Source organism: Nothobranchius furzeri, chromosome 2 (genome assembly GCF_043380555.1).
Source record: "Nothobranchius furzeri strain GRZ-AD chromosome 2, NfurGRZ-RIMD1, whole genome shotgun sequence".
NCBI classification, from domain to species: domain Eukaryota; kingdom Metazoa; phylum Chordata; class Actinopteri; order Cyprinodontiformes; family Nothobranchiidae; genus Nothobranchius; species Nothobranchius furzeri.
In genome coordinates this window covers 59,031,328-59,101,796 of record NC_091742.1, presented here as the reverse complement: position 1 = coordinate 59,101,796, position 70,469 = coordinate 59,031,328, and the positions used below count along the sequence as shown (strand labels likewise).

Genomic DNA, 70,469 nt, shown 5'->3' with positions numbered 1-70,469 from the left:
GTGTTTCCTCATACTGGTTAACTTCTGCCACAGATATGCCAAAAATGTATTAAACAACTGGTGTTGCATTCTGCATTCATGGATTATTAAGTAATCTATCATTTGTAATCACGATTAATACTTTTATTATTTTCATTACACATTTTCTAAGTAGGCTATGCTTTAAATAGTCCAATCTTTCAAGTATTCATTATTTAGTGACAAAGCCTGATGACCAGGCTGGATAATTTATCTAGTTAATTAGATTTTCTTTAATTATTTCAAATATTGAGGCAACTGTAAACTTAAACGTCACACAAAAGAGTTTAACTCTTGCATCACAAAATCTCTTGGGGCACTTTATTGAATCCATCCATCAATTTTCTTCCGCTTATCCGGAGTCGGGTCGCGGGGGCAGTAGCCTAAGTTGAGAGGTCCAGACTTCCGTCTCCCCAGCCACTTGGGCTAGTTCCTCCAGGGAAATCCCAAGGTGTTCCCTGGCCAGGTGAGAGACATAGTCCCTTCAACGTGTCCTGGGTCTACTTTTAGGTCTCCTCCCAGTTGGACATGGCCAGAAAACCTCACTAGGGAGGCGTCACGGAGGCATCCTGACCAGATGTCCGAGCCACCTCAACTGGCTCCTCTCGATGTGGAGGAGCAGCGGGTCTACTCCGAGCCCTTCCCGGATGACTGAGCTTCTCACCCTATCTCTAAGGGAGAGCCCAGCCACTCTGCAGAGAAAACTCATTTTGGCCGCCTGTACCTGCAATCTTGTTCTTTTGGTCACTACCCAAAGCTCTTAATAATCAAGCTCCATCATACATCAGTGATCTGATTGTGCCATACGTTCCTAACCGAGCACTTTGCTCTCAGACTGCAGGTTTACTGGTGGTTCCCAGAATATCTAAACTTAGGATGGGAGGCAGATCTTTTAGTTATCAGGCTTCTCTCCTGTGGAACCAGCTCCCAGCTTTAGTTCGTGAGGCAGATACCTTGTCTATTTTTAAGAATAGGCTTAAAACATTTGTATTTGATAGGATCTATGGTTAAAATCTGATGTTAGCCTAGATCTGGACAAGTGGGGGAGTGGAGTCAGGTGAAGTGTACAGTCGGTAAAGACGACTCTCCCTTGCCCTGCCTCCAACATGCCTCCATCTAAAAAAGGTTATCCAGAGTTATCTCTGTAGTTATGCTGCTATAGGCTTAGACTGCTGGAGGACACACTGACCACTTTTCTCACTCTACTGCTTTCTTCTACAATCTGCTCTTTAACTGTATTATTTCCTGCTATTTCAGCTGCTAACTTTATTTTCTCTCTAAGTGTTTTTTCTCCCCAGAAGAAGCTACAATGATGTTCTGCTGAGCTGTGGTGGCCTCATGGAGGGGGGCATCGTCTAGCACACTGCTGCTAATCACTTAAACATTCTCCCTCTCCTGATAATGACTTTTTGCTTTCCTTGATGTTGGATGTGCTACTACTAGTTTATCCGTTTAATTATAGATCCACTAGGATAAATACAATAAAATTGATCTCTCACCAAATAGACTATTTACTAAGCACTAAGTGTGTGTGCGTGTGTGTGTGTGTGTGTGTGTGTGTGTGTGTGTGTGTGTGTGTGTGTGTGTGTGTGTGTGTGTGTGTGTGTGTGTGTTGTGTGTGTGTGTGTGTGTGTGTGTGTGTGTGTGTGTGTGTGTTACATGGATAGGACTGCATGAGACAGCGTGGTTTCATCAAATCCATGCATCTTATATCTTGGCTGAAGTAATGGCTCAGGAAAATAACTTATATTTCATAAATAATGACGTCTCAGCAGTGTTTATGATAATGTTTCATCTTATCTTTGGTCTGGGAGGTGTAACTTATCATGATACAAGCCTTTTAAAACATGTTAAAGTGTTACAAGAGGAGATAAATGCATGAATTTAAAGTTCATGTATGGAGACCAACCTTCACAGTTTGGAGGCTCACGCTGGTGAGGAGACACCATTAGTTCTAGTAACACCTGGGCTCCCAAGGCCTGTTCTGACAGGATGGATGTTATGGGACTCTTAAGGGTTCCAGTTGGATGATTGGAGGATTATTTAGGAGGATACATATATATATAAAGTGCCCTGTATCGGCCTGTGGAACCAGCTCATTTTTCTTTCCGACTCCCTCATAACTGCAGGCATGCTGCTGTGTAGCTGTCTGCCTGGCTTCAATGCTGCAAGTGCGAACCTGTGAGGTGCTGTTGCTAAATTTTTCTGTTAGTTTGTGACATTTAGAGCCTTCAGCATCTAATGCCCGGATTTTTTTTTTCTCTTGCCATCTCAGCCCCACCGTTTTCTTTCCTCTTTTTTTTTTTACTTTCAGCTGTGTGTTTTGCATTGTTTCTTTGTTTCCAACGTCTTTGCTTCCTCTGCCACTTTTTCTCCTTACCTGGCGGCCACAGCCAGTGCAGCTGGCCTTCCAACCTAGAGGTGCACTGCGGCCACCTACAGTACTGGAGTGTGTAACATATTAGTGGGGGGGTGATGACAGCATGCGTAAAGAGTAGCTGGCCGGCTCGTCGGCTGTCTTGGAGTACCGGCCTCTCTGTGATTCTCCAGAATCCACAGATGGCTAGTCCGCCCCTGCTGACGCCCAGAGCTGGGTGCCAGAACTCTGGGCCTCTTTGAGACTGAGTGAAAACGTTTGGTAGGTACCAATATCAGAATAAAAGTATTAAAATGTCCCAATGTGCGACCGCGGCTCACATGACTGAACCCAAGTCACGTTATGAGTGGAGGAGACACGTCTCCTTTCAACAACACTTCTCTGCAGTTCGCAGATGAAATGCTAAAAAATTCTGCAGCTAAATGCAGCACCAGCAAGAAGATTTGTGCAGCCGAAATCAGGAATAGCAGCCATTTAACAAAGCACTGAGTCGTGCACGGCATCATCTTGACAGCTGAAATATGGAAAGTCTTCGATTGCAAAAAAGTGAACCAGAGTCCATCTCCTTCCAGAACAGTGAAAGGGGACCTGCCAGCCAGCACAAGAATGCAGCTATAGAGGCCCAAAAGCAAGATCCTACGTAACATTTGTGGGGATGCACACTTCCAATCAAGAGATCATTTTCTCTGGTGGAGAAGAGTAATTGGCTGCACGTACGTCAGAGTTTTAGCTGGCTAGGCAGATTGAGACATGCGCACACTAGGGCTGCACAGTTCTGGTTAAAATGAGAATCAGGATTTTGCTTAGAAGTGAGATCCCGATTCTCTCATGATTTTTTTCCAGAATAAGTGTTTATTGCACTGATTACGTGCACATCAGCTTTATAACAGCTGTCGCTGAACATGAAAACAATAAATATCTCTCGTCGTCTCTTAACCCTCTGGAGGCAGGTGTTAAAACCTACCTACCTGGTTACTCCACGTACGTATTTCATGAGCATTTTTAACTCAGAAGTACCCCTGAAGGACTTAGTTGTTCGTCCTTTTATCAAAACTTATTTTGAGCCTGAGAGGGTTAAGTACACAACTTTTGAATAAGTTAAACACTGATGATGAGAGACGTAGGTAATAGGCATCATAGTCGTCATCGTCTTCTTCCGCTTATCTGGGTCCAGGTCACGGGGGCAGCATCCCAACTAGGGAGCTCCAGACCGTCCTCTCCCCGGCCACCTCCACCAGCTCCTCCGGCAGGACCCCAAGGCGTTCCCAGACCAGATTGGAGATGTAACCTCTCCAACGTGTCCTGGGTCGACCCGGGGGCCTTCTGCCGGCAGGACATGCCCAAAACACCTCCCCAGGGAGGCATCCAGGAGGCATCCTGACCAGATGCCCAAACCACCTCAACTGACTCCTTTTGATCCGGAGGAGCAGCGGTTCTACTCCGAGTCCCTCCCAAATGTCCGAGCTCCTCACCCTATCTCTAAGGCTGAGCCCGGCCACCCTACGGAGGAAACTCATTTCGGCCGCTTGTATCCACGATCTCGTTCTTTCGGTCATTACCCAAAGCTCATGACCATAGGTGAGGATTGGGACGTAGATCGACCGGTAAATCGAGAGCCTGGCTTTCTGGCCGAGCTCCCTCTTCACCACGACAGATCGGCTCAGCGTCCGCATCACTGCAGACGCCGAACCAATCCGCCTGTCGATCTCTCGATCCCTCCATACCCTCACTCGTGAACAAGACCCTGAGATACTTAAACTCCTCCACTTGAGGTAGGTCCTCTCTCCTGACCTGGAGTTGGCAAGCCACCCTTTTCCGGTCGAGAACCATGGTCTCAGATTTGGAGGTGCTGATCCTCATCCCAGCCGCTTCACACTCGGCTGCAAACCAACCCAGCAAGAGCTGAAGGTCAGAGCTGGATGAAGCTAGGAGGACCACATCATCCGCAAAAAGCAGAGACGAGATTCTCCTGCCACCAAACTCGACACACTCCACACCACGGCTGCGCCTAGAAATTCTGTCCATAAAGGTAATGAACAGAACCGGTGACAAAGGGCAGCCCTGGCGGAGTCCAACCCTCACCGGGAACAGGTCCGACTTACTACCGGCTATGCGGACCAAACTCACGCTCCTCTGGTAAAGGGACTGAATGGCCCTCAACAGAAAGCCACCCACCCCATACTCCTGGAGCGTCCCCCACAGGGTGCCCCTGGGGACACGGTCATAAGCCTTCTCCAAATCCACAAAACACATGTGGATTGGTTGGGCAAACTCCCATGCCCCCACCATCACCCTTGCAAGGGTATAGAGCTGGTCCACAGTTCCACGGCCAGGACGAAAACCACATTGCTCGTCCTCAATCTGAGATTCAACTATCGATCGTACCCTCCTCTCCAGTACCTTGGAGTAGACCTTTCCAGGGAGGCTGAGGAGTGTGATCCCCCTATAGTTGGAACACACCCTCAGGTCACCCTTCTTAAAGATGGGGACCACCACCCCGGTCTGCCACTCCACAGGAACTGCCCCCGATGGCCACGCAATGTTGCAGAGACGTGTCAACCACGACAGCCCTACAACATCCATAGCCTTGAGATACCCAGGACAGATCTCATCCGCCCCCGGGGCTCCGCCGCTGTGTAGTTGTTTGACTACCTCAGCAACTTCTGCCCCCGAGATTGGACAGTCCATCCCCAGGTCTCCGGGCTCTGGTTCCTCCTCGGAATGCATGTAGGTGGGATTGAGGAGCTCCTCAAAGTATTCCTTCCACCGTCCGACTATAGCCCCAGTTGACGTCAGCAGCTCCCCATCCCCACTGTAAACAGTGTGAGCGAGTTGCTGCCTTCCTCTCCTGAGGTGCGGGACAGTTTGCCAGAACCTCTTTGGAGCCGATCGACAGTCTTTCTCCATGGCCTCACCAAACTCCTCCCACGCCCGAGATTTTGCCTCGGCAACTGCCACTGCTGCGCCCCGCTTGGCTATCCGGTACCTGTCTGCTGCCTCCGGAGACCCACAGACCAGCCACGCCCTTTTCATGGCTTTCTATAAAATAAGTCTTTGAATCACTCTTAGTCTGACCTCTCAACTGAGAAAGCTACGCCAGGGTGGACTCACCTGGAGCCGAGACCCCGACACAACAGCCTTCAGCCTTCATAGAGATGCACAAACCCAGCCACCACGTTAAGGTGGTGATTCAGCGGTTGGGACTCACTCACACACTCAATCACTCACTCACTCACTCACTCACTCACTCACTCACTCTAGGGCTGGGCAATACATAAAAAATGTGTTATCGAAATGTCTGACTCTTATCGAGATCATTATGCCATGTCAATAAATTTTATCATTAAAAAAAGAAAATATGTGTGATGGTTGGCAACGTTCATGTCCCTTTAAGAAGCTGTACCGCCTTGAGTCACGTAAAAATGGCCGTGTTCGAGATGAGCCAGTTCCGCGCAGATTGGATCACCGGTGATCGGCGCGCAGTGCATGCCAGTTAGATTTGTGTCCGACTTGTTCTTACGCCATGCCTACATAGGCATCATGACATCAAGGCGGTCGCAGATTTTGAAGCAAAATTCTGCAGTTGCTCTCCACCGGGTGCAAAACCTAGGGCATGATGGGAAACGCCTGGCTCTCACCTGATCTAAGATCTGATTGGTTCCCATCTTGATCCAGGTTGAACTATCTGATATGAAGTGGTTGCTGCGTACGCAAAAACCTTTGCTCCCGGGATCCCACAGTTTCATTTTAGCCCGGTCACTAGCGCGTTTTATTGCAATGATCCAGAGTTTGCTGTGTTCCGGATCTCGGGGAATTCGGCTCTTCCCTCATCTTGTCCACGTCTGTTATGGCATCCTGGAGTTTCTAGTTTGGGTTTTCTGAAAATAACAATAGCCTAACTGCGGGCAACTGCCTGCCAAGATGGCGCCATTTGATTTGAACTGTTGCATGCCGGGAGAAGTGGCGTCAACTCACGGAGCTCTTTGTAGGCCATGTGAGAAATGTGTTTTGTCTACTTTTGCCACGTTTCCTATGAGCACACTAAAACTACAGCTGATAACCTTTACTTTTTACAACAGTCATGCCTTCATATGAACATGTCTACAACATATGATATCCACAAGCATGTGAGGATGTGTTTCAGTTGCTAACAGGTACCAGAATTAAAATAAAAAATTAAACTATGAACTAACGCGATATATTCACCCATCGTCACCCGCGAGCTACACATACATGTAGGGAAATCTGTCCGACTTAAACGCCGGCTTTCAGCCACTCCCCCTGCTGCGTCCGTCTGCTCTCGTCTCTTTTCCAGGCGAGGCGCGGCTCAACTCGAACACGGCCATTGACTCAGCGTAATACATGCGACACCTTTTGTTTCTGCGCGTGCCTGTAGCTATCGTCCATGTATCGTTATCTAGGTGAAATCCTCTTTATACCGTTATATTGACTTTGGGTGATATCGCCCAGCCCTAACTCACTCACTCACTCACTCACTCACTCACAGCCAGAGACGTATGGGGGGAACCGGAGCACCCGGAGAAAACCCACGCATACATGAGGGAGAAAATGCTAACTTCACATGGAAAGGATTTGAACCGGTGTCCTCGCTGTGAAGCTAAACTTTCTACATCGTCTCCAACATGCAGCCCCGTTTTTTTTCCTCTGGCTGTGTGTGTTCGGGGGGGGGGGGGGGTTTCAACCAGTCACATGATCTGTTTATGACGTGGTTTTGTGTTTCCGTCGACACGCCGGAGTCATAAACTTTTTAAAGCGTCTCCACATAGAAACGCTCTTCTGGTGTCTGACTGTCTGTGGACGGTCCTCTTTAGGTGGACAGTCGTCATCATGGAGACTTACAGACCCAACCAGTTCTGACTCATGACAGATTTCAGTCGGAGGACAAGTGTCTGCGTCCGTCTGACAATCCTGAGTAGGATCTGTCTCCAGACTCTCCACAGGTGTGTGTGGTTCTGGTGAACTCCCTTCAGAAGCAGCCTGGAGCTCAGAGCAGAGACGGTCTTGGAGCTGCAGTCTCAGGGCTTCAAACTCTTCTTCATGCTGCTCATTAATTCTGAGTTTCTCCAGCTGAAGATTTTTGATTGCCCCATAGAGTCTGGTCTCTGTGTCCTCCATAGTCTGCAACTTGCTCATGAGATCTCCGTTCTTCTTCTGCAGATCTCCAATTTCTTTTTCTAAACTCTGATGAACTGAGTCTTTGTTGTGACTGTTCTGTAGTTCTTGCTCTAACTGCAGGCTCTGCTGGTTTAAACGTTCCTGCAGATCTTCACAGAGACTTTCCTTTTTCTGCAGCTCATTCTCTAAAGTCTGCAGTCTGTTTAGTCTGGTTTCTGCGACATCCTGATAATAATCCAGTCCCTGCTCTAATTCATTAATTTCTATCAGTAATTTCTCCTTACTGGTGTCTTTTTTCTGCTGTTTTTTCTCTAACTGGACTCTCAGCTGCTTTTCTTTGTTAAAACATTCTGTCAGTTTTACACAGAGAGAAGATTTCTCCTCCAGCTGTGCAGACACCTCATCCAATGTCTTCTTCATGGAGTAAAAATTCTCCATCTTGGTTTTAAGATCTGTGTTTTCTTTATCTAATTCTCCAATTTGCTTCTTGAAGTGCTGCTGATTGATTAAATCTTTGTAGAAACAGTTCTTCTGTTCATCTTCTAGCTGGCGCCTGAGGTCGGGCTGGTCCTCTAAACGCTTTTGGAGATCTGCACAGACGCCTTCCTTTATCTGAAGCTGAATTTCTAAAGCCATAATTCTTTTGTGCTGGGTTTCTGGGGTTTCTGCCTCACTTTGATGGAAACCCAGTCTCTCCTCCAGTTTACTGATTTCTTTCTTCAAGTTCTCGTTACTTGTGTCTTTCTCCTGAATCTTCAGTCTTTGGTGGGCTCTGATCTGAGATTCCTGTTTTAAACGCTTCTGGAGATCTTCGCATAAATCATCTTTTTCCTTAAGTTGAATATTTAAAGTTCTCACGTTTTCTTCATGGGTCTCTCTTTTGCTCTGGTAATAATCCAGTCCTTGTTCCAGTTCATTAATTTCTCTCCTGTAAAAAGCACAATCAGACTCGGCCTTAATTCTGTTTTTCTTCTCGTTCCTCAGAGACTCGTTTGCACTGCTCAGATGCTTTTTGAGTTCACTCACCTGCCTTAAAACTTTTTCCGTGTTTTCATGTTTTTCACAAGCAGCTGATTCCTGCTCGACTTTTCCAGATCCAGGAGTTTTTTCTAGTGGTTTCAAACCATGTTCGGAGCTTTCTTGGCCGTCTCCGTCAGAATCAAAATGTATTTTCAGATTGTAATCCACTTCTGGATCTTCGAGGCACATCTCATACCAAGACGGTTTTGTTTCACTAGAGACGTTTTTTCCTGGCATTTCTGGGTCTTTGTGTTAAATATTCTTGTGTTTGAGAGAGAAAGTCAAAAACGCGATGATTCCCACGAGAGCTCTGTCACACGTCTGTTAACAGTGAGCTGTGGAGTCTACTACTGACCGACGAGCCTTTGATGACGTCATATAGTACACACGCAGACGCTGGCAGGGCCCTTTATGTCCATTATTATCAATTAATATGCGCATAATTTAATTTATTTTTATTATTTATTTATTTACTTATTGACTTATTTTTAAGGACGGTAAAACCACTTGAGATTAAGCATCTCGTTTACCAGTGAGCAGAGGTGGAAACGAATTACTTTACTGTAATTGAATAGCCTTTTTGTGTATTAATACTTAAGTTGTTTAGAAAATCTGTACTTTAACTTTTACTAGAGTATGTTTTTTGAAGGATTGTAATTCGCTACATTTTAAATCATATCCGTAACTGATTAAAAATAAATTGTAGCTTAATGAATTAAAAATATGAGTGCCGCGTCTGGGGGGGGGGGGGGGGGGGGGTGTTAGATAATGAGGACAAACAGACATTTTTACCGCAGTTTTGCTCAAAAACATCAGTTCAGTCGTGTGATCCACTCGCTGTTTACCTCCTCTCTCCCTCCTCTCCTGTGGGTTGGAACCATAGACTGTACATACTGTTGGAACCCGCACCTTAGCGCACCGGTGTGACGTCATCAGAATTCTGCTCGGTTCGGTAACCAGACTCGGTTCCGTGTTTGAAACGTGTTTCCCTACCGCTCCGCACGGAAGCGGCAAAATAACGTTTAGCGCTCATAACAAGCGGATTATCAGCGCTTTGCTCATAAAACAGAAGACCTGCAGGCCTCTGTGAGTTAAAGCATCCTGATACTGTTCAGGTGTGAACATTGTGCTCCATCCCTGTCCTGAACTCAGAAGATGCTCCTTGATGCCACAGATATGTGAGGATTTAGCTTGTTTCTTTATTTTCCTCCAGAATAAGAGATTAAATTATTACAAAAGCAGTTCAATGTAGTTAAATTAGTCATTCATATGATTCTAACATGCTGCAGTGTGTGTGTGTGTGTGTGTGTGTGTGTGTGTGTGTGTGTGTGTGTGTGTGTGTGTGTGTGTGTGTGTGTGTGTGTGTGTTGTGTGTGTGTGTGTGTGTGTGTGTGTGTGTGTGTGTGTGTGTGTGTTGTGTTACACATATAGGACTGCATGAGACAGCATGGTTTCATCAAATCCATGCATCCTATATCTTGGCTGAAGTAATGGCTAAGGAAAATAACTTATATTTCATAAACAATGACGTCTCTGCAGTGTTTATGATAATGTTTTATCTTATCTTGTACCTATCTTTGGTCTGGGAGGTGTAACTTATCATGATACAAGCCTTCTAAAACATGTTAAAGTGTTACAAGAGGAGATAAATGCATGAATTTAAAGTTCATGTTTGGAGACCAACCTTCACAGTTTGGAGGCTCACGCTGGTGAGGAGACACCATTAGTTCTAGTAACACCTGGGCTCCCAAGACCTATTCTGACAGGATGGACGTTACAGGACCCTCAAGGATTCCAGTTGGATGATTGGAGGATTATTTAGGAGGATTGGGATGAACAAACTGATTTCAGTGGTGATCGGCTAAATGAGTGAGTGAACCCACCACCAAGGATGAAATCTGCTAGCTTTAAAAATCAGCTGCTCTAAATAAGCGTGAAGGTCAGAGAGGAGCTCTAGGATGGACACGGATAAAGGAACTGTAATGTAGAGGTAAAGTAGGGCAGGGCCAACGTTAGCAGCTGTCATATGGTCCATCTGAAATGTTTGACTTTCATTTAGCTTGTTATGTGACAGGTTAGAGCACAGTCTCATGTTAGAGTTTTGTCATGAGAACATACCTCACATGCTGATGGCATCATTTCTCAAAATAAAGAATAATTTTAATCACAACTGAAACTTACAATCGAAGAAAAACCTCGTCCAATCAATGTGCATGTCCTGTTCTCACTGACTGCATAGAAATCCCTCTATCAAATTGTGTGTGTGTGTGTGTGTGTGTGTGAGTGTGTGTGTGTGTGTGTGTGTCCGTGTGTGTGTGTGTGTGTGTGTGTGTGTGTGCGTGCGTGTGCGCGTGCGCGTGTGTGTGCGTGTGCACGTGCGCGTGTGTGTGTGTGTGTGTGTGTGTGTGTGTGTGTGTGTGTGTGTGTGTGTGTGTTTCTGCTCTGTCTTCTCGATCCCCAGTGAGTCGTGGTGGATGGCTGTTTATACTGAGCCAGGATCCTCTGGAGGTTTCTTCCTGTTAAAAGGGTGTTTTCCTCTCCACTGTCACTATATGCTTGCTTAGTATGAGGATTGCATCAAGTCACTGACACTAGTCAGTTTGCTGGGTTCCTATAGGAAACATTATTTCTGATTGGCTTAATGAACTGACCTGTATTGGAATGTTTATTATGTGAAGTGCCTTGAGACGACTCTTGTCGTGATTTGGCGCTTTATAAATAAACTTGAATTGAATTGAATTGAATGACCATAGGTGAGGGTAGGAACGTAGATTGAGCGGTAAATCGAGAGCTTCACCTTCTGACTCAGCTCTCTCTTCACCATGACAGACCGGTACAACGCCCGCATCACTGCAGATGCAGCACCTATCCGCCTATCGATCTCACACTCCATCTTTCCCTCACTCGTGAACAAGACCCCGAGATACTTAAACTCCTCCACTTGGGGCAGGACCTCATCCCTGACCCAGAGAAGGCATTCTACCCTTTTCTGAATCAAGTCCATGGTCTCAGATTTAAAAGAGCTGATTCTCATCCCAGCTGCTTCACACTCGGCTGCAAACTGCTTCAGCAAAAGCTGAAGATCACGTTCTGATGAAGCCAACAGGACCACATCATCTGCAAAAAGCAGAGACCTGATCCTCAGGTCACCAAAAGTGGGGGCAACTCCAAAGTGGAGTCCAGACAGACGTGGATGTGGGACCATGAACAGAGACGATGGAGTTTACTCATTGGATCGCGCATGGGACTACATGCTCAGAGAGGGGAGAGCGGGCAGCAGAGGGCGACAACGTCCTCTGCTGCCCGCGGATAAGCGGAGTAGGAGGTGACGCTACCATCTACATCAGCTCTGAGGAAGTTTGCAGCCGCAAACAAAACCGTCAGCAAGGTAAAGAAAAACCTTATCTGTGTTTAAAAAAGAACCAAAAATGGAATTGGAGTCCAGACCCTCTCAAGCAAACTGGTTCCAGAGCCAGAGCCATGCTTTGAGGTGAGTCCGACTATATGTAGAACCTCTCAACTTCACACACCAACTCAGGCTTCTGCCCCACCAGAGGCGACATTCCACGTGCCAAGAGCCAGCTTCTGTAGCCGAGGATCAGACCACCAAAGTCCCCGCCCTCGACTACCTCCCCTCACACACTGCACCTGACCCCTTTGGCCCCTCCCACGAGTGGTGAGCCCTCTTTGGGCTATGCCCGTCTGGGCTCCATGGGAAAAAGCCCAGCTACCAGGCGCTCGACAACATGCCCTGGCCCCAGAGGGGTCCCTGGTGACCCGCGTCTGGGCGAGGGAACACTGCTTCTGTTTTTCTTCATAAGAGGTCTTTGGGCTGCTCTTTGTCTGATCCCTCACCTAGGGCCTGTTTGCCATGGGTGACCCTACCAGAGGTATAAAGCCTCAGACAACATAGCTCCTAGGATCATTGGGACACTCAAACCCCTCCACCACGGTAAGGTGGCAGCCTAGGGAGGGGCACTTTTAATTTAATTTAATTTAATTTAATTTAATTTAATTTAATTTAATTTAATTTAATTTAATTTAATGTAATTTAATTTAATTTAATTTAATTTTTCATCCATTCATTATCTAAACCACTTTTCCAGTAGGGTAACAGGGAGCTGGTGTCATCAGCAGTCATTGGCAAGAGGCAGGAAGACAAACTGGACAGATTGCCAGTCCATCATTGGGACACAGAGAGACAACCAGTCACGTGCCCACTCACACCTGGGGACAATTTCGAGTCTCTGGTTAATTTAACATCCATGTTTCTGGTCTGAGCAGAATTCCACGCATGCAGAGGACACGAAAACTCCACATGGAAGGCAGCACAGGCGGGATTCGAACCGACATCCATCTTGCTGCGAGACATCAGTGCTATCAACTGCACTGCACATTATTTTATCTTATTACTCAGGGTTGGCGTGTTTAAGGCAATCCTGTTTGTGTTTAAGGCGTTAAACTCAGGGGCACCTAAATACCTTTCTGACATCATCCACCGACGTGTCCCGGTGCGTTTGTGGCAAGGTGGAGAAACGAGGGCCCGGGCGGGATTCGATCCCCAGACTCCCGGGTGAGAGTCATGCACGCTCTAACCAGTCAGCTTAAGGGACATCCCCGTGGCCAAGTAGCCAAGGCGCATGATCAATCGGGACATTGTGACAGGACGCTCACACTGTCACACGTTCCCTTAGGTCAGCTGACCAGAGACTATTAACTGTGCCCAGGTACAGCCTGAAGTCTCGTGGGAGTCGTGCCTTTTCAGTGCTCGGACCAAGTCTTTGGAATGAGCTGCAAGCCGACGTAAAGCAGGCCAAATCACTGGAAACCTTTAGAAGCCGACTAAAAACACATCTGTTCTCGTTGGCGTTTGGACATTGAAGTTGGGATTGCGTGGGCAGCATCACTTTGAATGTGTCTGGATCTGATTCTGGAAAAAGGACCGATATGGATTGCAAACTTGTACTCGGGAATTCTTATTGCATTTTAAATGGTTATACGTCTGTTTTATTGTTGTGATTTTTATTGGTGTACAGCGCTTTGTTTGTCCGTTTGGGGCATGTGAAAGCGCTTTATAAATAACGTTGATTTGATTTATTTTAGTTTATCAGTGTATTTTCATGTGATGTCCAAAATGTGAATTAAAGGACAACAGGGAGCTCATTTTAAATCAACGTCAGCCCGATGTGATGGCTTAGTCTCAGCTCCAGGATTATTAGTTTTATTTTGAGCCATTTAAAAATATATCATAAAGCTACAAGTACAACAAACTACCGAGCAGATCAGTTTATGAAATGCAAACACCTTCGTTTCACCACTAATAATGGTATTTTCTATTTAACTGTATTGTATTCTAACGTATAAATGCTATTCTGTAATTTACATTTGCAACTGAAAATCGCCCCGACAGCTAAGTACCATGGGTTCAACCTTGGGTCAACATGTTACCTGAACAGCGTCCTGCAGGTTCTGTTCACGACCAAAGAGTTCAGAGATAATGTGATCAGGTTGGTTGTTGTTCTGGGTTCATTAATATGAATTTAAATGACCCCTGTGTAACAGCTGACTTCTGATTGTTTAGAACAAAGGTGGAGAATCCTGGTGCAGATTTTATCGATCGCCATCTTAAACATCTGTTCACTGAGTTACAGAATCGGAAAACTAAGACACGCAGAATATTAAAGGCTCTGAGCATTAATAGCGGTAAGATATTTAAACATGTTTTTATGTATTTTAACTGAGCTGTTTTTAAGGTTCACTGGCTAATGAAATACTGCCTTTAACAAGACTTTCTAAAAATCCTCATTGGCTAGGAAATAAATCAAAACATCAACATTTCTGACTCTAACCAATATACTTTTCCCCATGTCATTAAATTTGACAATAAAAAAAGAAAACGTGTGTAGGTTTGTGATGGCCGTGTCCCTGAATCACCTCCAGTCATATGACGGGGCTCAACATAATACATGTCACAGCCCCACCTAGTGGACAACTGTTGTTTCTGCACACACCTGTAGTTATCGTCCATGTATCGTTATTGAGGTGAAATCCTCAATATATCGTGATATTGATTTTAGGCCATATCGCCCAGCCCTACCATGTAGTAAATAATTAAAGCCTACCTGATTTTTAGATGAGAAATGAGAAGTTTAATGAGAAATTAATGAGAAATTAAAATCAATAGTACAATATAATATAACAAAGAAACATTTGCAGGTTTACAAGCAAACACACAACTTACACAATGCTAAGAATGGGCGCGGGCAGAAGCATAAGCTTATAAGCCCAGCCCCCCAAACCCTTTGAACTTAAACAAAATTTTAGAATGGCGTACCGATTCCATAATTTTTACATCATGTTTGAAATGTATGGGAATATATTCAAATCCCCATTCTAGCTTCATAAAAAAAAGACCTTTAATGTTTTATGCATTTTTTCATTGACTTGATTCATAATATTTAATCACATTTGATTTAAACATACCCTTAAACTTTACCATTGTTGAACAATCTTTTTGCTCCTGGTCTAATTTATTCCACACATCAACCCCAACACAAGAAATACAAAGTTGTTTCATTTTAGTTCTTACTTTAGGCTTTCTAAACATTTTATACCCTCTGAGATCATAAACACTCTCTCTGATCTGGAACAGATCCTGAATTTGTTTTGGCATCAAATTATACATCACTTTATACATAAACTGTGCAGTTCTTAATGTAACTAATTCTCTTAGCTTTAATACTTTTAAATGAATAAAAAGTAAATGTGTATGCTCTCTACAAGCTGCTTTATTTACAAGTCGGATTGCTCTCTTTGAATTATAAACAAAGGCTTTAAGTGGGTTTCGTAGGTATTTCCCCACACTTCAACACAATACATGAAATAAGGCAGAAATAAGGAACAATACAAAAGATATAAAGCTTTTTCATCTAAAAATTCTTTAACTTTATAGAGAACTACTAATGATTTCGATAACTTTGCTTTAATTGAGTCAATATGCGGTTTCCAACTTAACTTTTTTTCTATGGTTACGCCAAGAAATTTTATTTCATTCGCTCTTTCAATTTCTGTATTATTTATTTTGAGATTTGTATCCACTGTAATTGCTCTATTAGTAAATATGATAAATTTTGTTTTATTTAAATTTAAAGTTAATTTATTTAAGTTAAACCAACACTTTAATGCATTTAATTCTTTCTCAACCTTGTCCATTAATGTTATTAAATCTTTCCCAAAACTTAGAACATTAGTATCATCTGCAAATAGTATGAAATGCAATGATTGAATAAATACACACGAGTAATTCTATTTTTGCCTCGCAGTCAATGAACTCCAGGATGCTGCAGAGTACTTTGAGAAGATTTTAAGTAAAACCAGTCCTGATGCAGCAAAGGTAAAACTTTATTAAATCAACAAAGACATTTGCTCTGAAAATATTTTGTAGGATTGTGTTTGTTTATCTCTGCAGATCTTCCATGGTCAGATGACACACAGAACCACTTGTTCTGAATGTGGCACACAGAACGACACAGATGGACCTTTCTGGCATCTTCCTCTTGAGCTGGTAGATTCCTCCAGTGGGAACTACAGCGTGGTGAGAATCAGACTCACTTTGAGCTTCTCAGTGTGTTTCTGTAGCACAAATACAAACGTTTCATCTAAATGTTGCTGCTATTGATGATCTGCCAGCTGATGAACGTTTCTTAGCTGTAAATACGTCGTTTACACTGGCTGTTTATCAGGTTTCCTTCCAGTAAGTCTTTAGATGCTGTCTAAATGACCTTTGCTTGGTCACACAACCAGGAACTGACAGGACACGGTTACCAGAAATGATCCAACACATTCAAGCTAGAACAGTGTTCCTGGAATAATACGATTGACTTATAAATTCACAGAGATAAGCCCTGTCATAACTTCTGTTCTAAAACTCAACCTGGAAGGATAACATACAGCTCGCCTTTTTGTTCTTTTTATTCTGAAGATCTGAGTTGTTCAAATGTGCTTAACTTCAAACTTTTCACTTGAAACTATCTTTTACTCCATAAATTGTTCATTAGCACGTTGTTTGTCAGAGTTTTTCTCATCAGTAAACAAAAGCACCTTTTTCAGGATGGCGGCATCGAGACGGTTTTCAGAGCCTCCGAGTTTAGTGGAGAAAACCAGATATACTGTTAGTCACAGTTAGTTAGTTAGTGAGAGTTAACGCACTTCAGAGTTTTTGGTCTTTAATAAAATGATATACAGACATGGACAAAATTGTTTGATGAAAGAAAAACCCACAGTTGTTACAGAAATAACTAAATATCTAATTTATACTTCTCCGTCAGCCGCACAAGGGAGAGACGCACATTGACAGAGACGTTTTGCTCTCGGACTTCTCCGTCTGCTGGGGAGTGTTTGAAGACAATTCCCCGCCAGGACAACAGAGGGCGTAGCACTTTTCCGTGGTATCCTGTCACCATTACAGTCACGTATTCAGTCCACGATGGTGTATCTATACTGTGTTTACATTGTTTTAATGTATGGTTTTGTTTTTATGAGTCTTTTTACCGCTGACAATTTTGTCCTTGATTCCTCTCCACCTCTTTACGCAACACATTCTCACTCCCAGCACGTCCAAAACAAACGCTTGGTCAGCCACCATCCGCCTCAGACCCTTGACGCCAAAAGTGCCCTTTTTCGTTACTTATGTGCGAAAAGGGTTTTTTCCCTTTTCTGACTGCAGATCCCAATGCAGCGTAAAACTGACTCAATGGGATGTCCGCTGATGCGGCACCGAACCAGCTCATTTAATCGCACCTAAACCTTAATGTTTCACTATTTATAACCTTCCCCTCACCCTCACCCTAACCTTAACCCTCTTGCTACCTAAAACGTTACTCTCACTGCATTCTGACTGTGAATTTTCGTATTTGCTGCCCAAGGGGAACATTAGAACATACCTTCTGGCGAGGGGGAGGTTACAAATACCCTCTACTGTTAACCACCACCGTGGTAGTTGAAACCTCCCCCTCGCGTTGCCTCGGTCCAAACCCGACCAATGACGAGGCGGCTCCCGCCGTTCACTTCATAGAGCCGGCTTTTAGAGCGACCGACACATCACTAACGTGTTCGCTAGCAAGATGGTTAAGTTTAGGATAGGGGTGAGGGGAAGGTTAAAAAAGAGGATAAGGTTAGGTTGAGGTACAATGAGCTTGTTTGGTGCCCTGGCTGCAGACATCCCATCGCGTCAGTGTAACGCTGCATTGGGATCTGCAGTCAGAAAAGGGAAAAACCCTTTTTGCACATAAGTGACTAAAAAGGGCACTTTTGGTGTCAGGGGTCTGACGCGGAGGGTGGCTGACCAAGCATTTGGTTATGACGCGCTGGGAGGGAGAACGTGTTGTTTTATGTGATCAGGACCTCTAAAGTCACGTTTCTCATTTTTTCCATCCACGAAAAAAACACTTGCTGCATGTCTTTTTACTCCTTCAGTCACGGGTGAGTAAAAGTTCATATTTTCAGACTGTTCCGTGTCTGCTGCTAAACATGTCTTTACCTTTTGAAGCAGCAAAGACGGTGCTGTTGATGAATTTACAGGAAGCAGTGTCCTGACCAATTACAAGCTTGCTCTTTCAACGGATAGTTAAAAATTGGGGCGTGTCAACCATGCTTCAATGGAATTAGTTAAAAAATAAACTCATGGAACAGGCCTGGACAAAAATGATGGTATCCCTAACTAATATTTTGTTGCACAACCTTTTGAGGCAATCATTGCAGTTAAATGATTCCTGTCACTGTCAATGAGACTTCTGCACCTCTCAGCAGGTATTTTGGCCCACTCCTCATTAGCAAGCTGCTCCAGTTGTCTCAGGTTTGAAGGAGGCCTTTTCCAGACAGCATGTTTCAGCTTCTTCTAGAGATGCTCACTAGGATTGAGGCCAGGGTTCATATGAGGCCACTTAAGATTAGTTCAATGTTTGCCTGCTAGCCATCCTTGGGTGTCTTAGCTGTGTGTTTTGGGTCATTGTCCTATTGCAAGACCATGACTTGTTACTGAGACCAAGCTTTCTGACACTAGCCGGCACATTTCTCTCTAGAATCCCTTGGTAGACTTGAGATTTCATTGTACCATGCACAGATTCAAGACACCCTGTGATGCAGCAGCCCCAGAACATAACACAGCCTCCATGTTTCATGGTAGGGACAGTGTTCTTTTCTTGATATGCTTCATTTCTCCATTCTTGTCTCATCTGTCCACAGGACATTCTCGCAGAAGCTTTGTGGCTTGTCAACATGTAGTTTGGCATATTCCAGTCTGTATTTTTCATGATTTGTTTTCAACAATGGTGTCCTTCTTGGTCGCCTCCCATGTAGTCCACTTTGGCTCAAACAATGACGGATGGTGAGATCTGACACTGGTGTTCCTTGAGCTTGAAGTTCACTTTGGACGTCTTTAGAAGTTTTCCTGGGCTCCTTTGTTATAATTCGGATTATCCGTCTCTTTGATTTGTCATCAGTTTTCCTCATGTGCCCACGTCCAGAGAGGTTAGCTACAGTCCCATGGATCTTAAATTTCTGAATAACAAGTGCAACCAAGTCACAGGAACATCTAGCTGCTTGGAGATGGTCTCATAGACTTTACCTTTAATGCTTGTCTATAATTTTCTTTCTAATCTCCTGAGACAACTCTTTCCTTCACTGCCTTTGGTCCATGCGGAGTGTAGTAAACACCATGTCACTAAACAACATAGTGATGACCTGGAGCCCCATAGATAGGCCCTCTGACTGTCTACATGATTGTAGACACCTGTGATGTTCGTTAGTGACACACCTTGAATTAACATGGTCACATTATTTTCTAGGGGTACCATCATTTTCGTCCAGGCCTGTTCCATGAGTATATTTTTTTAATAATTCAGCTGAAGCATGGTTCAAAGTCAAGGTCTGACTGTCATTAAATAGAATTTTTATTTATTATTACTTTTGCCAGATTCAAGTTATTTCTGTGACCACAGTGTGTTTTTCTTTCATTGACAGAAGGGTACCAACATTTTTGTCCACATCTGTAGGTATAACAACATTTCAACATCTGGGGATATTAGTTTTTATCATTTACAGATATGTTATGAAGCTCCATCCAGATGTTCTGATTCTGCTGCTGAAGAGGTTCGACTTTGACCATCATCACATGTCGGATCCAAATCATCAGGTCTGTTGACAAACTTCCACGTCGTGTCTCTGTGGGTCAAATCTCTTTTCATCCTGTGTGCTCACTTTGGTTTTGATCTGGTTTTGTAAAACAGCCTCCTTGGCATTTAAGGGTTGAGGCTCTGCTGCTGTTGTGCTTTTAAAACACAGTAAAGATTTTTTACTTTCACCTTTTCTCCTGATGAATTGAAATTCATAAGAAGTCACATGAATACCCGGGTGACTACTACAGTCTCTTAAATGTTGACATCTAGTTTAACTGTGTGTTATTTCCTTATTGCTGTTTTTAATTTAATATAAAACTGTCAAAAGATTAAAACCACTGTTAAATACATTTGTTTCCACATGGTCAAAGTAAAGTATGTTGTTTAAACGTGACTTTCATGAAACATTTTGCTGCAAAAAACACTCCTCAGCCACATGATCTCTTCTGAGAAAAAAAGGTAACTTCCTGCAATCAGCAGTATGAACTCAGATGAGGAAACATATTCACACAAATGAACTCAACAGATTACATTTACATAAATCTGTAAATAAGCTGCTATTTTGCTGCAGCTCTTATCACAACCTAATACAGTGGTGTCCAAACCTTTATCCTCTGGGACGCCCTCACCTGTGTCCAGGACAAGCCAGGACGCCCAACACCACCTCCTACCTGCTCACACACATTAAATCTGAATAATTATAACCTTTATACAGACGCAAACAGTTATAACTCTTATACAGAGCTTAGCGTATACTAAAAGTCTGTAAATGGGATTTTATTAATGTCATTTTTTACAAATATAATCTCCGAAACCTACTTTCGGAGGGGTATGCAGACAAATGCCAACCCCCTTGCTTAAATAAAGGTCACAGCTGTAAACTCGGTTCAAAGTCAATAGGATACTGTACAACGAAAAACAGAAGCAAGCATAAAATGTAGTTTTCTATGGGGTGCCATTTGTAAAGTCAAACAGTCATAATCTAACAGCAATATTTTTTGGTTATTTAGCATATCATAGGAGAAAAAAATTGGGAGTTCACTTTTTTGAAGTCATATTTTCATCATGTTATTCATACATTTATAAATGTTAAAGTTTCCAAATAAATATTTAGTTAGCAAGCTAAATATTGAACTTATAGTTAAATATTTATTTTGCAAACTAAATATTTAGGTCTGATCTAAATATTTAGTTTGTAAAATAAATATTTAATTCACTAACTAAATATTTAATTTACGAATTAAATATTTATTTTGGAACTAAATATTTAATTTGTAAATTAAATATTTATTTTCCGAAATAAATATTCAGATCCCAGCTAAATATTTATTTTGGAGCTAAACATTTAGTTTGCAAAATCAGTATTTGGGAAATAAATATTCTAGTCCGACCCAAAAATATAAAATATAGTGTGGAGCTAAATAACATCGTGGAAAATAAATATTTAGCTAGTACTTAAACATTTAGCCAATATGCAAATTCGCTTGCCAATAAGCGGAATTGGTTACCAAAATAAAAGCTGGATCTCGCTAACCGCTTTATAAACTCTTGCTCCGAACCAGAACATGTTTTATCTCCGGTTCTATTATTCTGAACACATCCGACGTGTTGGCTGAAGAAGAATAGAACCAGAGATAAAACAAGTTCTGGTTCGGAGCAAGAGTTTATAAAGAGGTTAGCGAGATCCAGCTTTTATTTTGGTAACCAACTTCCGCTCATTGGCAAGCAAATTTGCATATTAGCTAAATGTTTAAGTACCAGCTAAATATTTATTTTCCACAATGTTATTTAGCTCCACACTATATTTTATATTTTTGGGTCAGACTTAAATATTTTTTTCCCAAATACTGATTTTGCAAACTAAATGTTTAGCATCAAAATAAATATTTAATTAGTAAATTAAATATTAGTGAATTAAATATTTATTTTACAAACTAAATATTTAGATGAGACCTAAATATTTAGTTTGCAAAATAAATATTTAACTATGATATAAATATTTAGCTTGCTAACTAAATATTTATTTGGAAACTTTAACATTTTTAAATGTATGAATAACATGGTGAAAATATGACTCTGAAAAAGCTAACTCCCAAGTTTTTCTCTTATGATATGCTAAATAACCAAAAATATTGCCGTTAGATTATGACTGTTTGACTTTACAAATGGCACCCCATAGTTTTCTTTCCATTTTTTAAATTCCTTTAAATCTTCTGCGTGATTATAACGCCTTTATATATATATATATTTTATTTTATTTTTTCCGTGGGTTGGTTGTCACAATTGGCAGACTAATTTTAAAATCAACGTTTCCGAGGCACCTTGACGCGACATGCACGAGGAGGAGAAACCTATGGGAGAAACCGAAACTCTTCAGGGATTTAAATTCATGCTGACAGCTGAGAGAGGTCCCTCCCTGCAGCTCAACAAACATGTTAAACAGCACGTACTGACCCGAGGAAGACTCAAAGTTTAAAACGTTCAAGCCAATGTAAGTTCGGTATATTTTAGTTCGCTTTTTGTTTCGTTTTTCTCCACGAAATTTCAACAGCATTACAATGATATTAGCAATTCCTCTTTTAGCCACCAGCGGTGTGAACCACAGATGTGTGAACGGCCTCAGCAAGACTTCCGTAAAGTTAGCAAGATGAGCAAGAGGAGAGAACAAATGTGGCCATTGTTTGGTAAGTTATGTGAAAATAGTGTAAATAACATTATTTTTTGCATTCATTTATTTTAGTGAAAATCATTAAGCTCTTATGGAAAAGTTTAAAAAACTTTTTATTTTAGAATGATGTCTGTCAGCTTTATATTATATTTAAATGTTGGCATGAAGCTAGTAGCTACACTCCCAGCATAATTCAGACTGGGTTTTGGCACTAATGTGACGTTTATTTCATCATTCTGGTAAAACCTAATCTTAATTGTCTAATCCGGGGTCATTGAAAAAGCTATCACAGATTATTTATTAATCATTAACATCCTGCCACAGAAAACCACTGAAACATATCTGAACAGGGCCGGCCCAAGCCTTTGTGGGACCCTAAGCTGGCTTCCCTTTGGGGCCCCCCATACCAACAAGTCAACACCAAAAGATTAATCATTCCTAGACTATACCATTTGTATAACATGCCCACTATCACTAACGTCTTTTGTAATTAGCTTTTATTACACATATTTTATGGATATTCATTTAACTTACCAGAGCAGCAAACCAACAAACATGCTCTTAATAATTTGCATTTTGAAATGCAGAGTGTTATTTGAGTGTGATATATTAATTCAACTATTTGAAAGAAACATCAGCAAATAAACACTAAATTTACAACAAAAAAATTTAGGTTTACAATCCTGTGTTCTTAAAATTTGAAATGTGTAAAATGTGTTGCGCTACAAAATGAAACCAAATGACACTACAGAAAATAACATTGAGAAATTGTTTTTTCATGTGAAATATTACTTGGTTTGTTTTATTTAAAGTTATTAAACATTTTTTAGGACTGAACGATTAATTGCATATGCAATTAAATTGCGATGTGACAAAAGGAGATTTTCTAATCGCAAAGCCTGCAATTTGACTGGCAGCGAGTGGTTAGCACAATGCTAATATACATTGAAAAACCCATAGGGATGCTAATGCTAATATCGCCAATTACATTCTTACAAATTACGAATTAGGAACGTGCCAAATTATTGCACTTGGAGTCTAATAAAAAGTAAAAACTGTTATTAATCAAATAAGTACAGACAGATATTTTAGTAAAGCTAGAAAACTGTGAGAGTTTTAACTTCACTGGCTAGCAGCTATGAACGAAATTGAACTACGGAAGCTCTGCATGGACAAAACGTCAAAAACTCTAAAATCAAAATACTTCAATAAATGGGACACACTTCCTGCAAATCAATTTTCACAGTTGATGCAAATACCTATGGTCCTTCAATGGATGTGCTCCTGGCTGCAAAGCATTACACCTTAAAATACAAAATGTTGTTTTTACTTGTGAGTGTTTATGTAGACAAATAAACTTGTTGATTTTATATGTAGATAAATATGTAGATACTTAAACTTGTTTATATTCGGTACAAGTTACATAGACTTTTTTTTTTTTTTGCTTCCGTTAGTTGAAAAATGAGAAAAGCCCCTTGAGAAAATAATTGTGAATTAAATCGCAATTTCAATATTGAAGAAAAAAAATCGCAATTAGATTATTTTCCAAAATTGTTCAGCCCTACGTTTTTTTTCCTCATGTCAACTTGGTGCTCTTTTTTTTTTGGGGGGGGGGGGGGGGGGGGGCAAAGCAGTTGCTTAGTTCGCATATGCCTTGGAGCTGGCTCTGTATCCGAACTACAATAATATGTTTTGCTAATAAAACAGATATTGGTGATTTTATTTCAGTCCACTTCAATTAAAATGATTGAAATAAAAGTTTACTTTGTATGTCTGATTCACCATAACCTTCACACAGAGAAGACACCAGCTAAGTACCATGGACTGGTCAACCATGGACAGACCTGTTACCTGAACAGCATCCTGCAGGTTCTGTTCATGACCAAAGAGTTCAGAGATGCTGTGATCAGGTTGGTTGTTGTTCTGAGTTATTAATGAGTTTAAATGACTTCTATGTAACAGCTGACGTCTGTTTGTTTAGCTTTGTGCAGAAGAATCCTGACACTAATTTTATCGATCGTCATCTAAACGATTTGTTTGACGACTTACTGAAACACCAGACACACACAAACAAAATCATGGAGACACTGGGCATTTACAGAGGTACAGTGTGTGTTAGCTCTCATGATCAGTAATTATCACAGAATACCACAGACCGTTATTTATGGTTATTTGTTGTTTGTCTCAGTCTATGAACAGCAGGATGCTGCAGAGTACTTTGAGAGGATTTTAAGGTTAACCTGTCCCGACACAGCAGAGGTAAAGGTTTTACCAACATCAAAAGAGAAACACTAATTTTTTTTCTAACAAATTACACTTTTTTTATGTGTTTATGTTTATCTCTCCAGATCTTCCATGGTCAGATGACACACAGAACCACCTGTTCTGAATGTGGGACAAAGAATGACACAGATGGACCTTTCTGGTATCTTCCTCTTGAGCTGGTAGATTCCTCCAGTGGGAACTACAGCGTGGTGAGAATCGGACTCCCTGTGGATGTCTCAGTGTCAAGTTCTTTACTTATTCTACCCCAACTTGAAGAGGGCTCAATCCGGAAGAATACAGTGCAGGGTTTCCCCCAGAAAATGAGTTAGGCCTGGCCTGGCTTCACCAGTGTCAGCTGATGGAGGGCTCTAGTGTCAGGAGTTTCGTGTTCAGCGTCAGATGGAAGACTCGTCAGACTGATGAAATCTCTTTCTCAGGACCTTTAGCTTTGATGTGACCTGCTTTTTGTCCCGCTTGACGCCCCGCTCAGCCAGTGTTTTCACCACTCTGTCGAACAGCTGGCTGTCTCTCACCGTCCCCGTAAAAAGGCGACTAATCTGTTCGTCCGCTCGCACGGCCAAAAGATCCATGGTCTCCGCGTCCGTTCAGATTGCTATGTTGTAGGTGGTTGAAAGAAACTAGTGAGAGGCCATGTTTATCTGTGTTAATATCCCTTCCGGCCAGCACTCGGCGCATTGTACACGTGACTAACGCGATCACCCTCTTGTGGGGGGGGGCCTCCCACGGTCACTCCAAAGGGATTGCCGGGGCTGACACGCGTTTAGCCATCAGAGGCGAGGGGCTCATGCGGCAATATTACTGCGAGGCTAAGCGCACCTGAATCGAGTTTTATCACCTTTACCCTTTGCTCCTTGCCGCATTTACGAGACCCACAAATTTGGATTTATCACTCTGTAATGACGCGATGGTCTGTCTTATAGGAGAGGCTTTAGTTTAATGAAGGTGAGATTAGTTTTAGGTTGATAACCTTTAACCCTCCCACTGTCCTAACGGGTGTGACCCCGCGAGGAAAGTTGACCATTGAGCAGGATTGATGGTTTATCCCTTGGGTCCACATGGCAGGGGTGAGGTGGTGCTCACCCACCTGTCGCCGTTTCCCTGATTGTTTTTCCCTTGTGTATAAAACCCTGTTTGCTTGTCATTGGTGTGGGTTCATTGTTGTTGTTGTCGTCGTCCCCCCCCCCCCCCCCCCCCCGTCTCTAGGAGGTTTTTTTTTTTTTTTTGATCAATAGGTCCCTCTAGGTTCTTGCATTTTTGGATTTTGGTTACATGGACATTTGTGCCTAAAAATAAATGTTTTTACGTTTTTCTACCTACCCTGTGTCGTGTGGAGTCTCTGCATCTTTGGGTCCTAACCTCCTCCTGGCTCACAGCGTGACAGGTTCTCCATTTCATAGCTGCTTTCCAGTACTCCAGCACTCTTGTAGCTCTTAATAAACTGCTGATTTTTCTTACATCAAGAAGCTGCTTGACTGCTGGCCAGCTGGGGGCCTTCGTGCCGTATCAATTCCCATTTTTTCAGGAAAAGTAGGCTGGGCGTCAAGCTTCTCTCACCTTACCTGGGCTCTGGTCAGTACTGCTTAAAAGCATTTTCTTTGTAGTTTGTTTACGCTTTCTTTAGTGCTTGCAGCAACATCTTTTGGCCAATCCTCTTTAGAGCTCCGGACCCCACGTGACTCTCAGTTAGTGGACGCCATTTTGGCATGCAAAAAAGCTAAACAAACACGGATGTAACCATGAACATGAACGGGATCCGCTTGGATTTTACTTCGTCGGAGTTTACTTCACACTTTAAAACAGAAGAAATCATTTTATATAGTCAGAAATTAAATAGACTAAACATCTCCGACCCTTACCGTGCCCCTGGGATACTTTTTAAAAACGCCAGAAGCTGTCGGAGCGGACTTCTTACCGGCACAACACCGGACCTGGCCGGGGGAACCCCTTGGGATTCCCCCGGCTGGAGGAGCTGGGGAGAAGGTCTGGGACTCTCGACTCTACTGCCCGCTCCGACGCCAGAAGCTGTCGGAGCGGGCTTCTTACCGGCACAACACCGGACCTGACCGGGGAACCCCTTGGGATTTACCCGGAGGAGCTGGCTCCGGTGGCTGGGGAGAGGGAAGTCACGCTACTGCCCCCGCAACCCGACTCCGGATACGCGGATGAAAATGGATGGATGGACGGACAAATAACAGATTTACACGTAAGTAGTCTCGGTGAGACAGATAATAGCAATCCAAAGTGCTTTTTATGTGTGATCTGACAATTGATCAACCATTGCTTAAAAATTAAATACAGCTTAGCCGGTTAATTGCTGTCATCATAAAACACGGAAACGGCAGCACGCAGAACTCACGAGGCAACATTTTACGTGATGTTTACTTGCTGCTATGAGTAATAAGACAGAAAAAGCCACGCCAAAATAAGTTTAGGAAGCCCACTAAGAATCATAATAAAATAATTTAAAATGAATACCATACACAGTTGAGGAAACGTTGGTTTAAGTACCTGATATGAAGTGGTCGCTGCAAAAGTGAAAACCTTTACTCTCGGGATCCCACAGTTTCATTTTAGCCAGGTCACTAGCGTGTTTTATTACAATGATCCAACGTTTGCGGCACTCCGGATCTTGGGGAATCCTGTAGATGGCTCATTCCTTATGTCGTCCGCGTCTGTTCTGCATCCTGGGGCACAACAGGAATCTACCATATTTCCCGTTTGATTGAGTTTTCTGACAATAACAAATAGTCCAGCTGCCGGCTTCTGCATGCCAATATGGCGCCGTTTCGATTTGAACTGTTGCATGCCGGGAGAAGTGACGTCAACTCCCGGAGCTCTATAGGCTACTTCAGGAATGCTGGGCCTTCCTGCCAGGTTGAACCCTCCTGAAGACATTCAGGAGTTCCTCCCCTTGTTATGATGTCAGCAATGTTTAAGGCACCTGGTATCCACCACCAGTCCTCCACCGTCCTACTCTCCTGAATTTCTCCAACTCTGTTAACGAAGAAGGTCTGATGGCCTTAACTGTCTTGTTGGAGAGCCCCAAGCACAGTCTGGCTATCTAGTAGATAGAACCATTTCTCCACTAACACAGGACTATGTTTCTCGACATATTTTCGCAGTCGTGTAGCGAAGATTGCACCGCACACTTCTGCCTTGACTGCATCACCCTTTTGGTCCAAGGGTGTCAGTTTTGCTTTAGATTCTACTAGTCTGACCTGAACACCATGCTCCCGTCTCCCATCTGAAGTACACAATAGCTCCATAGCTCGTATCACTCCCATCAGAAAATGTTATAGCCGTAGGTCTCCCAATCCAGTGAGGAGGAGTGAGATTTCTACTGAAGGTCACTTGACCTAGGCGTGCATATTCTTCAAGCAGTGTAATCGCTTCCTGTCTGAGGTCTTCAGAGAGAGGTTTGTCCCAAGTTTCTTGTGTCAAACCATTTCCTCCGACCTCTTGGAATGCTTTCCTGATGAGTATGGCTCCCTTTTGCCAAACAGGAGTGGCAAGGTCCGATCGGATCGTAGAGACCTGCTACTTGGCTTAGTAGTGTTCTTTTAGTTGAAGGTTTAGGGGTTCTACACCTTATTTCCTCTTCAAGCAGATTTTCGCCTATTCTCATTTTTTTTTCTGCGTTTCGAAAAGCGAATGGAGGTCATGACGTATAGTTTGTCCTCTTCAACCAGATATCCAACCCCCAGTGCCTTATTGTCATTGGTCTTAACCTGGTTTGGAAGTATCCAAATTCTTCTGTCCAGCGGGACTTCTCGATTCTGTTTCTCTCCTTTCCTCCCACTTTGACCTGACTGGACCCAAGGCTTGAGGAAAAATCTTCCTGTTCTCAGGATTTTTTCCACTCCTCTGGTACAGCCATCCAGTTTCTTCAAATTATTATGAGAAGTCAAGATATCATCCACATGGCTGTCTTCTTCAAGGATTCTGCATTCTTCTTCCAGATGGGAAACTTCAGGCAGTTTAGCGGTCTCTCTCATGGCCAGCTGGGCCAAGCATCCTGCTGGGTGATCACCCATGTTGACTCGTGTTATGGCAAACTCTTGAAGTTCCTCATCCTGGTTGTCTCTCCACAGGAATCGGTGAAGGTGCATTTCCAGAGCTTCCAGCCACACTGAGTTGTACATTTTTTTAATGTCACAAAGAGCAGCAGAGAAGATGAGAAGAGTACTCACCTCGTCTCATGACAGAATCTCAGCAAAACAGCTGTTATTGGATTAAGAACATCTGGTCCCTTTAACAGAAGGTCATTCATACTCAGCCCTTTAAACTTCTGGCTGCTGTTCCACACAAGGCGTATTGGTGTGGTAGCAGAATGAGAATGAGGGTACTGCTATTAAGTGGCTCACATACCACGCAGGTCCCTTCCAATCGTTTATTATGTCTTCTGTTAGTTTCTTTGCCGCTCCTCTCTCAACCATTTCACACATCTGCATTGCATACGCAGCTTTCCATTTTGGATGTTTGTCAAGTCGTCGTTCGTTTCTTCGGAATGTCGCTTCAACACCACTCCTGTTATTGGGTAAATGATTTGGGGAATCAGTCCAGGGGTATTTGGCATCCCAGTGTGGCTCATGGCTATGGTGAACTGCCTTTACATAGGTGAGACATGTCTTAATGACTTCAAGTTCCTTCTCCTCCATAAGTGTCATCTCTTTCCCACCCAGATGGCAGTTACTGCAGCGACATCCTCCACATTTGGGTTCACAGGCTGGCCCTATACTGTCCCACTTCCACCATTCCACAAACTCAACTGGTAACTGTGTTCTTGGTTTCAGCCCTTATCTCTTCTGCTTCCTGCATTTCTTCATATTTAACAGCTGCTGCTCTCGTTGAACGAGCAAAGTGTGTTCTGGAACTGTGAGCTCTCAGGTCTACTTCTTCAAAGAGATCAGGGTGGGCTCCAGCAACAGTTTTTCCTGTTTCTGTTACTTCAGAGGTCTGTGCGGAGACAAGCTCTGCCCTTCTCAATTCAAGAGCATTATTAAGCATTTAAGGCCTTTTATTCTTTTATCAAAGTCTCTTCTTCCGCTCCCATGGATCCACCTCTCCCATGCAGACATGACTCTGGTAGCCTCACTCAGCCTCTTCCTTGAGAGTTCAAGACAAACATCATAGGCTCCCCGGTTTTTATTTTTAAAAGGTACGTTACTTGTGACATCAGTACTACTTTCTGCATCAAGGATCACTTCTGTGAGTTCCTGTTGTCCATATCTTGACCACAAGTTCTGTTGGATTTTTAAAACTTATTTTAGCTTTGCTTGTAGTCCTTTCTATTTCTTTCTCCTGCAGTTCATTAAGGCATGGTTCCTCTTCATCCTCTTCTTTTGTTACTTCAGCTGGATGACCAATCTTGTAATCATCATTTGCTTCTAGGAGCCTCCTAAAATATTCTGACATTTTATTAAATTCCTCCTTTAGCTCTGCTTCCACCATGGCTCCTGCTTCCCTAATAAGGAAGTAGATTAGTCGTGTTAAGTTGCTTTTTGCAGTGGACTTTTCCTTTTTAAGCTGTTCAATCAATCAGTCAATCAATCAATCAATCAATCAATCAAAACTTTATTAATCCCAGAGGGAAATTAGAGTTTCAGTACACACAATTCAGAGATCAGACATACACGGGCAAGACACATGTCAAGAATTGGTGACTGTGGTCATTCGCAACCCGAGTCGCGCTACCTTAATAGAGATAAGAGGGTTACATGAGGATTGGTTCAGGTGGAGGGAAAAAAGGCACTTCAGAGTTACCCTCCAGCAGGAGGGCAGCTTTGCTCTGCAAAAATACAAAAAAAAAAAACCTAAACAGATATGCAACAAACTTCAGACAACACAACATAACATGAGACTCCAATAGGAAGGCAGGGGGGGGGGGCTGGGATCCTGTTTCCCCCAGTGAGAGCAGCCATCTACGGCACTCATCTACTGTACAGCCACAGGTGGGAGGGAGATCTTGGGAGAAGCAAAGAGTACATTGACTCCTACAGATTGATGACCTTGCCAGGCTGAAGTCCCCCAATCCGAAGGGGGGGGGGGGGGGGGGGGGGGGTCACAGCATCTGTCTGCATTCCTTCGTGGGGGGTTGTTGCTTGCCGCTCAAGGCTACCAGGGCGTCAGATTCAGATAACGAGAATTTGTTTGGGTCAGGCTGAGATAATTTTCCTCTCTGCCTTCAGTCTTTAAACTGATCATTTCCAGTCCTTCAGTGAAGCCAGTATTGGGTTTTTTAACTCGTCCATACCGTCCGGTGACTCTCTCCGAGATGACATCCATTTTGCGCACTAATACCGGTATCGCAGCTAGAACATTGTCCAGCTTACGATTCACCTCGAGTAACGTCCCAGTCTGAGAAGTCTCCACATGGACGGTGCTTTCCGTGGGTGCGGGTCGCCCTCCAATCGCTCCCATCTTCCCAAATTTCCAATAAACCAGATATCCTCCCACTCCAATCAGGAGAAATCCAGGGATCATCAGACCAAATATCCACACGTCTTTGATATCCTCAATGGACAGCTGGGAGAGGCATATGATCTTCCACTCCTTCCAGGATTCCAAAATATACCCCACCGCGTGTGTCCCCTGTGGACATGTGGGAGCCCCCTGCTCCGTTCTCATTGTTGAAAAAATCGTATTGATCGCATTGAATGACCAGTTTGTCAAATCCATGGTTAGTAAAAATAGAGTTGCACAGTCTTCTCTGATTCTTCCGCCATTTTAACTGTGCAGCTACTCCCACTTCTGCGTCTGCACTTCATGTAGGCCGTTTATCCTCCAGTCCAGGCTGTAACTTGGTTATTAACTATCAAGTTCTTTACTTATTCTACCCCAACTTTAAGAGGGCTCAATCCGGAAGAATACCAGGGTCTTTCCTGGCTCAAATTGAGGCAGAGGTGGTACCATCCTGACCATGTGTCAGCACATGCACACTCAGTGCATTCAACTGCCTCACTTTTTTAAAGGCAAATTATTATGAAAGGCTCAATCATATGCATTAGATTGGCGTTTAGTTCCCTTTTTCCCATCTGATATTTATAGTTAAAATATTTTCAAATATTTGACTTACAGTTCAGTAACATTTTAGGTTTGTAATAATAACACTCATCTTAGTCAAAATAACACATAAATATATGCAGTAAAATATAATGCATTTCATTAACATGCATTTGTATTGGAAATGGTAATAACATTTAATTTCTGCTGCTAACAATGTAATGGTGGCATGTCTATTACGTACGGGTTGGCAATAATCCAGTTTAAATTATGTTCAAAGATAGAAGCGTTTGTGAGTTATATACTACAACTGCTTGCCTTACTTCCTGCTCCTGTGTGTGGAGCAGACTTGTAGCAGTAATGCGACTCGTATCTGCAGCGGTTCTGATGCGTAGCGCTGCAGGATGCAGAATAAACAGGATGGTGGGGACTTTTCATCCGCTTGTAGAGTTTAGTCTTTCTTAGTTTTACCATCATCGTATATTTTTCTGTGCACCACTTGATCGTGAGACTGATACCCATTAGCTTTAGCGTTAGCCAATCTGCGTGTAGCTGCACTTTTGATCCCAAACTTTGGACCGGTTCTGCCTTTGCTGGTTCCTTTATTTTCCTCCACTGCATCCAGATGACCACACTGTGCGCCAGTAAAATGCATTTTTCTTACACGTAACTTACTTTTGTTCAATTAAGTTCTGGGAAAATAGTAATTTAAAGATGTCGCACCAGTGCTACGTTTAAAAATAGACAAACGCGCACAGACAGTTGTTTTCGTTGCACTGTACAGCCCTGCTCTGATTTGGAAGAGCCTGGGGAAATCCCAGGACATCAATAGCACCAACCATAGATCTTTACCAATTAGCTAGAAAAGCAATTTTTGATCTTTTTCTGCAGCGGTTTTAGTGCTTTTCGGTGCACTGCTGGTAATACAGTGCCCCTGTAGTGGTGCAACGCTGCAACTGCAGTTAAAACAACATCTATACAGCTGGGGGCAGAGTGAAATCAGGCTAGGGCGGCACAAAATTAGCTGGAGGCGGCTGCCACGCAAATTTGAACGCAGGAAAAACCCTGTGGGACAACTCTTTGTCTTTGCTTCTTGTCCTTTCTAGCTTTTCCAACCCAACACTCAGTTTCTTATGAGAATGACAACAACAGGTCTCAAAACAATTCTGTCATTTCGCCACAAAGGCAAGGCCTGTTTAAGCTGCCTGCTGCTGGTGGTGGTGGTGGGGGTGGTGGGGGTGGGGGAGTGGGGGGGATATGGCCACAAATTATTTCATGATATTTCAGAGTATTCTGTATCAAAGTAATAAAAGTCTTGTTTCTATGTATTATTTCATGAGCAGTAATAAGATGTTTTGCCTTTAACGGTGGTTTATGAGACCAACAAACAGCTGAAATAAACCTGCATCAACCACCCGTCTCTGAAAGGAGCAGTATCATTAGTCTACACTCACAATAACCCCTTATGGATCATTACTATATTTACAAATATCATACATTTTCTGGTGTCTCATAATAGTTCCTAATAACTATATAATGAACTCTTTCTGACCAGGGTGACTGTAAAACCTCATGGTAGACACTGTTTTAAAGAAAATAATTATGTCTTTTCTCACATTATTTCAACAGATTATTGTCACAATAATGGTGGCGCAGTGGTTAGCACTGTTGCCTCGCAGCACGAAGGTTGCAGGTTCGAAACTCGGCTGCGGCCTTTCTTCGTGTTCTCCCCATGCATGCGTGGGTTTCCTCCGGTTACTCCGGTTTCCCCCACAGATCACAACATGCCCTATAGGTTTGAAATTGTAAGTCACTTTGGATAAAAGCGTCTGCTAAATGAACAAACATAATAAACATAAAAATATGAATAATATGTAAAGGTCAGAGGTCATGGAAACCTGCCGTTGAATAGGCACACATCTGAAACCCTACGAGGACAAGAACATATACAAGGTATGAAGCTCATGTCTAAATAAAAAACACAGTTCCTTCACAAGCACATTAAAAACAAATAAATAAAAAATCATTAAAAAGATAATAATGGGAAAACATTTATAGCTTTTAATGTTTTATGGTATGATTTATAATGAATATATTTTGAATAATTTGTTGAACCTTAATTTGTAGAAAATTGTGAACTGAACACAAATCACAATTTAATCTTTTCCTAAAATCGTTCTGTAAGAAAATGTAAATTTTGTTTGTGTGGTTGAGGATAAAACGTGATAAGGAAATGGCTATGACACTCAGTGTAGGGAAAATAATTTTTTTGTTTTATCTTCCTTGAAATTTCATTTGGGGGGATTATATAATCTACCAGAGCTTCGTTCCCTTCCTATTGAACATGTTCTACATATATATATTTGCATATACATATGTAAGGGTTTCTTTTTGAATACTGTAATTTGTCTATTGATTTACATTTTCAATAAAGAAAGAAATGAGAAATGAGCCTTACATGACACATGAAACTTATTGTTTTCTGAAACTGTTTAGACACAAAATCCCTGCAAACCAACAGCTTCAATTCACGAACTTTGTTATACATCCAAGATTATTATTGTTATTTGTATTAATTTCTGGGTATTTTTTGATAATGTGCATCTTCTGCAGGTCTGAGTTGGTAAAGTTTGATTATTCAGTACTTATTCATTAAAGTGTTAATTGAAAGTAAACGGGTGCATTTTTCAGGAAGACGGCATTCAAACATATTTCAGCCCCACGTTATTTACTGGAGACAACCAGATGTACTGTGACACCTGTGATACCAAAGGTGATGCTTCTAGTGTGAGTAAATATTAAATTCCTCTGATTGTTTATTCTGTAATGATCTTCACAGCATAAAACTAAAGAAATATGTTGTTTTCATTCAGAGATATGTTATAAAGGATCATCCAGATGTTCTGATTCTGCTGCTGAAGAGGTTTGACTTCAGCTATAAAGACATGTCATATGTTAAAATCAACCGTGCTGTTGATGTTCCCTACACCCTGACATTACCAGAGGTGAGTCTTTAGTTTATTCAGTACTGGGTTATGACCTGTTCGTAAAGCATTACTTTAATAATGAACTTTATTTGTATAAATCAGAAACAGGTCTATGAACTTTATGCATTTGTGGATCATTGTGGTGATCTGAGAAGTGGACACTACAACGCTACAATCAAACCTCAGGATGAAGAAGAGACGTGGTACAGCTTTGACGACACCAGAGTCTCACGGGTGAGTCTCACCAGCTTTTCTTCACTGTTGATGTAATTTACTGAACTGCTGTTGTAAAGGTACGGTCATGATGGAAAGAAAGGACCAATGTTTTCAATTCAATGGCTTTCTGTTCCATATCAGGGGTCTCATGTGATAACGAAGCAGTACAAGTGATAATGCTGCAGGATTTCATAATTGTATCCTTCTCAGCAGCAGCACTGCAGGTGCTCTCCATGTCCAAAATGTGCGTAAGCTAGGTCCTTAGTCAGCTTAAAGTCGTGCACATTTTTCCGCTAAGTTTTCTTTCATAAATCCCAAAGTTTGCGTGGAAAGTTGCTTACACAGTTTTCCGACCCCGTTTTGTGCGTAAGCAAGCTTGATAAATGAGACCCCTGGCGATTATCAGGTTTGAATACGTCATTCAGATCAAGCAAGGGGTCAAACAAGAGTTTTCCCACCCCTGCATTGCGCCTCTCAGTTAGGGAAACTCCAGAGAGGTAGAGTGTCCAACCCCTATGAAGGAGACTTGTTCCTGAACCAGAGCCATGCATCCAGGTGAGACTGACTATATCAAGCTGGAACACCTCATACACCATGTCAGACTCTTTCCCCACCAGAGAGGTGACATGCCACGTACCAAGACCCAGCTTCTGATGGACATTGGGGGATGGTGGGGGGGGGGGGGGGGGGGGGGGGGACTGCCAGTCAGTTCCTCTGCGCCACAGCTCTCCTGATCCACCAGATGACATCTCCTTTAAGTGCATTTTTCAAACAGGAAGTGTGGGTGGATATAACGCTGGGGGCGTGAATGACTTTAATATATCAGAAATGATCATCGTGTATATTGAGAAGGTTATAATGGATTATTTGGAATGTTTTTTTTTTAAATAAAAACAAGATTTTTAGATATTTTGAATATATATCTTCTTAATAACTGTTTATACAGCCTGCCCTAAGCGGTGTGCAGATGTGCTCCTGCAGCACTAGTGATGGGGACATGGACGTAATTTTCACTTTAGAAGTGGGGGGGACACGGGGGGGGGGGGGGGGGGGGGGTATCTTTACAGTATGCTCTAATGGGAAACAGGCTTCAACACAAACGGTTGTTTTCCGCTTGGTCCTAGAGCTCAACCAGTGTCAATTTAATATAGCGTAATGTTGTTTTTGGATGGTAAAAAATGCAGGGGTCAAAACTTGACTTTGGAAAAAGTGGGGGGGGGGACATGTCCCCCCTGTCCCCCCCCCCAAAATTACGTCCATGGATGGGGACACCCCTTCATATGTGAAACCATCAGCTGACTGACAGATGGTACAAACAATGCTTTTGTGTTATTTCCAGCAACAAAAATTATATTAATCATTGTTTCTCTCCCTGTCATGTTCTCTTTAATGCCCATAACACTGGTAGGCTATAAAGCACACCCTGTTGTACATTAATAACATCTGGGGTGGCACTGACCATCGGACTCAAAAGTGCTCATGTTGTTGGGCCTTTGGAGTGAAAGAGTGAAGGTTATAGATGGGGCAGAAGTGGACTGGCAATCTGAGTTCTGGAGAATCCAAGAACGACCGGTGCTCTAGGACTGTTGGATGTACTACAAGCCGGTGGATGAATGCACCCCCCACCCCCTTCGCGAGTTGGAAATACTCGTCAGAGATCAAGCTGACTGCAGCAGCGATCAGTCTCCTCCAACCCGCTCGGAGTTTGCTAATGATCTATATTTCTGTTTGGATATATGTCCAGCTCCATCCTCCTGCCTGTCAGAGCATTTAACCATTGAACCACTGGCTGTTCAAGTGCTGCTGTTGTCATTGCGGGAACGAGCCCAGTGTTGGATAACTCGTCTCTTTTTGTGTCTCCTCTGTCTGTGTTGATGGGGCTGAATGCGCTGTGCGCCTCACTGCAGTGATGCACCTTTGGCACAAAATGCAGACCTTCATGGAGCGCGTGTCCGACGTATCGGGAGTGGCTGCGCTGGGCACGGACTGTGGATGGCTGATGTTGGAGGGACAGATATTTCTTTAGAACTATGACATTTCGACTAATAAATGACCCGAAAAGCTACCAGTGCGCACCGCCTAGATAAAAGTATTTTAAAAAGGTATGCCAATCGGTCAGAGAGTTTGAAGTGGTGGTGCATGTTGCTGCAAACCGAACCCACTTAAAGCACAGCTTTCAGTCCATATATTCAGCAGTGTTCTGGTATAAATGCATAATTATTTCCTGAACGGCATGCCATTATATATATATATATATATATACACACACACACACACACACACACACACACACATATATATACAACACAAGAAAACGGATTTGATTTAATTTAACATTTTATTTGTTGTTTCCTCCAACAGCTTGACACAAGTCCATTCCCAGACAGCGTGACTCTTACAAGGTGAGTGACCTGGTTAACCTGCTCACATGTGATCAGCTATAAATAGCAGCAAGTAAAATTACTGAAATACATACACAAGCCCACTATATGGCTTTCTTCCAAACAGTAACTGCAGGCCACAATGTCCATTTTTGGCTTTATCCACATCTTATTTTGACATTAGTGATAAATGATACATGGCAGGGTTTCCCTTCCATAGGCTTTAATTCCAGCACCACGCCTAGAAACCAATAACACGTTTTGGACTGAAAAGAAACTATCGAGCCATTCGGTTGTCTATCTTGCTGAACTGCAGCACTTCTGCATATCCCTGGGTCCTCTGTTCATAGCACACTTACGTATTTAGCAACAGAAACCCACTGGTGTGAGAGATTCTCTGCTCAACAATACCATAGAAGGAGAATCAGCCGGCTGCTACCACTGCAACTTTAGGACAAACCAGTGTCCCAAAAATTAAAAACACCATTTGAAGTCATGTTCAACAAAAGAAGTTTGGACCTAGAAAACGGCAACTGGTTTTTAGTGCTTTCTTGATTCCTCTGGTAATGTGGGTTTCCGGTTCTGGTGGGGACACATCCTATGGGAATAATGGCTTTTAAAACAACGGCATTATGGCGTTTTGTCTGTTAAAGCCGTGATCAGCTGATCGGAAGCTAAAGGAGCTGATGGTTTTATCCAAGCACGTCATAGCCCATGAAGAATGAGAAAGATGTGATGAATGGCTATGGCTGCAGACCTGGAGACCCACAGACTCACTGCTGCAGGCGTGAATCTGCTCTGTGGGCTGTGAGTATGCAGCTGTATCCTTGTTGGCGTGACAGCAGGACTTCCAGAAGGTCCGCTTACTTGTTCACAGCTCAGCCGTCAGTTAATTAATTCCATCTTCCCAGATCATCCAACTGGAACTAATTACTGGACATTTCTTTAGTTCCGCTGTAACACTGATTGTATCAGTCTCACGTCATGAGCGCTCAGGTGTTATTAGAACTATAGCCTGAATTATACTTCTCTGTGACCTCCACAATGGAGAGATGCACACGGAGTCTCGAGTGTCCAGTCCCTGATAGTGTATTTACTGTTGTGTTTATATATTTCAGAAACTTTATAACATTCTCCTCCCATCTCTTCATGCGGTCGCTACCTCTAAACCCACGTTTCCCATCATTTCTGTTCACGTTTGCACCGTATTTTCTGCTCCTTCAGTCACGGGTCGATAAACATTCATATTTTTGGATTTTTTCCATAATGCGTTCTTCAATCTATTCTGGGTCTGCTGCTCCTTGAACCGTCACCTTATCGTGGTGGAGGAGTTTGAGTGCCCTAATGATCCTAGGAGCTAGGTGGTCTGGGGCACTTTGTGCCGCTGGTAGGGTCTCCCAAGACAAATTGGTTTTAGGTGAAGGGTGAGACAAAGAACGGTTCAGAGGATCTTTCATGGATGTACAATCGAAGAGTCGGGAGTACCCAGCCCAGAGGGTTATCGGGGTCCCACCCTGGAGCCAGGCCTGGGGTTGGGGCCCGTGGGCGAGCGCCTGGTGGCCGGGCTTTTGCCCATGGGGTACGAACCGGATACATGGGCTCATCCAACTGTGTACCCACCACCTGCAGGAGGAACAGGAAGGGTCCGGAGCAGTGTGGATCGGGTGGCAGACCGAGGCTGGAGCCTTGGCGGTCCGAACCCCGGACAAGGAAACTGTTTTTTGGGACATGGAACGTCACCTCGCTGGCAGGGAAGGAGCAGGAGCTTGTGGCAGAGGTTGAGCGGTACCGGCTAGATATAGTGGGACTCACCTCGATAAATAGCATTGGCTCTGGAACCCAAGTCCTTGAGAGGGGTTGGACGCTCTCCTTTGATGGAGTTGCTCCAGGTGAGAGGTGGAGTGCTGGGGTTGGCTTTTTGCTAGCCCCAAGACTCTCTGCCTGTGTGGTGGGGTTTACGAGAGGGTAGCTTCCCTGCGCCTTCGGGTCGGGGAACGGGTCCTGAATGTTTGCGCTTATGGGCCAAATATCAGTTCAGAGTACCCACCCTTTTTGGAGTCCCTGGGACGAGTGCTAGATAGTGCTCCATCAGGGGACTCCATTGTCCTGCTGGGGGACTTCAATGCTCACATGGGCAATGATAGCATGACCTGGAGGGGTGTGATTGTGAGGAACGGCCCACCTGATCTGAACTCGAGTGGTGTTTCGTTATTGGACTTCTGTGCAAGCCGCAGTTTGGCCATAATGAACACCATTTTCGAACATAAGGATGCCCATCGGTACACTTGGTACCAGGGCAGCCTAGGTCGCAGGTTGATGATAGACTTTGTAGTCGTATCATCTGACCTGTGGCCGTATGTTTTGGACACCCGGGTGAAGAGAGGAGCGGAGCTGTCAACTAATCACCACCTGGTGGTGAGTTGGATCAGATGGCAGGGGAAGATGCCACGTAGACCTGGCAGACTCAAACTCATAGTGAGGGTCTGCTAGGAACGCCTGGCAGAAGAACCTGTCAGGACGGTCTTCAACTCCCACCTCCGGCAGAGCTTTGACCGCGTCCCAAGAGCAGTGGGGGACATAGACTCAGAGTGGGCCTTGTTCCACTCTGCGATTTTTGAGGCGGCTGTTGCTAGCTGTGGTCGCAAGGTGGCCAGTGCCAGTCGTGGTGGCAACCCCCGTACCCGCTGGTGGACACCAGAGGTTTGAGGAGCCGTCTGGCTGAAGAAGGAGGCCTACAGGGCGTGGCTGGTCTGTGGGTCTCCGGAGGCAGCCGACAGGTACCGGATAGCCAAGCGGGGTGCAGCAGTGGCAGTTGCCGAGGCAAAATCTCGGGCGTGGGAGGAGTTTGGTAAGGCCATGGAGAAAGACTATCGAATCGGCTCCAAAGAGGTTCTGGCAAACTGTCCGGCGCCTCAGGAGAGGAAGGCAGCAGCTCGCTCACACTGTTTACAGTGGGGATGGGGAGCTGCTGATGTCAACTGGGGCTATAGTCGGATGGTGGAAGGAATATTTTGAGGAGCTCCTCAATCCCACCTACGTGCATTCCGAGGAGGAACCAGAGCCGGGAGACCTGGGGATGGACTGTCCAATCTCGGGGGCAGAAGTTGCTTAGGTAGTCAAACAACTACACAGCGGCGGAGCCCCGGGGGTGGATGAGATTCATCCTGGGTATCTCAAGGCTATGGATGTTGTAGGGCTGTCATGGTTGACACGTCTCTGCAACATTGCGTGGTCATCGGGGGCAGTTCCTGTGGAGTGGCAGACCGGGGTGGTGGTCCCCATCTTTAAGAAGGGTGACCTGAGGGTGTGTTCCAACTATAGGGGGATCACACTCCTCAGCCTCCCTGAAAAGGTCTACTCCAAGGTACTGGAGAGGAGGGTCCGATTGATAGTTGAATCTCAGATTGAGGAGGAATAATGTGGTTTTCGTCCTAGCCGTGGAACTGTGGACCAGCTCTATACCCTTGCAAGGGTGATGGAGGGGGCATGGGAGTTTGCCCAACCAATCCACATTTGTTTTGTGGATTTGGAGAAGGCTTATGACCGTGTCCCCAGGGGCACCCTGTTGGGGGACGCTCCAGGAGTACAGGGTGAGTGGCTTTCTGTTAAGGGCCATTCAGTCCCTTTACCACAGGAGCGTGAGTTTGGTCCGCATAGCCGGTAGTAAGTCGGACCTGTTCCCGGTGAGGGTTGGACTCCGCCAGGGCTGCCTTTGTCACCGGTTCTGTTCATTACCTTTATGGACAGAATTTCTAGACGCAGCCGTGGTGTGGAGTGTGTCGAGTTTGGTGGCAGGAGAATCTCGTCTCTGCTTTTTGTGGATGATGTGGTCCTCCTAGCTTCATCCAGCTCTGACCTTCAGCTCTTGCTGGGTAGGTTCGTGGTCGAGTGTGAAGCAGCTGGGATGAGGATCAGCACCTCCAAATCTGAGACCATGATTCTCGACCGGAAAAGGGTGGCTTGAAACTCCGGGTCGGGAGAGAGGTCCTATCGCAAGTGGAGGAGTTTAAGTATCTCAGGGTCTTGTTCACGAGTGAGGGTAGGAGGGATCGGGAGATCGACAGGCAGATTGGTTCGGCATCTGCAGTGCTGTGGACGCTGAGCCGATCTGTCGTGGTGAAGAGGGAGCTGAGCCAGAAAGCCAGGCTCTCGATTTACCGGTCGATCTACGTCCCAATCCTCACCTATGGTCGTGAGCTTTGGGTAATGAACAAAAGAACGAGATTGTGGATAAAAGTGGCCGAAATGAGTTTCCTCTGTAGGGTGGCCGGGCTCAGCCTTAGAGATAGGGTGAGGAGCTCGGACATTCGGGAGGGACTCGGAATAGAACCGCTGCTCCTCCGGATCGAAAGGAGTCAGTTGAGGTGGTTTGGGCATCTGGTCAGGATGTCTCCTGGACGCCTCCCTGGGGAGGTGTTTTGGGCATGTCCTGCTGGCAGAAGGCCCCCGGGTCAACATAGGACACGTTGGAGAGGCTACATCTCCAATCTGGTCCGAGAACGCCATGGGGTCCTGCCGGAGGAGCTGGTGGAGGTGGCCGGGGAGAGGACGGTCTGGAGCTCCCTAGTTGGGATGCTGCCCCTGTGACCTGGATAAGGGAAGGAAGACGATGGCGACGACGTCTGCCGCTAAATATCGTTTTACTTTTTAACTGGGCAACGGCGGTGCTGGTGATGATTACACCGGAAGTAACGTCCTGTCCAATCATAAGCTTGCAAATAAGAATAAGAAAAAAAAGCAGAAGAATAAGAAGAGAGGTGTGAGCGTTCGTAACAAACTCAAAGTGATAGTCAAAACATTTAGCATGAAATGGAGTTAGCCTAGTGGCTCCAATAAGAGAAAGAAGCAGCTTGCTTTAAAAAAGCTTTTATCTTCACTTCCGAACGTGACGTTGTTTTCTATGTAAACATCAAAAGGAAGCAGAAAGGAAAGACAATGGAAAATGTTTAAAGGGAGGAAAACATAGACCAAAATGGAAAATAGGGAAACAAAAGGCTAAAGCACAGGAGCACTGACAGGAAGAAGAAAGCAGAGCAAAAATTGAAAGCACTCAAAGGGAGGCAAAGACAGGAAAAAAGAGGAGGACTAATAAAAATGGAAAGTAACTCATGTCAGAAGAGGAGAGAATTTCGCAAATCCAGTTAAAGGTAAGATTGTTGAAAATTTAGTGTAAGGGGGCCCTATATCTGTGTTCGCCTTGGGCCGCCAAATTGGTAAATCTGCCACTGTTGGTGGGTAGAGTGAACCAGCAGAAGCTTACCACATGCACGTTTCATTATCAAGCTTGGTTTATGCTTGACGCATTTACTTTCCGCTTGGTGATGCGGCTCGTGGATGGAACGCGCTTCACAACTTGCAGCGTTTATGGTTCATGCGGCTTGTCTCTGCGGTGAACCAATATTCTCCCAAACTGTAGGGGGCAGCATGGAGCTCTATGGCATGCATCCAACACTACACCATAGTAGAAGTTAAAATTACTGTTGTTTACAACAGTTGTTAATGAAAGTTGAGAGCCAACTCAGCTCTTTTAGAAATGGTGGAGTGTTCAAGTTTCCACCAGGATCACCGCTTTTCCGTTTGTTCCCCTTCCTTGCCTCCACATATCGGTCCCTCATGTTTTTCCAGCATTTTTTAACAGCATCCTTGTCTTTTCCGACAGTGCGAGCTATTTCTCTCCAAGAATTATTAACATGTTGATCACGGTGATCGTTGAGAGCTGAATCATACAAATGTCTGTATTTACGAACTCTGCCATAACTAGTTCTTGCCAGTCCGCCATGGTTTTCCGTGTTCGACCATCTGCGTGGTTAGAAAATTTCCTAGGTGTGCGGTGCAGAAAGTTTGGACCATGCGGAGGCCAGGTGGAGGGGCATTGTTGTTAAAATGACGCAAGTTTGCCGCGCAGAGCCGTGCGAACCTCGCGGACGCGCCAAGCATAAACCAACCTTTAGTCTGCATGCAAAGAGGTAAACATCTTCTCTTACTGCTGCTTGTACCTGCTGCAACAGCGGGAGGACAGACATCTGTGAGGAGCACACAGCTCTCTCAGTGAGACAGTAGGAAGGTGTGTGCTTCATATCAGAGTCTGCTCATGGCCGTCTTCGTTTACTAACAAAGGAAAACATCACAGACTTCTCTGCATGTCTTTTGCCCTACCCACATGCTCAAAGACAAAACATGGCCGCGCGAGGGGCGGGTTGGCGCTACCAATACCTGACTGGGCCAGGCCAGATGTGAAGATCTGGTCTGTGTCCTAGAGGACCCCTAGCTATAGCTGATAATTACAAAGTGAACAAAAAGTGCAATTTTTGGTTGTGGAAGATAAAACTTAATCATGTAAGGGTTTTGTGTAGATCTTGTTTATATATGGAATAATTTGCTTTGATCTACCCCTCTATAGATCCGCTAGAGCCTATCTTCTGTTTTACAGAAGGAAAGGTAAGAATCAGTTCATGTTTTCAGTCAGAATAAACTGATGTTTGGTGGTAATGACATCATTAAGCAGCTTTTTCTCTTCTGTCAAAACTATTTTGTAGTAACTCAAGAAGTGTGCAACACAGATCAGATCCCAGTCACTGATTTGAACAAGAAGAGAAACATAAAACCAGCAAAGAGACCAGCAGAGGGTGAGGAGTCTGGACCGGTAGAAAAAAGGGGAATAATAAAGTCTGAAACTGACTTTTCTTCACCAAACATAAACGCAAAGGATCAAAACACTGGTGAACAGATGGAAAGCAGAAATCTGTCCTCTAGTGGACATCAGACCAAAGTGAAATGTGATGAAACGTCAACCCAAGCTGAGGCTGATCCGACATCACTAAAAGAGAAACAAAATGAGACAGAAGACACGGATGGTCAAGGAGACAACAGAAGTCTGTCATCTAATGAAGAGATGAGACCAGATTTTATTCAAGGTTTAATTCCTAGAAACGGAGATTGTTTACTTATACCTGCTGGACACGAAAGACAAGACCAGACCAGTGATGTTCAGGGTGAATCCACAGATAAAAAGACAGAAAACAAAACACAGAAAAGTACCCTAAAGGGTGATGATCAGGTAGAAAACACACATCCTCTCTCTACTAAAGATCAGAGTAACATCAAGGATACTGAAGAAGTAGACTTGTCTGAGGTTCTTCAGATGACACCAGCTGAGAAACAAGATCCACCTTCTCCAAATAATGTGCAAAATGAAGTAAATGACCTGGAAAACCAGAATCAGACCAGAGGTCCTGAAAAGGAAGAGCTAGTTGAGTTAGTAGAGGTGAGAGATGAGTGTACATCTATAGGCAGCAAAAGGTCAGCTGGACTTGCAGCGTTCTACCAAAACCCCAAGAGTGTTGAGGAAGAGAAGTCAGGAAATGTCACCAACAAAGAGACCCAAAGGTCAGCCACCAGATCCAAACATAAAGATGTGAGAGTGGTGGTTGGGAACCAGGAAGAAAGCAGAACTCTGCTTCCGGCTGAAGTTCCTGAAAACGCAGCTCAGCCCGAGGTAGAATCATCATGGGACCGACACAAATATCGCTACTTTATAGGAATAGGACTAGGAATTGTTTTTGTGGTTATTTTATTATCATGTATTTTAATTGTTGTTCATCAGAAATAAAGAGCAAGATCACATTTTTAATTGTGTGTATGTTATCATTTTATAAATACTACCGTTTGCTGGATCTGAAAATAGTCTTCTACCCATATTTCTTTTATTAGCCACTGATAACAAGCAGTGCTGGGAGTAACGCGGTACAAAAGTAATTAATTACTGTAATAGATTACTTTATGCTGTAATGTGGTAATGTAAGGCATTACAGGGAAAGAAAATGGTAATATTTACTCGGTACAATTGTCAGTAACGCGGTAATAACAATGCATTTTTAAACCCGGAATCAAGATGTGGGTTTCCTAAAAATTCAAATTGCGGGAAGCCTGAAATAAGATCCAGTATCCACATACATGACGTCATTTATGGACTCAGCCTTGCGGGCATTCTATGAGCAGAGAGGACGCAGCGGTAATGGCTCAAATACTCCAGCTGCGTCCTGTGCGCGGCCGCTGTTATATTCACAAAATCGCTCCACCAAAACAAAGTAATTCGTTTGCGATCGTTTATATCAGCCCATATTCTCTGGTAGGGTTGTCACGGTAACCAGTATAGCGGTAAACCCCGGTAAAAAAGTTGACAATAAAAATAACCGTCCAGTTTTTAAAAAACTATATTATCTCGGTGGGTTTACCGTGGCCGCGGTTTCAGCGCGGTGACCCTTACCAGCCACCGTCGCTTCAGCTGAAGTTCCCGCGGCGCGCACACGCACTTTTTAGTTTGCAACGGCACCAAAACTTTGAAGCTGAAATAATGGCCGAAGGAGGAGACGGCAGCGCCCAGGACATCCATCAGCCCTCAAAGAAGACTAAATCGGAAGTATGGGCATATTTTGGATTTCTGAAAAATGCTGAGGGACAGTTAATAGAAGACTGATATCCCGTTTGCAGAACGTGCAGGAAACAAGTGTCTGCAAAAGGCAGCAACACTTCGAATCTAATGGCTCATCTGAGTGACGATCACCCACGTCTCTACAGCCAGTGCAAGGTAAGTCAACATGAGCATTTTAGCTTAAATGCATGACGCGAGGACTTTTGGTTGAGGGAGAATGCAACGAGTCACTATATACTGCAGCCGCAGCGTCCTCTGCCAGCATTTAAACCGTGTCACGGACACCCTGTTGCTGGATGAAGCATCTTATTTGTTGATGATGAAGAGAAATATACAATTAGTTCCTTGTCATTGATTTGTTTACTTATTCAATGCCATTTATACTTGAACATTTGGATTTGATTACATAGTGTAGTAGTTATTTTAGTAATTTGTTTAAAGTGGCTATTTATTTTAAATACATATTTTTTTAAGGTTGACTTGTACAGCGCTCAAGTCAAGTGTGGACTGGAGTTTTAGATTTTCATGTTGATAATGAAGAAAACAAGTATATGAGAAAACAAGTGGTGTTTCTTTGATTTGTTTACATATTGTTTATGTTTTGAATGTTTGGATTTGTATAATTTAAACCTGCACTGACTACTGTAACATGTTCCAGAAAAAGAAGCTATTTGTTCCTTTACTTGTGAAAAGTTGCACTTTTGCTAAGGCTTTGTGTTATTTTAGGTTTAATAAACACTGTTAAACCTTTTCAGAACTATTTCAGTTTGTGTAGAACAGGACTATCAATGCTTTCTGAACATATGCAACACCGTTTAAAAAATACCGCGATAATACCGAAAACCGTGATAATTTTGGTCACAATAACCGTGAGGTTAAATTTTCATACCGTGACAACCCTATTCTCTGGTACTTCATGTACTTTTCAGCTGAGTTCATAATCTGTGCCCCGGTGATTTCAACTCATTGCTGCTGGAGCGCAGCGCATATTAAGCTTTTTATTTCTTTTTGCGTTTGGTAGATCCCTTTGGCTGATTAGTTAGAAAGTAGGAAATCTAGGAAACAGTTTTTCTGGAAGACGCAGAAAACATGCAGCATGCAGGAAGGTCAGAGAGAGAAAGGGCAGGAAATTATTCAAATAAAATAAAAAGTAGGTAGATTTATCCCCAATACACATTTTTACCAGTGAAAAGCAATAATATATAAGCATTTAATATTTATACATGTGATAGAATCAGATCACCCCAGAAGTCAGTCCCACATCCAGGGCCGTATCAAGGCATTTTAGGGACCAAGGCAAATATAGGCTTGGAGCCCCCACCACCTCACTCCCTGCTCAGTTAATATAAGATGGCAGCGTGCTGAGAGTACAGATTGTTGTTGCTTTTATTTAATAAACAATCATTTTAAAGCACTGTTATTATATCTGACTGTTTTTAACAGCAATCCTAGCTCAGACACCACATCACTTTCCACATATATGTCATGAACTCACTGAGCGTCAGATTACCAGATTCATATTGAAGTTGTTTTGGTGAAAGTAACTTAAAGTAATGCAAAAGTAGTGTGATGCCTTACATTTTAAAATCAGTAATATTGTAATGTAATGAATTACTTTAAAATGAGGGTAACAAGTAATAAATAATGCATTACAGTTTTGAAGTAACTTGCCCAACACTGATAACAAATTGATAGTGATACTCTGGGGTCAGATAAGTCCTGACAGATCTACGTCATACTTTCCTTAACATTCATGGGCTCGCCCAACTTGGCTCGCAATGGGGAAGGCTGTTGTCTCAGTGTCCTGGAGAGAGGATAGAAGGTTTGTGCTACTTGAAGCTAATCATTAGCATTAGCAACTCCACCACACAGCAGAACTCCTTCAGGCTTGTGTTTTTTTGTGGAGACAAAACATCAATGTTGCAAAAATGTACAGATTCAGTGGTAGAGTTGAGTAGCCAATCAGAGGCAAGATATCCAAATATCAGGAAATGACTCCAGATCCTGCTGTCTGCAGCTCAGCTCTAATGTGGCTCATTTCTAGTTCCTGAAATGGGTGTTTTTATCCATATAAGGCATTCATTCCTACTAGAGACCACTGCAAGTGTATTAAACAAGTTAAACTTACCTTTAAATTAGCTGTGTTGAATAATAATGAGTGAGACTCCAGATCCTCCTGTGTTCTGCCCTCCCAGTTCTCTGCATCATTTCTACTTAATGAAACATGAGCACTAAAGCTTCTTTCCTAGAGAACCACTCACAAGGCATTCATCCATACAGGAAACTAGCAAATGTACAAAAAGAACAAGTGAATGAGAGCTATGACCCTTGAACTCTGAAAGTTTGTTTTTGTTTAGTTTTTTTATTTGTTTTGATTATATCGTTGTTTTTTTTTGGTGAATGTGATTAATCAGTTGTTTCATCAATCATGTTTTTTTATTTTAGTTATCTCCACTCTCACTAAGCCTCAGTGGTTTGCTCCTTTATGTTTTCTTGGTTTCTGGGTTTTAGTTGATTTTCCATGACTCCTTCAAGAGTTCTTGCCACTTAAATTCCACATTTTTACTCTAGTTTTATTTACATTTGTAGATTTAGAATTTCCAGCTTTAGCAATATTTATTTTGTCTTTTGCTTCAATAAATATTTTTTTTCTTCATTCATCCGTATTTTGTGACATTTATTTGTCTGAATGGTGTCTCAGTTTCATCTTAAAACAGTTAAGGAGGCTAATGTAAATGACACAAGGGGAAATTTTGACAATCTTGCAAAACAGTAAAAAACGTGAGTTAAATGCTAGTTAGAGACAAGAATCATGATGCTGACCAATGTAAACTAAAGAATTATCTTCCACAAGAGATAAATGTAGCAGGACCTACTGTGATAAAGGTTTGTTGGATGAGAAATAAACAAAACATTGAGCAGAAAAATAAGTGGTACAATAAGTGGCCCTTGCTTCGGCGTGAATTGGAGTTGCGTGTCTCTGCACCGATAGAGACGGAGAAGTATAACTCAGGCTTTTAAAATAAGGCATGTCCCCCACCTTTCACCCATTGACTCCTGGAGTTGAGTAGCCCCTGACTGCAGTACGCAGATCGGGGCTGGGCGCAACATGCCCACCGCGTGGACGCCATGTTGAAAAAACCCATGTAGAGACCGGCCGCCATTTTAGATGGGTCTCCTTCGCCCCCAGTGCATTCAGCACTGTAGCAACCTAGCTACAACCGGAGTTAACTGCACAACACCGGAGCTTCTGAGTCAGAGATACGCCGGGCTGACCGCTGGGTAAAACCGGGTGGAACACAGAGGTCTCCGAGACCTCCACAAGCTGGCAGCCGCACAGCAGACAAGCGCCGCTGCCATCTGACATGCGCAGAGCTGCAGCTGGGGAGAACCGGGTGGAAAGGTTTCCATCCCAGAGCTCCAGAAGCCGTCAGCCCGCGCAGCAGACTAAAGCCGCGATCAGACAGAGCTGCGGGGAGGGGAGAACCGGGTGGAAAACATCGGTTTCCCGAGAGCTCCACAAGCCGATAGTCGGAACCCAGCTCCACCAACATGTTATATTTCAACCCATTTTCTAAAGTGCAGCATTATGTTAAATGCACTGGGTTTTACCCTATTACATTTAAATTTCATGGGTTAGGGTTAGGGTTAGTTCAGAGGAGGGAGGAATCCTTTGTATGCACCGTCTTCTGGGAACTCCTGCCTTATTCTGGAGACAGCGCATGACGGGATCACAACACGAACGTGCTGTCCCAGGTAACCCCAACACCACCTGACCACGTTCCGGTATGCCAGATGTCTGTAACAGCTGAGAAAGAGGTGGTATGAGTTATAAAGTATTCATAAAAAAAGTAATTTGACAGTTGTCTTACCTGTTGAGCGTAGTCTCCTGCATCTCCCCATAGAGTTGCAGAAAGGTGCCATAAACTGGCTGCAACACATAGGGATTCAGAGCAACAGGCTCAAAACCAGGATGCTCAATTATGCAGGAGGTTACACCCACCTGCTGACACCTGAGCATTACCTATGACAAAGAACAACTGATATCAGGGCTATAAGAGTTCAATATTAGTATGATGTTAGTGATTGTGTAACAAATGTGTACATTACAGAATGCTTTTCTCATGGTGGGGTACTTTTATTTTCATACCTTGGGCGTTTCTCTGCAGCACACATTTTCTCTGGCAGACAATGATGTGCAGTGGCCGCAGGTGCACCTGTTGAGGCAGTCATACAATATTACTTTTAGCTAAGCTAAATACAGCTTTAGCTGTGGCTAAAAGCTACTTACCACTCAGAGACTGGACCCATTCGATGCCTTGATACTCCTGCTGGCTCGGCTCCAGGGGCCTCTGACAACTCACGAGCTAGTGGCTCAAAAAGATACAGTTCAGGACCGCTTGCTTCCCCCAATAAGCCCTCCTCCCTATCCTCTGGGGAAGAAGGTGGGGAAAAGTCCTCCACCTCGAATGACTGCTCTGAGCTAGTGTCGCTCTCCGTCGCCATCTGTATTCAAATTTCAGTATGTCAATCACGGTCGTAGCTCCGCCTTCTCGGTCTTACAGAAAACGCCTCTTTGGGCCGCATTTTTCAAATATGAAATGTGGGTGGAGTAAGACTCTGAGGGGGACATTACCACTACTTTAAACAGTACATGTTAAAATCTATAAATATAATACATACATACATAATACATAAATATAATTTTACTTACCGAAAAGAGGAAGTGGAGACTCCTTGGATGCTCTATTAGTGCAATTAACGCCACAGCAAGTAATTTTGTCCAACAATTGCACAAATAATATCCAAAAAAGAATACACACACACAGAGACTCAAAATGCCGGAACAGTTTCCAGGCCAGACCGAGGCTCAGACTGAGGCCTTTCCCCGGAGCTAGCTCTGTGGTCACGTGGGTCTGATGCTCATTAATTATTCAGAATTTTAGGCTTTTAATACACTTCAACAGAAAAGTGAGAAAAAAATTCACCCCCCTCAGAGTTGTCATGAGTGTAAACTAGATCATTTAAACCAAAAACATGTTTTGGTACCAGGCTGTAAACATGTTTATTTCTGCTGTGAAATTGGTATTTTTAACATGGGAGTCAATGAGGATTTGCTCGCTTCTGACACCAGCCCCCAGCGGATGACGGTGGAACTGCAATTTTTGGTACGTCCAGGTTGAGACCACTTTCTGAGCCGCTTTGTGGGGGCTTGAGGAGAACAGAGTATTTTTGAAAGAGGGCAGACATTTTGAGTGCAAGCATTACAAATTTTGAGAGTAAAAATATAAAATCTTACTCTCAAATGAAAAAGTTGGTCTCTTGACTTGAAATTCTGCTCTCAAATTGAAAATTCAAGTGCTCAATTTGTGGCATTTTAATTCTTCCATAATGGACCAACAGAAAAATCCCTTCAATCTTCCATCTGGATCAGATAGCACACCTAACACGACTCTAGATGTGTACAGAGGTCTGTCTGGGGGTGACGCCGCTAAAGCATGAGTTTAAAAAGTACACTGCCCAGCACCTCCAAGTCTGAGACCATGGTTCTACACCGAAGAAGGTGGCTTGCCAACTCCAGGTCGGGAGAGAGGTCCTGCCTCAAGTGGAGGAGTTCCAAGTATCTTGGGGTCTTGTTCACGAGTGAGGGAAGGAGGGAGCAGGACGTCGACAGGCAGATCGGGGCAGCGTCTGCAGTGATGATGCTGAACCGGTCTGTTGAGGTGAAGAAGGAGCTGGGCCGGAAAGCAAAGCTCTCGATTTACCAGTCGATCTACCGTCCAGTCCTCGCCTATGGTCATCAGCTTTGGGTAGGGATCAAAAGATCAAGATTGCAGATACAAGCGGCCGAAATTTGTTTTCTCTGCGAGGTGGCTGGGCTAAGCCTTAGGGATAGGGCGAGGAGCTAGGACAATCGGGAGAGACTCAGAGTAGAGCCGCTGCTCCACCATATCAAGAGCAGTCAGTTGAGGTGGTTTGGGCTTCTTGTTAGGAAGCCTCCTGGACGCCTCCCCAGGGAGGTGTTTCAGGTATGTCCTGCCGGGAGGAGACCCCCTGGTCGACCCAGGACACGTTGGAGAACGTACGTCTTTGATCTGGCCCAGGAACACCCTGAGGTCCTGCCGGAGGAGTTGGTGGAGGTGGCCGGGGAGAGGACGGGCTGGAATTCCCTAGTTGGGATGCTGCCCCCGCAACCTGGGATAGAAAGCGTAGGCGGAAGAAGAGGATACAAGAGACGAGACTGCCCAGCCCCCAAAAAGTCGCCACCTGGATTTAACTGAGCAAATAGTTAATATCAGAGCTGTAATATGTGTGAAGTACCTGCATATACCCAGATGCACATTTGTATGTCTTTATGCTGTTTCTTTGTGGAAAGTCAATTTTCTATTTTTACTCTAATTTTATTCATTTTTTAAGTCCTGATGGTTACGGTAAAAGCCTAATTACCATATTGTCATAGTCTGGCTGGTCCTGCAACTTATGCTCCGGAGCGACTTATATACCAAATACAGCGCTGCTGCGGACCGGCTCGGAACCAGGAATAAGCTCCTCTGCCCCGCCATCACCTGCTGGAGCCTGGCTGCTGCGGGCCGGGCGGCTCTGACCCAGGAATGAGCTCCCCTGTCCCGCTGGGAGGGTTTGAAACACCACCATCCTCTGCTGGAGACCGTGGCGCGCTGCTGCGCTCTGGTTGTTTATTCTGTTATTGTTACCGGCACCTGTCTTGCAATGTGAAACGCTTGGTCTCAGATTTTGTAAGAAAAAGAAAATGTCCCCCCAAATTGCGACTTATAGTCCAGTGCGACTTATATATGTTTTTTCTTCTTCATTATACATTTTATGGCTGGTGCGACATGTACTCTGGAAAATACGGTAGTTGGTTTATTACCTGTCTTATTTTTTCCCTATTTCTTCAAATGTTGGTGCTGCCTTAACAAGTGAATCTCCCCACTCTGGGACCAATAAAGTCTGTTCTAAAAAACACAGGAGCTCTCTCGTTCTCAACCACCTTAGGGGATGTTACCCACTTTGACCTTGGGGCTTCCAGTCCATACTCTGCACAGATGTTTCTGTACACGATGCCAGTCTGTCTATGTTATTATATCTGTCCCATCAGTAAACTTGAATAAAAAATATTGAGAATTGGGTTTGGATTGAATGTGCTGCACTGCATTAGATCCATACTTACCCAAGTGGTGAAAGTTAAAGAGCAAGTAAATTAACTTTTTTTTTTGCTGATAACCTGTATAGATGAGTGTCTAATGGTGCTGTGCACATGTGTAATCATTAGTGTGGCAGTTTAGTGCAGCTTACTTTAAATTTAATATTTCAGCCCAAAACCATAATTCTATCTCCATCTTCAGGTAAAAACTCTGCTCCACATTTATGTAGAACCAGCTGTGACTGATGGCTAAGCTGAAAAACGTGACGTCAGCAAAGTACTACGTGGCTGCACCGCACTGGTCTCCAGGTGAGGCAGCCGCACCTTCACCTGGCTCAGCCCTTGCCTCCTTGAAAAAAATGCCATCCTCCCCTTTACATCGAATAATCGTGGTTAACAGGAAATCCTCCAGAATGCTTCAGAATCTATGTCTGCTTTTCTCCTGAGCAGTAAGTCTTGTGTGAGTGCATGTTCGCGCTCGTTAACAACTTGTTTTCCCAACAGGAAGTGTGGATGAAATACATCTCCACCCATGCCGTGACCCTCACTTTAAAGGCATATCAAGCAACTTTTTCATATTTTTAAATCATTTTCTTCAGCCAGTTTGGGCTAAAATGACCCTTTAATGAAAAGTCTCACAGCCCCCTCCACCCCTTGTGAACAGGATACCCGGTTCACAACTTCAGCCTCTCCGGACCGCTGCGCTGAAGTCTCACAAAGCCACGCTTTAAGGCAATCCACCTCAGAACAGACAAGCTATACCTGTTAGCATTTATTGTAACGTGTTTATCATGGTGGAGCCTCAGACGAAACAAAGAAAACATTTTTCTGATTAAGCTAAAAAATTAAAGGAACATCTGACCACAATAGGAGTCAAACAAGAATTATTGTGAGAGCTCTGAGACACGTTTCCTGCATGTTTTAGATCTTGAACACAGCTGATTTGTTTGATTTAGTGACGAACCACTAAAACATTAAAACGGACACAAGGGGTGCCAAAAGGACGCCAAAACTGCAAAGTTCCCTTTGATTTTTGGGGTTAATTTTCCTTCATTTTCAGAATTATCGTCCCGTGGGGTCCACCAGGGTTCAATCCTTGGACATCTTCTCTTCTTTCTGTACCATCACCCTTTGGGGTCTGTTTTGAGCAAATGAGGAATCACTTCTACTGCTACTGATTTCAAAACTCACCAATTCACCACTAAACACCGTACCCTCCGTCCAGCACCTACTGGAGTGTCTTGATGATATTACATTCTGGATGGCTCTGGACTCGCTTGAATTTTAATTTTAAAAAATATTTTATTCAGCTCTAACAGCACCTCACACTATCACTGCTACTACTCACTACTCACCTGCTATCCTTGGATCTCTTGAGTCATATCTTAAAGTAGCTGTCCTATTAATCATTTTATCTGATGACGTCATCTAGTGGCTGACCAGTGTATCACAGCCCAACCTGACAGCAATACCTCTTGTTCATCTTTAAGCAATAAGTTACAAATATGGGTGTAATTATTCCACCCTTACTTCAATCTATTTAAAAGGATTTTAGGTTGGCATCAGTCAGACCTCCCTCCCCCTCCTTCAGCTTGATCAGAACAGTGTAGCACCCCTTTTAAATGGATCCAGCAGAAGGTAGTTCTCTCCTCTATTGGATTTCTCTGCACCAAATAACTCAAGTTGAAGTCTTCCTGTGGCTCTACTGCCTGAAAGTTCTCGCTTCTTTTTTTGTTGTCTTTCAAATAAAAGTTTTTATTATTGGTGTCAGTTGTATACACTTTGATGCTGATAATTAAGCAGACTTAGACTACAAATCAAATACAATTTCAGTTTAAAATACAGATTTATTCATTTTAATTGAAACAGAATCAGGTAACCATAACAGGTAAAATACTCACAATGGTATAATAGAAAATGAATGTATCCACTTGATGGTTCATACGTTTATTTTTCTAATGTCCTGTAACTTGGCCGCATAAAGAGCTAAGACCACCAACATTTCAGCTGTAGTTAGTCTTCCAAAGACATGCATGTGTACCAGAAATCAAGACATTTGCTAGGATCTGTGTGCTTCCTTAAGTCCACAACAACCTCCGCTGTCTTCTGGGTGTTTAGCACCAGGTTGTTGTGACTGCACCAGGACACCAGCTGTTCCACCTCCACTCTGCAGGAAGATTAATCCCTGTCAGAGACGAGTCGGAAGACGGTGGTGTCGTCTGCAAACTTGATAAGCTTGACAGACTCGTGGTTGGAGGTGCAGCTGTTGGTGTACAGGGAGAAGAGCAGAGGGCAGAGAACACAACCCTGAGGAGAACCGGTGCTGATGGTCTGCAGGCCCAGGACTTTTTTTTCCCAGCCTCACTTGCTGCTTCCTGTCCATCAGGAAGTCTGTGATCCACCTGCAGATGGGGTCAAGCACATTCATCTGGGATAGTTTGTCTTGGAGGAGGTTGTGTTGAAAGCAGAGCTGATGTCCACAAACAGGATCCTGGCGTAGGTACCCGGGGAGTCCAGATACTGCAGGATAGTGCAGAGCCATGTTGATGGCATCATCTACAGACCTGTTGGCTCTGTAGGCAAACTGCAGGTGGTCCAGGAGCGGGGCTGTGAGGGTATTGAGGTGGGGGAGAACCAGGTGCTCAAATGACTTCATGGCCACAGATGTCAGAGCCACAGGTCTGTAGTCATTGAGTCCAGTGATCCTTAGCTTCTTGGGGACTGAGACTATGGTGGAGGTCTTGAAACAAGCAGGCACATGAGATGCCTCCAGTGAGGAGTTGAAAATGCCCATAAACACTAGGGGCTAGTTCTTCAGCACAGTGCTAGAGTGGCAGGAGATACACCATCAGGGCCAGGGGCTTTTCGTGCGTTTAGAGTCTTAAACATCTTAAAAGTCCTGACATCTGGAGGTGACTTTCTATTTCCTCCCTGATGCCGGCTCCTCATGGCTTCCTGGGATGTCCCTCTCTCCTGATAACATCTCATTTGCCTCACTGCTGCAGCTGGTTTCCTCATCCTCTGAAATTATAATCACTGTTAGAATAAAGAATAATTTTTAAATAAAATAAATACAAATGTCTAATATTTCTAAAGATTCGTACTAATGTTTACTTGAGTACAGTATGTGTGGTCACTGGTCAGTGGATCAACATGCAGTGGTTCTGCTGCACTTCTCACTGCGGGATCCTTCCTCCTCCTTGGTTTAGGGCGATGGACAAACAGGGTTGGAACAGCATCAGCCTTGAGTCTCACCTTGCCTTTCCTAGTCTTTGTAAACTGTTGCTCCTCAAAATGTACCTGTAGAGCAGTGTATTAGTTAATTTCCTGCCACATTTAACAGTTTAATTGCAGCCTTGTGCAGCTGAGAGCAAAACATGCAAAGCCTTGATGGAAAACATTATAGGGTGCATATTAAACTCACCGCACACAGCTTTTTGTTATTGTGATCTCTGGTCACGGTAAAGTTTTTCCTGCTGACTTGAGCCAACCATTTTCTTCTTCTCTCTGCGTCTTTGGGGAAGCCGTACATTCTGATTCCTCTCTCAGACCGACTGCTACATCCAAATGCAACGCAGCCAACCATGGTAAGATAATCAACCTATAAAAGGTATTAGAAATATTGAACTGAACCAAAAACAAAGAGATGTAAAATTACATTTTAAATTTTATCCAACCCTACAATTTGTCATTTCTAATTTTAACCCACAGACAAATTTTATTTTAATATTCAAAATAAAGTTATTCAAATGAGTTTCATTAGGTCTTGAGTACATTGCTCAAATTTATTGATTCAGCTTATTTGCGCATATATAATGACTAAACATAATGTTAGTAAAATGTTTTATTAAAAATGCTATTATACATGTTGTACAAGTTTGGTGTTCATTTTTTCACAATTAACACTTTTCTATCTACTGTGATGAACCATACAGTTTTATTGAAATTTTCTTTGTAATTAGTTGCTATAGAAGCCAGATAAACTGAGTTATAGATGCATGTACTGTCTTCATAAAAATTTAAAGTAATGATTGTAAAATGTATTCTACTGAACATAATAGATCATCATTCAAAGCATAAACAGCTACATATTTTCTTCAAGGTAAGCTGGAGCAGAATTCTAGCTTTCAATAAACACTTTAAAATGGATATTACAACTCGAGTTTAGGGCTTCTTGTAGGACTTAAAGTTATTAAATATGCTTATATTAGAGCAGTGTTGCATTACTACATCAAATTTATTGCTATAGTATATTATAGTAATGTATGTGGTCTAAATGTTGCAGTGTTAACTGGAAAAAATTATTAACTGAAAAATATTAAATAATTACTTGTCTTCACAATTGCATTTTTCTTTATTATTGGTCTCTCCATTTCTGATGCATGTTCGTGTTGATACAGCAACCAGCAACGTATTGTACAAAAAGAATCCCAAATAAAACTAATAACGTAAAAAGTTTATAACCTGCTTCAAACTGTGGGGAATATTTTTAAAATGTAGATTCAGACAAACTGAAATAAACCCGTCTACAGCTCGTGAAGCTTGTCTAAACCCTCCTGCTCACAATCAACAAGCTTCACACTGTTAGCTCATTAAAGGTTATCTAGCTAAAACTGGCAGCATAAAATATCATAGTTGGCTTGTTTTGGTACGAAGCGGGTAGCTAACGCTTCACAATGCAACAAAATGATGACATTTCATCATCTTACCGGAGAAAATCCTTCCGAAACACAAAAAATGAACTGGGGTCAATGCAGCAGCGGGGGTTGTTTGGAACTATCCGAAGCTATCTGAACCACGTGACTTCCGCATTTCACTCTTTCTATAGAAGTCTATTGGAGTGTCTCTCTCTACCCGTCCTTGAAATGTGGGTGGAGCGAGGACGCATTTGAGGACGCGAGAATGATTATTCTTGCATTTCGACTTCCATTCCATGGCTGGTGTGTTCAAGACGAGCTGGCTACAAACTTTTCTGTTAAGTCCTGATTCACAGCGGTTTCATATTCTTAAAATATCTTTAAAAAAGTGGGAGGTTTGGGATTTCTTCTTAAGTGTGACTTTGATGTGCTGAAATTGCCGATGAAACTGTCAGAATATCACAAACAAGCATTAAATTATTGGAAGATGCTGTTCACTCATAACTGTACAACCCATGGCTCCACCTTGTGGAACAACAGAACAATTACAACTAATAGGAAGTCATTATTCATTGAAAAGTGGTATAAAACAAACGTAATTTTTATTACAGATATACTGGATGAGCAGGGTCAGTTTCTAAATATAAATGACTTTAAGAGTACATTTGGTATTCAAAGCTCATTTGGAGAATTTAACAAGGTGTGCAAAGCGATCCCTTCTCCATTATTAAAATTTATACAACACTATTTATGATTATTTAAAAGGGTGAAATAATTTACCTACTTTATTTATAAATCAGATTCCCTTTATAGAAAATAAATGTCTTTATTTTTCTTTATTTCTTTGTTCACAGACCATTTTCATAACATTGCTGTACACAATATACACAATATCATTACTACATAAATTGGATCTGTGAAGGGCACTCCAAGAAGCTGGAACAGCTTATTTAAGGATCCCATGATGATTAGATTACAATGCATTCTCAAAAACCTGACTTTTATCAGAAAATTATCAGAAAAAAAAGAAAACAATTAGTCAAATCAAGCCATACATGCCACAGAAAAAAAATTGAGTCAATTAATATTCATTTAAAATTCTAGCACTCGTGATGTCAGCAAGATATTGCCACTATGTGTTCATACCATATGTATTTAACATTTCCATCTTAAATTTACTAATTGTTTTACATTTCTTGATTGCTTCACTCAAGTTATTCCATGTTTGTACTCGTCTGGATGTAATACATTGATATTTCCTGTCGGTTCTAATCAAAGGTGTCTTATAAATAAATGTTCCATGTAAAGTATAATTTCCATCCCTTAGTTGAAACAACTTTTGCACACTGTAAGGGGCTTCCTGGTTAAGTATTTTAAACATAAGTTGTGCTATTCTATAGTTAACAAGATCTTTAAACTTGAGAATTTTTAATTTAATAAACAGTGAATGAGTATGTTGTCTATATTCTGCATTAGCCACTATTCGTATTGCTTTTTTTTTTGTACAGTACACAGAGGTTCTAAATTGGTTTTGTATGTATTGCCCCATACTTCTACACCATATATTATGTAAGGGACAATAAAAGAAGACTTTTGTCATGACTCCTAATCTTTCAACCTCCTCTGCCTGCTCATCAAGCCTTCAGCCTTCATGCAGCACACGTGGTCCCCTCATCAACCTCCAGCCAAGCCCTGTTTCCACAGCAACCTCAGCCTGCACCTCATCAGCTTCATTCATCTCACCTGTTCCTGTAATCAGCTCATCCTACACACCTGCTCCCTCTGCTATTTAAATCCCAGCCTGCTCTCCAACCATTGCCAGATTATTGAATGCTCCTCGCTAGTAAATCTTCGGGCCTTTTACCCTGACTGATCTCAGCCTCCGGACCTCGTTTTCACTCCTGACCCCTGCCTTGAACTCTGCCTGCCACCACGAACCTCGCCTGTCTGCTACCTCGTCTCAAGCCTTTTCCCTGTACCTGCTCGTCCGATCTTTTTGACTTACGCCTCCTCCCCGACTCTGTCTCCTGCCTCGCCCTCCTCTGGTAACTCCACATCGAATAAAGCTTTTTATTTAACTTTTTACTGTGTTTGGCGTCATGACGGGTCTTCCGAGTTCTGCTCGTGACAAATATAGGGTTAGCAGAGAAGACGTATTGATAACCTTTGTATCTCTATACAGTATCACTATTGATTTTGATATTTTTGTCTTAATGTAAGTTATATGTGGTTTCCAATTTAATATAATCATCTTTTATCACTCCAAGAAACTTGTTACCTTTTCAATTTCAATATTATTTATCCTGAGTTTAGCATTTAGATCATTGTGTTTATTTCCAAAAATAATATACTTTGTTTTTGGCAAATATCATTTGAGTTTATTATCAAATCAGGTCTTCAATATTGAGAGCTCCTTATATACAGTGTCCAGAATCTGATTCAAATTCTCCCCACAAAAAACTAAGGTAGCATCGTCTGCAAACAAAATGGGTTTAAGCTCCGCATGCCTCCCATTAAATTTATATACAAGATAAACAAAAAGGCCCCCAACACTGACCCCTGGGGAACTCCACATTTGATTCTCTGTGTGTGGGATTTAACTTCCTGCATTTGCACATACTGTTCCATATACTGTTCCCTATTTTCCACATAACTCTTTATCCATAGATTTGCAACGCCTCTAATTCCATAACTATTTAGTTTCTTCAGTAACAAGTTATGATCCACGGTATCAAACACTTTTTTTAAGTCAAGAAACTCATATTGAAATTTTTTTTTCTATTGCTGCTACTATCTTCTCTGTAAAGTCTGAGTGAATGTGTTGCTGTCCTTTTCCTCCGAAATCTATATTGTTGTTCACACAATATGTTGTTTTGTAATAAGGTTTTCCAGCCTTATAAGGAATAATTTTTCTAATATTTTGGAAAATTGTGGTAGTAATGAGACCGGCCTATAATTTGAAAGTAGCTGTTTATTGCCAGATTTAAATATAGATATAACTTTAGCTATCTTGTGGGGAAATACACCTGATTGCAGTGATAGATTACAAATGTGAGCAATAGATTTGAAACATTTGGAAACATTTGAAGTCCATCACAATCAGTGGATTTCTTACTTTTAAATTTGTTAATATCAATAATTTCTCTTTCATCTGTTTCTTTTATAAATATGGTCTCCTCAATATTTATGGTCTTACTCTCTATGTTGCCATTTCGCTCGGAGACAACAATATCCCTTGCTAACTCAGGACCCACATTCACAAAAAATTTATTAAATTAATTTGCTATTATATTTGCATCACCGGTCACTGTGTTGTTGTTGTCCAAAAATTCTGTCGAGCAATTCATGTCATTGCTTCTATGTGTAATAATAGTGTTCAGTATTTTCCAAGTTTCCTTTACTTTTATTTTCCTCAAATCTTTCTGTAATTAGCTTTTTTACTGTTTCTCAATAATGTAATTAATTTATTTTTGTATTTTATAGTTTAACTCACTCTCTAGAGTTTTTTTCCTTAAGAAATTTTCTATATAAACATATTTTTTTTCTTACACGCTTGCAGTATTCCTTTTGTTACCCATAGTTTTTCCCTCTGATTTTGTTTCAGTTTTTATTTTTAATGGACAATGCTTCTCAAACATCTTTAACAAAGTCGACAAAAAAAATCATAGGCGCAGTTGTTAGCACTGTTACCTCGCAGCCAGGGCTGTTGCTAGCTATTTTGGTGCCCTAAGCACAAAGTCTTCGTGGTGCCCCCCCCCCACCCCCACCCCCCACACACACACACAGAAAAAACAACACAATCACTGGCATGTGACATGACTAAATTCAAAACTATTTAACCTTTATTAAGAAATAGAGAGGCACAATGTACACATTTTATACACAACTAAAAAATTCTGAATATGAAGGGAGGAGGTTAGCATAATGGACTAAATTATACCATCAGCAGCTGATGTTCCTCTTGGCCCGTAAATGTTTATGAAATATATATTAATATAGAGCAAATACCTAATTTGAAAATAGGGTTGTCTAATTTTTCATATTAAATCTCAGTTACATAGCCTATAGGCCACATAGGCTATTTAATAATGATATAAGTCATGTCCATAGTTAACTCATGATTAATCACAAACAGCCGCTTATTTAAAAAAAAATCTTACTTGACCTTGACTGTGTTTTTGTCCTTCCTGTTTTTGTGATATTTATCAAGTATTTGGGTGGACAAATATGATTCATTTGTTTATTTCTTTTTCAAAACAGCACAGATGGGCCTATCTGACCTCAGAGGAAACTTTATTTTACTTGAGAAAGATGTTTTAAGATGAAGTTATTAAAACAAAAAAATCTTCAAACTCTTCAAGGTTTATTTTTAGATGAACAACCTTTAACACTGTTCAGACTTGTTTTTTGATACAAGTCACATGAACAGGCTGAGTAAAAGTATTTTCCCTTTGTTGCATTTAACTATTTCTTCTTTATAGAAGTGCTGATTCAGAAGAGAATAACTGCATTTGGGAAGATGATGACTTGCTACATTTTTTCTCCAGCAGTAAAAAAGCTCTAAAGCTTCTCTGAGTTTCTCTCCCTCTCAGCCTCTCTCACTCAGCTACTAATGAACGCCCGGTAGGCAGGGCCAGATTAATACTTTGTTGTACCCTGGGCAACAATATTCAAGGGCCCCATCATCACGACCCAAGGATCACCATAATATGGTCACATACAGAATATATTACTGTAATATGCAGTAAATATACTCAATACTTGAATGCCTGACATCACGTAACCCACTCAGGGTAACCTTTGACCCACCTCGTGTGGACTGACCAATGAGGAGAGGGTCTTAACTTGAGGCCCTCTCTTCATTGGTCAGTCTGCATGAGACTCTCAACTGACATTCAAAGTCGTAGGCAGCGAAGCGTCTCTCTGCAGCGCAAAAGCCCGGGTGGACAGTTTGTTTAATGTAGGGCGATCGGATTTCCATTTCCAAACAAGAGGACAGGGGATCTGTGCCTATGACGTCACACTATGGCAACACCACACAAACCACGTTGGGACCCATTTTTTTGTAAGAACTAAATTAATATCAGATTCTGCCAATGAAGGAGCTCTAAAACAATTCGTATGTAAATATTTAGCATATGTACTGCAAAATCTCATTTTTCTGCTTTAATGCTGCAACAAGGTTTTATTAATAATAAATTATTATACCTTTTGTTTTACTACAGCATCGGTAAGCTTCCTGTGCACAGATTATTAAGGATGCTTGTTTCAGCTGTGAGATTAGACGATAGGATCAATGAAAAAATAAGTTGTCACACACTCCATGAAAACTTTCAGAGAATCCACAAATAGTGGCTTTCAAATGGTTTTGTTACTTTTTGCAAGTTTAGAAAAGCAGCAGATGAGACAGCGTGTCTGATAATTTAGTTTTTCATCTGATAATATTAGAACATGTCAGTAATGTCTGAGGGGCTTTTACAAACACTGTATAACTAACACTCCTGGAGAGAGTATGAAGTACACAGAGGCTTGGGGTGCCCAGTTTTGGGGTGGTGGTGTGTGTGTGTGTGTGTGTGTGTGTGTGTGTGTGTGTGTGGGGGGGGGGGGGGGGGGGGTCATTTTACCTTGGCCCCCAAAATGTCTTGAAACCGCCCTGGGTGTGTGACTGAGTTTTGAAGGTGATCTGAATTGTATCAGATGTATAAATATTACATGTGTATAACTTATTGTTTTTTACTGGTAAAAACTTGTAGTGGAGATAAATCTACCTACATTTTACTTTTCAACACTTTGTTTTGTTTTCTTGTTTTTATTGAACTATTTTCCTGTCCTGTCTGTCTCTCAGCTTCCTGCATCTCCTCTAAACTTTCCAGAAAATCTGCTGCCTGGATTCTTACTTTTTCACCTCATCAGTTACTTTTGAGCAGATCAAAGGATCTCCTGACCGCAAAGTGGAGTGCGTGTTTCGATGCTGTGTCAGTGAGGTGAAATCACCGCAGCACAGGTGATGAGCTCCGCAGTAGCAGACCGCTTCAGGCACAAATAAGACAGAAAGTAGAGAACATGTGTGGACATGAACGATCGTGTGCTAATCATAGTTTTTTGGTTGCGCCACTTTGAGAATGAACCGTGCGCTGGAAGCAGCAGCCTGGAGCGCTGGACGCAGCAGCCTGGAGCACTGGACGCAGCAGCCTGGAGCGCTGCGCAACAACGATCAGCGCTGTGCTGCTGTCGGTGCTCTCTGCTCAAAAGAGTCCATAAATGATGTAATATAGGTAGAAAACTTTTTCCGGCTCAAAGGGATGTGTAGGATATACAGCTCCGCCATAAATCGTTCCCTGCTCCTGGATGAAAAACCGGAAATTTTCACAAGAACCCCCAGTCCGGACGCCCGGACAGAGAGTGAAAAGTGGACACGGTCCATCTCCTTTCCTTTCTGTATTGTTTTCTCTCTGTAAACATGCTGTTAACTTGCTTTGCACATCTTCTAATTTAAATCTGTCTTTATCATATATATATTATTTTTCATAAGCTTGCGTTTGGTGCCCCTCCCCCGGCGTGGTGCCCTACGCGCTATGCGTGGTGTGTGTGTGCGGAGCGCCGGCGCTGCTCGCAGCACAAAAGTTGCAGGTTCGAAAGTTCTAAACTCGGCTGCGGCCTTTCTGCGTGGAGTTGTGTGTTCTCCCCGTGCATGCGTGGGTTTCCTCCGGGTACTCCGGTTTACCCCACAGATCACAACATGCCCTATAGGTTATAAATTGTAAGTCGCTTTGGATAAAAGCACCTACCAAATAAATAAACATAAACATGTCATAATAATAAAGTTTTAAATAGGGCATTTAAAACTAATTTATTTAATGATATAAAAACATTGCAACATATAAACGTTGTATATAAAAACGTTGTAACATTAGGATAACAAGTAAAGTAATGAAGTTTTTGAAATGGCCTGTTCCTCCCAAAATGAAAGAAATGCAGTTTGAAATCATTAATGGTTATTACCCAGCAACAGCAACACTTCAAAAAAAGATTTGGTTTTTAGGTGGATTTTGCTTACAAGACGAGGAGAGTACTGAACATCTATTTTACACGTGACTTGCCCAATAGTGACTAGCTTCTGGAGGGATCTAGTGGATTGGTCGAGTGTCAAGCTGAAAGGAATGACATCAATGACCAAAGAGCAGATTCTGTATGGAAAAGAGGGTGTACAGGGGGAGTTCTCCATGTTGTATAATGTTGTGATCCTTGGGGGTCAATACCACATTCATACGTGTAAATGGAGAAACAAAAAGCCATCCCTTAATCTACTGCAGTGTGAATTGAAATCCCTACTAACATCGCTAAAAGCTTTGGTAAACAAAAACAAGAAAGCGGCCTTATTAAGCAGGGACTTGGACAATTAGTCTTTGTCTTCGTCTTCCTCCGCTTATCCAGGTCCGGGTCGCCGGGGCAGCATCCCAACTAGGAAGCTCCAGACCGTCCTCTCCCCGGCCACCTCCACCAGCTCCTCCGGCAGGACCCCAAGGCGTTCCCGGACCATATTGGAGATGTAACCTCTCAAACGTGTTCTGGGTCGACCCGGGGGCCTCCTGCTGGCAGGACATGCCCGAAACACCTCCCCGGGGAGGCGTCCAGGAGGCATCGTGACCAGATGCCCAAACCACCTCAGCTGACTCCTTTCAATCCGGAGGAGCAGCGGTTCTACTCCGAGTCCCTCCCGAATGTCCGAGCTCCTCACCCTCTCTCTAAGGCTGAGCCCGGCCACCCTAAGGAGGAAACTCATTTCGGCCGCTTGTATCCGTGACCTCGTTCTTTCGGTCATTACCCAAAGCTCATGACCATAGGTGAGGATTGGGACGTAGATCAACCGGTAAATCGAGAGCCTGGCTTTCTGGCTCAGCTCCCTCTTCACCACGACAGATCGGTTCAGCGTCCGCATCACTGCAGACGCGGAACCCATCCGCCTGTCGATCTCCCGATCCCTCCTACCCTCACTTGTTAACAAGACCCCGAGATACTTAGACTCCTCCACTTGAGGTAGGACCATTAGTTGATTTTTTTTAAAGGAATGGATGTTTATTTTGTACATGCCTTATGTTATTTTTGTTTTGTTTTATAGTTGTGGCCTTGAATGTACTGATCTATGGTCCCCTAACAAGAGTCTGTATTTGTTCAATTGTAAATAAAGTTTTAAAAAGTATTCTTGGGATTCGGACAGTACTCGTCGCTGTGCTGTGACGTCATTGACCTCAAAATGCGTCATTACAAGCATCCTGCCCACAAAAAAAGAAGAAAAAAAAAGCTTCATGCCCTCGGAACGCTGCTTTCCTGAACCCTGAAAGATACGGAGGGGCGCAGTTTGGCGTTACCCAGACCCCTGCTTCCGTAGGGCCGGACGCCATTTTAGATGGGTCTCCATTCGCCTACAGTGCATTAATTTATACTGAGGAAGGTGCCTACCCAACTAAAAAACACATTTTATCAAGCTTTTTCACGAAGTCAGACACATGGTACGGCATAATACATAATATATAAATATAATTAAACAAAATAAATAAATATAAAATCCCATCAGGTGGGCTATAGGGAGCTTCCGGCCCACAATGGCCGTTGCTGTCCTTAACTTTTCTGTAGTGGGCTTTTATTTTTTTCAGCTTCGCACGAAAATGTTCGGAGGTGCGCTGGAATCCTTCAGCTGCCATGCGCTGAGAAACTTATTTAAAGACTTTCTCATTTCTTAGCAACATTCAGGCCGAGCTGGATGGGATGATATCTCCGATGATGGTGATGAACATTTGAATCTCCGCATTGGACCAAAAGCTATTACTTGCAGGCATTTTCACGCACAAGGATTACAGCCAAACACAATCACTGGAAATCTGGTAGCTCTTTTCCATCACCTGGGATTGTCGCGGGTAGTTACGTAATTTCTCCCCCAATCAGAGGACTCTAGACCTTTTATGCTGTGGCTCCACCCAGACCAAAAATCTCTGGACCCACAACAGAAGGGGTCCCGCTCTGGCCCGCTACTGGCTTGGTCCGGGTAGGTTTCCTGGACTGGTTCAACAATTGAAACAAAAAATTTTGCGACCCGATCCTTCCCATTCCGTGCCAGTTTGGTCGGTGGAAAAGGCCACTTCCGGACCATGGGGCCCTGCAAGAACGAAAAAATGAATGCAATTCAATGGGGCTAAAAATGCTATTCCACTTGTTTTGTGCCATGGATTTCACATATGATGTCTGTGAATTTTAAGGACGCATTTTGATACCAAGAAAGCGAGGGGAAAACTATTTTATGTTTTGTGTGAAAATAAGTCCAGGAGTGCTTCACAACGTCATGAAACCAGATACGGAGAAAACTGAGGGAAAATTGCTGTAAATTCAGCAAACTTCCCACAGGAGGAAAGAACCACCATAATTCTGGTCATTTGTTAAGTAGCAGCTACTTTGGGCAGAGGAGATTTATGTGGTTACGTTGTCGCGTGCACGTCCCATTTGTCGGTTCCGTTAAAACCCAGTTCCGTTAGAACTTATGAGACTGTGCATCCATCAGGGTTCGGTGGGGGTGTCGGTGAGTATTATCGTATTAGACCCTGGTTTGGGCGTCCTAGGTTAGAATCATATATTTTATTTTAAAGGTGAAATAATATGCAAGACTTTTCCTTCTGTAGTAGCTCACTTCTTTTTAAGCAATCCCATTATTTTTTGGTTAAAATACTAGGGACGAAGCCCGGCGGGAAGCCAACCCTTCCGGCAATTCTTTGGGTTATTTGGATTAATTGCGCCTCTAACAGCTTATGTGGGTGGTTGGTAACTATAAAATGATTTTTGTTAGTTGATCAGGCTAACATAACTTTATCAATTTATTTAATTAATCCAACCCTCCAGCTGATAGAGACTTTTTCAACTTGCGAATCAGAGCCAAAATTAACCACTAATGTTCTGGTTTTATCATCCTTAAGACAACTCGTCACTCGCGGGTGAGGGAGGAGTCACGCTCCCCTTATCTTAAGGTTTCTTTATATTAATCTGTCACAAACCGTAAAGTAAGTCCTGATAATTCAAGAACCCATAATTAATGTGCTTACCTCTGTGCAATGAATGGTCAGGGCTCCCACTCGTGAAGCTTTAGAGAAAACCTGAAATAATCAGGATTACCGGTATGTTTCTTTTTCAAAAAAATTTATTACAAAATAGAAAAATACAAAAATGAGTAAATATAAAACAACCGCTTCCCCCAAGGAGGAATTAGTTCTAAATGATTAAATAAGAGAGTTGATTTACACCAACTCGGTCTTCTGAAAATCGCCCCAAACTCTCCAAAACTCTCCAAACTGCTACCCTTTCGATCTGAGCTGCATCCTTTTTATATCATTCCTGAGACTGCTTTACACAATGTAAGAGTCACATATCATTCTCTCCTGACAGTTTAGGTCAAGGGGTCATTTACCAAATACACTTTTTAGCTCAACATAAAACATCTGGTGTCATTATTACTTCATTCAGCATTCACATGAGGGCACAAAACGTTATATGCAGCACTCCTTCATGAGAACACAGGTCATAAATCTTCATGTTGGTAGCAAATTGTAGGTCTTCCTTCAGCATTCGTGAGAACTTCTGGATCCAAATGGGCTGTCTTCACTCTTCTCCATTTCTTCTTTTCCCGCCAGAGGTGGATCCAGGGGTGGGGCCATGGGTGGAACCAGGGAAGCCAGCCTGTCTCTTGACCTTTTGCCTAGTTCTGTCCCCGACAGCAAGTCCTGAACTCTTGTCCTTCTGACCCTTCTGTGACCCCTGTTTCTGACCACTGTTTCTAAGTCTTGACCGGCTGGGACTTGCAACATACGCGACTTGCTGATTTCTAGTTTGTAGACATACTAAATACGAACTTTTACCAGCAAATAAATTTCAAAGTACGTGACTTGCGTGGTCGAAACATCCATCAATATTTTTCATTTAAATTGCAGTACAACATGTGTGATCCAAGGCGTAAGGCAAAGTAGCGTTTTTAGCCCCGTTGACTTCCATTCATGTTTTCGTTCTTCCGGGAACCCATGGTGCTGAAGTAGATTTAGGCTCCCTATAGTAATCCCATGTGATATGTTTTCAATATTACGCCTGTTGTTGTAACCCTAAAGCCGCATTGACTTCAGGGAATCTGGAGACCCATCCAATAAGGCAGCTACACTGTTATGCTAATGGCGTGTCTACATTTTCATGTCTACGTTTTAGTCAACGGGAGGGGTGAGAGTTCTGGAAGGCGTGCATGTGTACGCTAGCTAGCTGCGACTAGCTTCTTTGTATATTATGACAACAATTTAAACCAAAGGACTTTATATTCTGAATCCCACCGCTCAGTATGTTCCAGCTTATGTGTTGCGTTCCCTTCTAAACGTTAGACAGCGTTAGCGGGCTCGGACCATCACCAGAGACAGGAACAACACTGGGATGATGGTCAGAGTAACAGTGATTGACTTCTATCTAAATCACAAGATAATAGACTTGTGCGACCACGATGAGCTTCAGACCATGACTGTGCTGCAGTTGAGGAAGAAGATAGAGGAAACGTCTGAGTGGCCTTCAGGTATGACCATGGACGTAATTTTGTGTGTGTGTGTGTGGGGGGGGGGGGGGGGGGGGGCATGTCCCCCCCACTTTTTCCAAAGTCAAGTTTTGACCCCTGCACTCTTTACCATCCAAAAACAATATTACGCTATGTTAAATTGACACTGGTTGAGCTCTAGGACCAAGCAGAAAACAACCTTTTATGTTGAAGCCTGTTTCCCATTAGAGCATACTGTAAAGATACCCCCCCCCCCCACACACACACACACACACACACACACACACACACACTTCTAAAGTGAAAATTACGTCCATGGGTATGACTATGATAAATGTGTGTGTGCTCGCGCGAGCATGTGCAGAATCAGTCAGCATGATGACTCACCTGTGTTTAGTTGTCAGATATGTGTGCAAAGGTCCTGTTGGTTTGTAAGGGCATACGCATGGAAGAAGACTCCAAACGGCTGTGTGAATATGGAGTTGGACACATGTCTGTCATAGAAATATTCTATAAGCTGCCTAGTCTAAGAAGAGCGCGTGAGATGGAGGCTGAAACTCCAAATTGTATGTGTAACTTTTAAAACAGTGATAGTTTATGATCGACTACATGATGTCATTCTGTTAAACGTCGCTCAGCATGAAAAAGCAACCACGTCCATTAAACTCTATGATTTTATATCCAGAATGATTATATTATATTGCTCTTCTCAGTCCCTACACCCCCAGCAGGTCCATGAGGTCCAGTGACCAAAGGCTACTGGTTGTGCAGCGTACCAGGCTGAAGACCAGAGGTGATAATTTGCCACTGTGGCCCCCAGATTCTGGACCGCTCTCCTCCTGAGCCTGAGATCAGTGGACTCACAGCTGAAAACTCACCTGTTCAGGCTGGCTTTGGTGTGACCAAGCCCCCACAATGCGGGTGAAAAATTGAGGCAAACCCGGAAGTGAAATAAATTGCAGTTCCACCCTCATCCGCTGGGGGCTGGTGTCAGAAGCGAGCAAATCCTCATTGACGCCCATGTTAAAAATACCAATTTCACAGCAGAAATAAACATGTTTACAGCCTGGTACCAAAACATGTTTTTTGTTTAAATGATCTAGTTTACACTCATGACAACTCTGAGGGGGGTGCATTTTTTTCTCACTCTTCTGTTTAAGTGTATTAAAAGCCTAAAATTCTGTATAATTAATGAGCATCTGACCCACGTGACCACAGAGCTAGCTCCGTGGAAAGACCTCAGTAGAGCCTCGGTCTGGCTTGGAAACTGCTCTGGGATTTTGAGTCTCTGTGTTTGTGTGTGTAATCTTTTTTGGATATTATTTGTGCAATTGTTGGACAAAATGACTTGCTGTGGCACTAATAGAGCATCCAAGGAGTCTCCACTTCATTTTTTTCGGTAAGTAAA

The 70,469-nt window shown here is 42.9% G+C and overlaps 5 protein-coding genes across 12 annotated transcripts in view; 2 read left to right on the top strand and 3 right to left on the bottom strand.

Moving 5' to 3' along the window:
- Nucleotides 1-10,067: 10,067 nt before the first annotated feature.
- On the top strand, nt 10,068-20,782 carry LOC107372390 (ubiquitin carboxyl-terminal hydrolase 46-like). 5 transcript variants are annotated; one of them, XM_054747721.2, is made up of 8 exons: nt 10,077-10,420; nt 11,381-11,939; nt 13,962-14,058; nt 14,133-14,254; nt 15,874-15,944; nt 15,996-16,145; nt 16,879-16,998; nt 19,652-20,782. In XM_054747721.2, exons 2-7 carry the CDS (start codon nt 11,768-11,770, stop codon nt 16,984-16,986), a joined length of 720 nt encoding a protein of 239 aa, XP_054603696.2. In that variant the 5' UTR covers nt 10,077-10,420; nt 11,381-11,767; the 3' UTR covers nt 16,987-16,998; nt 19,652-20,782. The 5 variants fall into 5 exon arrangements, with proteins under 5 accessions (XP_054603698.2, XP_054603696.2, XP_054603695.2 ...); XM_054747723.2 differs by lacking the exon at nt 16,879-16,998 and having other exon boundaries at nt 10,068-10,420; XM_054747720.2 differs by lacking the exon at nt 19,652-20,782 and having other exon boundaries at nt 10,081-10,420; nt 16,879-19,621.
- Nucleotides 20,783-22,015: 1,233 nt separating this feature from the next.
- Nucleotides 22,016-44,895, top strand: LOC107372385 (uncharacterized). 2 transcript variants are annotated; one of them, XM_015940612.3, is made up of 12 exons: nt 22,016-22,216; nt 22,309-22,409; nt 24,192-24,303; nt 24,375-24,496; nt 24,582-24,652; nt 24,742-24,867; nt 34,373-34,468; nt 34,555-34,686; nt 34,771-34,902; nt 37,246-37,286; nt 43,666-43,703; nt 43,802-44,895. In XM_015940612.3, the coding sequence occupies exons 2-12, from the start codon at nt 22,331-22,333 to the stop codon at nt 44,872-44,874; spliced, it is 2,022 nt and encodes a 673-aa protein (XP_015796098.3). In that variant the 5' UTR covers nt 22,016-22,216; nt 22,309-22,330; the 3' UTR covers nt 44,875-44,895. The 2 variants fall into 2 exon arrangements, with proteins under 2 accessions (XP_015796098.3, XP_054603692.2); XM_054747717.2 differs by having other exon boundaries at nt 22,043-22,216; nt 22,294-22,409.
- A 4,224-nt stretch (nt 44,896-49,119) lies between these two features.
- On the bottom strand, nt 49,120-50,570 carry LOC139063895 (P2X purinoceptor 7-like). The gene is made up of 4 exons (XM_070546878.1): nt 49,988-50,570; nt 49,847-49,913; nt 49,569-49,720; nt 49,120-49,504 (listed from the first exon to the last, which is right to left on the bottom strand). The coding sequence occupies exons 1-4, from the start codon at nt 50,200-50,202 to the stop codon at nt 49,345-49,347; spliced, it is 594 nt and encodes a 197-aa protein (XP_070402979.1). The 5' UTR covers nt 50,203-50,570; the 3' UTR covers nt 49,120-49,344.
- Nucleotides 50,571-50,624: 54 nt separating this feature from the next.
- LOC107372388 (uncharacterized) lies at nt 50,625-61,259 on the bottom strand. 3 transcript variants are annotated; one of them, XM_070546875.1, is made up of 4 exons: nt 57,568-61,259; nt 56,283-56,459; nt 55,973-56,158; nt 50,625-55,879 (listed from the first exon to the last, which is right to left on the bottom strand). In XM_070546875.1, the coding sequence occupies exon 4, from the start codon at nt 55,650-55,652 to the stop codon at nt 55,047-55,049; it is 606 nt and encodes a 201-aa protein (XP_070402976.1). In that variant the 5' UTR covers nt 55,653-55,879; nt 55,973-56,158; nt 56,283-56,459; nt 57,568-61,259; the 3' UTR covers nt 50,625-55,046. The 3 variants fall into 3 exon arrangements, with proteins under 3 accessions (XP_070402976.1, XP_070402978.1, XP_054603700.2); XM_070546877.1 differs by having other exon boundaries at nt 55,963-56,158; nt 56,283-61,259; XM_054747725.2 differs by having other exon boundaries at nt 56,283-61,259.
- A 6,399-nt stretch (nt 61,260-67,658) lies between these two features.
- LOC107372386 (E3 ubiquitin-protein ligase RNF19B) overlaps nt 67,659-70,469 on the bottom strand; it is a 5,522-nt gene continuing 2,711 nt past the window's right edge. The window contains exon 4 of the mRNA XM_015940614.3: nt 67,659-70,469. This exon is cut by the window's right edge and continues 1,080 nt beyond it. The gene's annotated coding sequence lies outside the window, so the exon portion shown is untranslated.

Bases quoted from the DNA above. Each gene is read 5' to 3' on its own strand.
- LOC107372385 (XM_015940612.3), top strand. From the start codon at position 22,331: ATGTGTGAACGGCCTCAGCAAGACTTCCGTAAAGTTAGCAAGATGAGC. The intron at 24,304-24,374 runs GTTGGTTGTTGT...CTGTTTGTTTAG, and splicing joins TTCAGAGATGCTGTGATCAG to CTTTGTGCAGAAGAATCCTG. The intron at 34,903-37,245 runs GTGAGTCTCACC...TTCCTCCAACAG, and splicing joins ACGACACCAGAGTCTCACGG to CTTGACACAAGTCCATTCCC.
- LOC139063895 (XM_070546878.1), bottom strand. From the start codon at position 50,202: ATGGCGACGGAGAGCGACACTAGCTCAGAGCAGTCATTCGAGGTGGAG. The intron at 49,914-49,987 runs GTAAGTAGCTTT...CTGCCTCAACAG, and splicing joins ATGGGTCCAGTCTCTGAGTG to GTGCACCTGCGGCCACTGCA. The intron at 49,505-49,568 runs GTAAGACAACTG...CCTCTTTCTCAG, and splicing joins CAGGAGACTACGCTCAACAG to CTGTTACAGACATCTGGCAT.
- LOC107372390 (XM_054747721.2), top strand. From the start codon at position 11,768: ATGGAGTTTACTCATTGGATCGCGCATGGGACTACATGCTCAGAGAGG. The intron at 14,059-14,132 runs GTTGGTTGTTGT...CTGATTGTTTAG, and splicing joins TTCAGAGATAATGTGATCAG to AACAAAGGTGGAGAATCCTG. The intron at 16,146-16,878 runs GTGAGAATCAGA...CTTCTCCGTCAG, and splicing joins CCAGTGGGAACTACAGCGTG to CCGCACAAGGGAGAGACGCA.
- LOC107372388 (XM_070546877.1), bottom strand. From the start codon at position 55,652: ATGGGCATTTTCAACTCCTCACTGGAGGCATCTCATGTGCCTGCTTGT.